Source organism: Schistocerca americana, chromosome 2 (genome assembly GCF_021461395.2).
Source record: "Schistocerca americana isolate TAMUIC-IGC-003095 chromosome 2, iqSchAmer2.1, whole genome shotgun sequence".
In the NCBI taxonomy this organism is placed as follows: domain Eukaryota; kingdom Metazoa; phylum Arthropoda; class Insecta; order Orthoptera; family Acrididae; genus Schistocerca; species Schistocerca americana.
In genome coordinates, this window is record NC_060120.1 from 886691176 (window position 1) to 886763264 (window position 72089).

The 72089-nt window shown below is 42.4% G+C and overlaps 1 protein-coding gene across 1 annotated transcript; it reads left to right on the forward strand.

Annotated features, from left to right (window-relative positions):
- Positions 1-20573: 20573 nt before the first annotated feature.
- On the forward strand, positions 20574-51817 carry LOC124595870 (apolipoprotein D-like). Its single transcript, XM_047134776.1, has 3 exons — positions 20574-20717; positions 45088-45346; positions 51524-51817. The coding sequence occupies exons 1-3, from the start codon at positions 20595-20597 to the stop codon at positions 51754-51756; spliced, it is 615 nt and encodes a 204-aa protein (XP_046990732.1). The 5' UTR covers positions 20574-20594; the 3' UTR covers positions 51757-51817.
- The last annotated feature ends 20272 nt before the right edge of the window (positions 51818-72089 follow it).

Below are 72089 nucleotides of genomic sequence, written 5' to 3' on the forward strand. Positions count from 1 at the left end.
TAATCTCTTCCACTGCCTCTTTTGTGTAGGTGTTTTTGCGTTTTCTTCTTCTGCTGCCTGAACTCTGTTCAATCACGCTTCATCTACGCTTCAGAGTATTTTCAGTGTGAATGTTCTTACATGGAAGCCTAGTCTCTGCAAGCACTTAATCCTACCTGCATTTCCACTATGAGCACTAGACAGGCATCACATGCAGCCATCTTCACAACGATTGAGGACACAAATACTATTTTTGGATAACGCATCCATATAAGGTGATAGTAGCTCTAATTTGTATTCTGTGTTCTCCCAGATACACGTATCTGAGCAGTTCAGGATTGCCTAAGTACCTGAAAGTTGGTTTTCTAACTTGAAAATTCACTGAAAAACTCGTCTTTGGTAGTGTACACAGCGTTATCAGTTCCTACACTAATTTTATTCTTCGATGAACTCAGTGACTATGTCGAAGATCGTTCTTCAGACTTATGAGCAGCATCTGTAACACTGTTATTTAAATTTCCTGTATCTTTACGACGCGTAATTCGATATTTCCTGTCTTATTGCAATATGCGTCCACTACTATGACCCGTTTCGAGCAAAATGGGTTGATATATGCAAAATAGAACCTGAAAAAGTTTGCTGCACTTACTATTCTAGAAAACCACGTTGTAAGCAAAAGAACAAGAGAAGATAATCTTTCTCACAGCCTTCTAGACTCATGTGCAGTTAGTTTCGATTGTGTGAACGGAAAATCATGGCACAAAAGATTTCTAGCGCAGAGAAGGTGTGGATCACAAATTAAAAAGAAGGAAAGTAGCAGGCGCAGACGCACAAATTTTTTAAAAACATTTTTCTAACCAGGATTCTACTATGAAACATTGCGATGTTGATCTTAAAGAATCAGTCAAATAAATTAGATGGTTTTTTTTAGAAATTTTAGTATAGACATTAGGCCGAAATCATATAATTCCTGTAAGAGTCTTACCGCTATTGCGGCGGTAGTCTCCCATGTTCGTAATGGAGAGGTTTCACAGAAATTATGTTGCTAGTGATTTTGAAGAGTATGGTATCGTTAATACAAAGAGTTGTCCCCTTTCAGTTGTTTTTTATGTAGATTTTTAACAATGTGTTGTAGAACCGGTGCTTCCAGGTCCATTGTCACAAGTCTTGATCGTGCTAATGTACACGACTAAAGTGCGCATCATTTATGTTGGCGGCCGAGTTTAGGTTCGTTCTGCGCATCTGACGTCACAAAACACAGTCAGCCAATGAACAGGGAACGACGCTGCCACATCTCGACTGCAGTGCAGAGCATGGACGAGTGTCTTCAGTTTTAGAAACGTTCAGTCATGAATAAAGTAATAGAACAAAAGCAATGTCTTGATAGCAGACATTCTTTTGTAGAAAGTTTGGAAAAAGCATTCTTCATACCAATTGCTTCATATTCTATTAATTAATTAAACCAAACAAGCAATAAGACTCCTAATTCAGGCGATAGCAAGGAAAGGTGTTTGTATCACTCTCACGAACCGCTTTTTCGCAATAAAGAACAGCGGTAATTGTTTATTTCCTATTTGTCTTCGACGAAGCGTGAATAATTCATAGTCATACCAACAGTGTTTGTCAGTATTTTGCGTGACGTGTTATACTCCTCATGGCGTTATGTAGTCAGACAAGGTGCGTTAGCGTAATGGTTAAGGTGTTGGGCTGCTACGTGAAAGGTTGGAGTTCAAACCTTGTGCAGTGTTTAATATTTTCATTATTTAAAAACAATATCGAAGTGCCTTACTTCACGAATTATATCGTTTGAATGCAATTTTTTGAAATTTCTAGTGCTTTGTCTCTTCATTAACCCTTTCGCTGCTGCAGACACGTGCTCCCCGCATTCCGCGCTGTGCGCGATTTTGTCACCACTGCACTGCTCGCCTGTGCAGACACATGGAGTTGCCACTGCTTTGACACACTTATCATTCGATTTCACAAAAACTATTTGGCCCAAAAATTTGATTTTTACACGTCTTCTTGACTGATACCTTCCCCCCATAAATGACTTAATTTGGTTTCGATGTTCAACGCAGTTATTATGCAGCATTAAATGTAGTAAACCATTGCACGAAATTTTGAAGAGTTTGCAGAGGTAGAAGTCCATAGCATATACTTTCCGTATGGTCGATTTTAGTTGCCACAATAATGAGAATGAAATGTGGACAAGATACCTAAATTTCATATAAAATTTACTGTATAACAATATCTCATTTAATTTAAGTACGACATAGGTGTCGTATGTAATATTGAGAAATAATTTTTGGGCCAAATAGTTTTTGTGGAATCGATTGATAAGAGTGTCAAAGCAGTCGGAACACGATGTGTCTGCACAGGCGAGCAGTGCAGTGACAAAATCGCGCACAGCGCGGAATGCAGGGAGCACGTCTTTGTAGCAGCGAAAGGGTTAATGCGGCCGTGGTGGCTTTACTTTATGAACTGCGCGCTCCCCCTTACACGTAAGCTTGCGAACTATGCTATACTATGGCGCTGCTTCTATTGGCGCGTGCGTCGTGTGCAACTGGCAACGCAGCAATCTCCCGCGTCTGGGCGGGCATGAGCGAGCCGCCAAGATAAAAGAATTGAACTATAACAACACGAGGAACTGACACCCTCTCCACGTGTAAGAGCCTATTTACGAAAATACGATCGTATCGTTCCGATCCTATGCCCACTCCTCCCCCCTACCGATAATGAAGTGGACCCGTCCCTCTCTGTATGCAAGGCGACGAGACCGCCAGCATTAAATCTCCACGTCATTTGCAGGTGGCGCCAGCGCGCTCAGCGGTGCACACCACAGCGGCTGGAGTTGGAGTTCGCTATTGATTACGGCCGAATCCGGTTTCCACCCGTTACATACTCGGAATCTACTAATCCAGTTCATTAGATTTTCCGCAATGCAAGTTTCCAAAGAGTGCTTTGTTCAACACTGTCATGTGTGAACCGGTACAAAATTGAAAACAAATTACCTAAGACAGTGCAAATCCATACAGGGCCAGCTCCGGGAGGTGCTGATTGGGCAGGCTGTATAATGTTTATTGAAGTAATCGCTCCAAAACATATCTGTAATCAGCGTTCCTTGCAACCCAAGCATTTGCCTTCGGCGTCTCGCGGGGACCAATACCAGCTCATCATGAGTAACTCGACACCCTGTGTAACGCGGAAGTGATAATGCGGAACTGACCACTACATGTCACCAGATGAAGACGCGCCACCACAAAAGGAGGCGGTGAGTGATCTGTTATAAGCAGGGAAATTTTACCAGCAGAGAGGGTCGGACTTGAGAGATCAGTGACTTTGAAAGTTGCCACTTGAATAACAAATATATCAGGGACTAATCAACCCTTCAAAAGCGGAGTAGTAGACACAGCTAAAGCAAGATGAGACAGACCTCATAGACCGACGGACAATTATCGCCGAACATTACGATGGGTAGCTGTAAAATGTCGCATGAAATCAGCAGAAAAAATCACTCGCCAGTTACAAAATGCTGCAAGCAATCCAGTCAGCACAGTGGCTGCACGTAAAGAGATAAAAGAAATGGCGTCCAATGGGCGAGTAGTGCTAAGCCATACTGTACCACGTGGCAATCCGATGCAAGGTACTCGGTTTGGCGAGTGCCTGATGAAAGTTATGTGTCACTATGTGTTGTGTTAACAGCTAAGTACACGGATTAGGTAGTGTTATGATATAGGGATTTTTTTGTTGTTGTTAGAATGTGGTCCCCTTATTGTGTTAAAGAAAACGCTAAATGTGGAAGGATATGAACATACTTTACAGCATAGTGTACTGCTTATAGCAACGGAACAGGTCGGAGATAGTGATCATATCAGTATTGCAGTGCACCCAGTTGTAAGCAGCAACTGCGAGGTCGTCATAAAGGCGAATAGTGGACACATCCACATTTGGCCCACTAGTAGGTGTTAGCTTAATTTTGACCAGATTGTGTTTGTGCCAGTGCAAAATTAAAGGAGAATAACTTGAATAATTGCCAAGTCATAAATGTACATTCACGTACTGCGCAGTTGGTATGTAGTAAAACTGCAGTAATCCCTCGGCTGTATGCCTATACAAACGGTTCCTTGTACTGCCTGTCTAACGTACGAACAAAACACTGCCTCCGACATAGCGCGGGTACCTGTGTGTCTCCAGGCAGACAGTGACTATCGAATGACGATCTGGCCTGTTGCCTATGTGGTTCAATGAGTTTGTAGGCGTTGCTGTTTTCCGCAACAAGTATATAAATATTAGCATTGTAAACTGAAACTTTCTTTCTATTGCTGCAAACTACATTTATAATCCAGATGCTATCCACCTTTTACATTAAGGCGTGATCATTGGACATACTCAAGATTGAAACAGTTTGGTTTCTATCTCCAGTTCTTATAGATTAGAAGACGATTCACGCCATTCTTTCGGCAGTGATACACTGCTGCTTACATTTATTCGTTTGAGCGTTGTAAATCCGTTTTGCTCTTAGTTAATCAAGTCGCTTGTCGTAATGTCACTCCATTTACGAAACATTGACGTACGTCACAATAATGACGATCTTTGCAACGGCAGTGCATATGGTTGTTCCTATTTTATTGCCACGTAGTTACTAGTCAACCTCCCTACAATATCTTGCTGTAATATTTTTGGAGTCTTGTTAAACAATGTCTTCCTATTCGTATGAAACAATAGGTCCTAAGATACCTATGCATGTGAGTTACGAATACATAGTAATTACATATTCACACAGTGGTGCTTACATATATAGATTTTGCATCATGTCCCATACTTCTGCTGAGTTTTTGTTGATTTTCATTCTGAACTCTTTTTACATCATTCATTGTTATTTTCGGTTCCCATTTTAGCACACGTTTTCCTTAAATTTATTGCACGCTCCTGTTTATGAGAAAACATAATACGGTATTAATGCACATAATCGGCATAGGTTAATATTTTCGCTATAAATTGGGATAAGTATTATATCTGCATACTGTGCACTTGCGAGATGATCCAAACTTCTACACTGTGATCTTATTTGTGGTTCTGATTAGTATATATTTACATCTAATTGGTTCCAAACCGCCGTTATAGCAAATGCTTGTTGTACTACTTAATTTTTATACACTGAAGCGCCAAAGAAATTGGTACGGGTATGCATGTTCAAATACAGAGATATGTAAACATGCAGACTACGGCGCTGCGGTTGGCAACGCCTATTTAACACAGCGAGTGTCTGGTGCAGCTGTTAGAGCGGTTACTGCTGCTGCAATGGCATGTTGTCAAGGTTTAAATAAGTTTGAACGTGGTGCTACAGTCGTGCGCACGAGCGATAAGACACAGCATCGCCAAGGTAGCGATGAAGCGGAGATTTTCCCGTACGATCATTCCACGAGTGTACCGTGAATATCAGAGATCCGGTAAAACATCAAATCTCCTACACCGTTGGGGCCGAAGAAAGATCCTGCAAGAACGGGACCAACGACGACTGAAGAGAACCGTACAACGTGACAGAAGTGCAACCCTTCCGCCAATTGCTGCAGATTTCAATGCTGGGCCATCAACAAGTGTCAGCGTGTGAACCATTCAACGAAATATCATTGATACGGGCTTCCGGAGCCGAAGGCCCACTCGTGTATCCTTGATGAGTGCACGACACGTAGCTTTAAGCATCGCCTGGGCCCCTCAGCACCGACATAGGACCATTGATGAGTGGAAACGTTGCCTGGTCGGACGAGTCCCGTTTCAAATAGTATCGAGTGGGTGGACGTGTAGAGGCATGGAGACACCCTCATGAATCCATGAAACCTGTATGTCATCAGGGTACTGTTCAAGCTGGTGGAGGCTGTGTAATGGCGTGGGGTGTGTGCAGTTGAAGTGATATGGGGCCGCTAATATGTATAGATACGACTCTGACAGCTGACACATACGTAAGCACCCTGCATCCATTCATGTCCATTGTGCAATCCGAGGGACTTCCAGCAGGATAATGCGATACCCTCACGTCCAAAATTGCTCAGACTAACTCCAGGAACACTTTTCTTAGTTTAAAAGCTTCCACCGGCCACCACACTCCCCAGATATGAACATTATTGAGCGTGTCTGGGATGCCTTGCAACGTGCTGTTCAGAAGAGACCTCCACCCTCTCGTATTCTTATTTGAGGACAGCCCGGCAATTCCCTCCAGCACTACTTCAGACATTAGTCGAGTCGATGCCAAGTCGTGTTCCGGTACGTCTGCGTGCTTGCGGGGGCCCTACAGGATATTAGGCAAGTGTACAGGTTTCTTAATTATTCAGATAGTGAAAGGAGACGAAAATTTAATAGTCATAGGTGACTCGAATTCGATAGTAGGAAACGGAAGAGAAGGAAACGTAGTAGGTGAATATGGAATGGGGGTAAGGAATGAAAGAGGAAGCCGCCTGGTAGAATTTTACACAGAGCATAACTTAATCATAGCTAACACTTGGTTCAAGAATCATGAAAGAAGGTTGTACACATGGAAGAGGCCTGGAGATACTGTAAGGTTTCAGATACATTATATAATGGTAAGACAGATATTTATGAACCAGGCTTTAAATTGTAAGACCTTTCCAGGGGCAGACGTGGACTCTGACCACAGTCTATTGGTTACGAGCTGTAGATTAAAACTGAAGAAACTGCAAAAAGGTGAGAATTCAAGGAAATCGAACCTGGATAAACTGACAGAACCAGAGGTTGTACAGAGTTTCAGGGAGAGCATTAGGGAGCGATTGACAAGAACGGGGGGGGGGGGGGGGGGAATACAGTAGATGAAGAATGGGTAGCTTTGAGAGATGAAATAGTGAAGGCAACAGAGGATCAAGTAGGTAAAAAGACGAGGGCTAGTAAAAATCCCTGGGTAACAGAAGAAATATTGAATTTAATAGAAGAAAGGAGAAAATATAAAAATGCAGTAAATGACGCAGGTAAAAAGGGATACAAATGTCTCAAAAATGAGATCGACAGGAAGTGTAAATTGACTAAGCAGGGATGGCTAGAGGACAAATGTAAGGATGTAGAGGCTTCTCTCACGAGGGGTAAGGTAGATACTGCCTACAAGAAAATTAAAGAGACCTTTGGAGAAAAGAGAACCATTTTTATGAATATCAAGAGCACATACGGGAACCCAGTTCCAAGCCAAGAGGAGAAAGTGAAAGGTGGAAGAAGTATATAGAGGGTCTATACAAGGACGATGTATTTGAGGACAATGTTACGGAAATGGAAGAGAATGTAGATGAAGATGAAATGAGAGATATGATACGGTGTGAAGAGTTTGACAGAGCACTGAAAGACCTGAGTCGAAACAAGGCCCCGGGAGTAGACAACATTCCATTGGAACTACTGATAACCTTGGGAGAGCCGGCCCTGACAAAACACTACCATCTGGTGAGCTAGATCAGACAGGAGAAATACCCTCAGACTTCAAGAGGAATATAAGAACTCCAATCCCAAAAATAGCAGGTTTTGAGAGATGTGAAAATTACCGAACTATCAGTTTAATAAGTCACAGCTGGAAAATACTAGCACGAATTCTTTACAGACGAATGGAAAAACTGGCAGAAACCGACCTCGGGGAAGATCAGTTTGGATTCCGTAGAAATGTTGGAACACGTGAGGCAATAATGACCCTACGACTTAGCATAGAAAATAGATTAAGGAAACGCAAACGTTTCTTGCATTTTTAGACTTAGAGAAAGCTTTTCACAATGTTGACCGGAATAATCGCCGACTCGAGTGGCCGAGCGGTTCTAGGCGCTTCAGTCTGGAACCGCGTGATCGCTACGGTCGCAGGTTTGAATCCTGCCTCGGGCATGGATGTGTGTGATGTCCTTAGGTTAGTTAGGTTTAATTAGTTCTAAGTTCTAGGCGACTGATGACCTCAGAAGTCCCATAGTGCTCAGAGCCATTTTTTTGAAACCTGGAATAATCTCTTTCGAATTCTGAAGGTGGCAGGGGTAAAATACAGGCTATTTACAATTTCTACAGAAACCAGATGGCAGTTATAAGAGCCGAGTGGCATGAAAGGGGAGCAGTGGTTGGGAAGGGAGTGAGACAGGATTGTAGCCTATTACCGATGTTATTCAATCTGTAGATTGAGCAAGCAATAAAGGAGACAAAAGAAAAATTCGGAGTAGAAATTAAATTCCATTGTGAAGAAGTGAAAACTTTGAGGTTCGCCGATGACATTGTAATACTGTCAGAGACAGCAAAAGGCAAAAGATCTGGAAGAACAGTTGAACGGAATGGACAGTGTCTTGAAAGGAGGATGTAAGATGAATACCAAGAGAAGCAAAACGAGGGTAATGGAATGTAGCCGAATTAAATTGGGTTATGCTGAGGGAATTAGATTAGGAAATGAAACACTTGAAGTAGTAAGTAAGTTTTGCTATTTGGGGAGCAATATAACCGATAATGATAGAAGTGGAGAGGATATAAAATGTAGACTGGTAATGGCAAGGAAAGCGTTTCTGAAGAAGAGAAATTTATTAACATCGAGTATAGATTTTAATGTCAGGAAGTCGTTTCTGAAAGTACCGAGTGATAAAAAGGTCAGTATAAATTTGAAAACTTAATAAACCACGCAATAATGTAGATAGAGACGTAAAAATTGACACACACGATTGGAATGACATGGGGTGTTATTAGAACCAAAAAAAGAAAACCCATATTGCTAGACGCGTGAAAGATCTCTTGCACGCGTCGTTTGGTGATGATCGTGTGCTCAGTCGCCACTTTCGTCATGCTTGGCCTCCCAGGCCCCCAGACCTCAGTCCGTGCGATTATTGGCTTTGGGGTTACCTGAAGTCGCAAGTGTATCGTGATCGACCGACATCTCTAGGGATGCTGAAAGACATCCGACGCTAATGCCTCACCATAACTCTGGACATGCTTTACAGTGCTATTCACAACATTATTCATCGACTACAGCTATTGTTGTGGAATGATGGTGGACATATTGAGCATTTCATGTAAAGTACATCATCTTTGCTTTGTCTTACTTTGTTATGCTAATTATTGCTATAAAATGGCTCTGAGTACTATGGGACTTAACAGCTGTGGTCATCAGTCCCCTAGAACTTAGAACTACTGAAACCTAACTAACCTAAGGACATCACACACATCCATGCCCGAGGCAGGATTCGAACCTGCGACCGTAGCAGTCGCGCGGTTCCGGACTGCGCGCCTAGAACCGCGAGACCACCGCGGCCGGCTAATTATTGCTATATTGTTTGAACTTTTGTATTTGTTTGGTTCTAATAAAACCCCATGTCATTGCAAGCACGTGTGTCAATTTGTACATGTCTATCTACATTATTACGTGATTTATTTAGTTTTCAAATTTATACTGACTTTTTGATCACCCGGTATTTGTAGCGATGTATGGAAGTGAAACATGATGATAAATAGTTTAGACAAGAAGAGAATAGAAGGTTTAGAAACGTGGTGCTACAGAAGAGTGCTGAAGATTAGATGGGTAGACCACATAACTAATGAGGAGGTATTGATTGGGGAGAAGAGAAATTTGTGGCACAACTTGACTAGAATAAGAAATCGGTACCTAGACATATTCTGAGTCATCAAGGGTTCACCAATTTAGTATTGGAGGGCAGCGTGGAGGGTAAAAATCGCAAAGCGAGACCGAGAGGTGCATACACTAAGCAGATTCAGAAGGATGTAGGCTGCAGTAGGTACTGGGAGATGAAGAAGCTTGCACAAGATAGAGTAGCAAGGGAGAGCTGCATGCAACCAGTCTCTGGACTGAAGACCACAGCAACAAAATACCAGTTTCTTTGGCTGTTCAGTGTATGACAGCTGTTTTTGTCCACGTAAAAAAAGCACCGTACATGCTCCTGAGATGGTAGGACTTTTCATTTTTCTTATTTTTTTCTGGTATATATAGTTTTTTACAGCTGAAGTATCTTTCTGTCGTAATAATTATGTAAGATATGTTTATTAAATATACGAAGAAGCATGAGTTACATCTCCGCTTCAGTATTTTTTTGTTTTTTTCTTTTCGTAATAAAAAAAAATGGCTCTGTGCACTATGGGACTTAACATCTGAGGTCATCAGTCCCCTAGCAGTTAAAACTACGCAAACCTAACTAACCTGAAGACATCACACACATCCATGCCCGAGGCAGGATTCGAACCTGCGACCGTAGCGGTCGCGCGATTCCAGACTGAAGTGCCTAGAACCGCTCGGCCATTCCGGCCGGCCATCCCCTGAAACTAACGTTTTCTAAACACCTAGAACACTTCATGCAGTCCCTGGCAGCTCCCAGTTAACAACAATCCTAAACATCCTCTCTCCTATTATCATAAACTAATATAGACGTCCTTCTAGTACTTCAAAAAAGGACATACCTAATCACATGCATTCACACGCACACTCAAACACACACGCTACAGAGACAATGAGAGAGACAGAGAGAATGAGGGGGAACTGGGAGAATGGAAAGAAACAACAGTAAGAAACTGTCGCTGCGTCTAAAGCGCATAAAAAAAATAACAAAATGTAACCAAGTGAACAACCAGTTACTATAGAAATCGCTTTCAGTTCACATAAGAAAAAAATGCTGTTCTTGCTACATGAATAGTGTTATTCCATAGCAGTTAGGTTACGAAATATGAAAGCTCAAAAACAAAAAGATCGTGAAGTTAATATGTTGATGTTTCACAAAGCAGGTTACAGTACGAAATATAATCTATGACGAAATAAGAGGGAAGGCAGATTGTGGCCACACAAGTGAATTTGTGTGAGTAATAATTTGTGACCGCAAAAACAATGTCGTGTCCCGTTTTATAATGAGTAAAAGTTGTTCCATATAGAAACGGAAATTCATTATTGCCGATTAAATTCACTGAAGATACCAGATACCTTAACGTAAAGCTGAAACGCGGATGATATAGTAACAGCCTTGGACAACAGTCAAAGACAATCGTTGGAGCACTTAATACCTCACGTTAACGACTAGTACTGCTCCAGTAGAAGCATTGCTCGTTTGCTCTCCCGCACTTTTATTCATGAAATGAATGTAGATCTCGGTTGTTAGTTGTCGGAAAACGTGATTCCGGTGTAATGCTCGCGTACCTATCAGAAGTTGTTGTTTGGTGGAAAAAAGTCGGTTCAGTAATTCACACTGCAACGAAGGCAAACATTCCAGCTGTCACATCTCTCAGAGGTTGTTGGCTAATGAGGTTTTTCAGAAGTTAGGGTAGAGAATCGTACGTCGGAACTCTTGCCAGACCTTTGCCTGAAGTGAGCCGTGAGCCGTGTAATATAAATAGAACATATTCTTAGAAAGAGAGAGATAGAGACAGAGAGAGAGAGAGAGAGAGAGAGAGAGAGAGACCACGACAAAGGAATTAACTTAATAGGACTGAAATTGGTAGATGTGATGTACATGAGCAGACAAAAAAAGACTACAGTTTCAGAAAAATTTTATTATTTACTGAAAAGAAAGAGCTTCGCCAACTGAGCAAGTCAGTAACGTGTTGTTCCATCTCTGACCTTTATGCAAACAGTTAATTGACTTGGCACCGATTGATAGAATGATTGAATGCCCTCCTGAGGGATATCCTGCCAAATTCTGTCAGATAGTCAAAATCCTGAGTTGGCTGGAGAGCCGTGCCCATAATGCTACAAAAATTCTCAATTTGGGGGGGGGGGGGGGGGAGAGAGAGAGATCCGGCGACTTGCTGGTCAAGATGGGGAAACTCTTGACCCCGTGCGAGCGTTCGTTACCTTGCTGAAATGTGGGCCCAGGACGGCTTCTCATTAAAGACAAACAAAACGGGGCGTAAATATCGTCGTCGTACTGTTGTGCTGTAAGGTTGCCCCTGATGACAACCAAAGGGGTCCTGGTATGAAAAGAAATGGTACCCAAGATCATGATGTGGACATTATCTTGCTGAGAAATGTAGGCCGACGATGGCTTGCCATGGCAGGCAAGGAAACGGGGCGTTGAACATCGTTGACGAACCGCTGTGCTGCAAGGATACGGTGGATGACAACCAAAGGGGTCCTGCTATGAAAAGAGATGACACCCAAGATCATCACTTCTGTTTGTCAACCGTATGGCAGACAACAGTCAGGTAGGTCTCTCATCGCTGTCAAGAGCTTCCCCAGAACGATGTTCCAAGCCCCGTTTCCTTGCCCGCCATGGCTAGCCATATTCGGCTTACATCTCAACAAGATAACGTCCGCATGCGCACAGCGAAAGATTTACTGCTTGTCTTAGTGTTTGTCAAACCATACATTGGAAAGCAAGGTAGCCAGATCTCTAGGCAATTGAGAAAGTTTTGGAGCGTTATGGGCAGGGCCCTCAAATTAGTCCGGGATTTTGACGGTATGACGCGCCAATTACACAGAATTTGGCACGATATTCCACAAAATGACATCCAATAACTCTGTCAATCAATGTAAATCCGAACAACTGCTTTCATTAGGGCCAGAGGTAGACCAACGGATTATTGTCTTGCATCATTTATGAAACTTTTTCTCTTGAATAAATTATCCAGTTTTTCTGAAACTGTAGTCATTTGTTTCTCCGTACATGTAAATTACCACTTTTTTATTTGGTTATTGAGATATTCCTCTATATCTACATCTACCTCTGCATCTACATGGATATTCAACAAGCAACCGTACATACCCTGTACCACCATTTGTCATTTTCGTTCCTGTTCCACTCGCAAAAAGAGCGAGCAAAAAACTACTGTCTTTATGTCTCAATATGAGCCCTAACTTCTCGTATCTTATCTTTGTGACGCTTAGGTGCAATGTATGTTGGCGGTAGTACAATCTTTCAGCAGTCAGATTCAAATACTGGTTCTCTAAATTCTCAATACTGTTCCTCCAGAAGAACGTCATCTTCCCTCCAGGGATTCCCATTTGTGTTGCCGAAGCATCTCCGTTAAAACTTACGTGTTGTTCGATCCTACCGATAACAAATCTAGAAACACGCCTCTGAATTTCTTCGATGTCTTCCTTCAATCCGATCTAGTACGGATCCCAATCACTTGAGAAGTGCTCAAGAATGGGTCGCACCAGCGTCCTACGTGCGGTTACCCATACAGATGAACAACTCTTCCCGTAAATTCTCTCAATAAACCGAAGCCAACCTTTCACCTTCCCTACGAGAGTTTTCACATGTTCGTTCCACCTCATATCGCTTTACAACTTGATGTATAGATATTTAAACGACTTGACAATCAAGCAGAACGCTATTAATACTGTATCTGAACATTACAGGTTTGATCTTCCTACTCATCAGCATTAATTTACATTTTTCCACATTTAGGGCTATCTGCCATTCATCACAGAAACTGTAAATTTTGTCCAAGTCTTCTTGTATTTCCCTATAGTCATTCAACTTCGACACCTTACCGTACACCACGCCATCATCAGCAAACAACCGAAGATTGCTGTCCACTCTGTCCGCCAAATCATTTGTTATGTGGAGAATAATAGCCGTTGTATCACATTTCCGTGGGGCACAGCCAGTTTAGCGCTTCCGTGTCACATTTCAGTAGCGTCTGCTCTCAGAGTATGCATAAATCCAAACAGCATCTTGTAAAGTAGCTGTACTGCATCAGTGGACCAATTCAGATACTATTGTTCATCGTACTTACTGCAACTGGGTAATGCGGTCTGTGCTTGATGGAGATGTTGATCCCGAAACATTCTTTTTATCTCATGAAACCCATCTGCGTTAATCTTGGCATGTAGACATGTAGAACTGGTACCCAAGATCGTCATGTGAACATTATCTTGCTGAGAAATGTAGAGACCGCCATAGATAGTGTAGCATCTGTAAATGTTCTTCCCGAAGCCGCTCCGGCCTGCCTTAATTTCTTCTCGGCTGAAATCGGTGCGCTGTCGGCCACACTGTCCGAGTAACAACTCGCAGTACCAAACCGTGACGTTAGCCAATCTCCACTATCTGTGCTGCCTTATTTTGTGCTTCTGTTGCCGCAACGGGGGCCTTCAGTATTTCAAAGACCCTGTAACGATGTAGCCCTGGGAAACCTATTTTAGCATTTTTCTTTATAACATTAGTTGTCAGTTTGACTCGATAAGACGAGACTGTATTTATGAGAGAATGAGAACATGATCCATGTAGACTGCATTGTGTTTATTACCTATGCAATTGGCCAATTAGGCTTCACGCTTCATTTCACATTCTAATACATCAGTGGTATACATGGACAGGTATACAGACCGAAGAATCAGTAGGAAACCTTTGTTATAAGAGGTTATGGAAGAGCCAACAATGAGTAATGGGTGTTCTCAGTAAGCCACGAGTTCATGGTGAAATCTTGGGAAGCTGGTGCTTTACGAATGTCACGTGTTGTTGTAATGGTGAAAACGAATTGTGAACTGGATTATTGTCATTGGCGGGAACATAATGATTAACGCTGAAATAAACTGTGCGCTCTCATATTCAGCTGAATGGTCAAAGACGTTTTTGCGGGAACTATGAAGTGTGGTCACATACTCGCAATTGGAGCAATGTGTGAATTACATTTTAACATGAAAAGCACAATGACTGTGTGTAACTCAATAAACTGTTACGTAACTGAGTGGACCCTAGGGTTGCGTGAGCGCTACGGAGCGGAAAAGCGAATGTAAAATTTCTCTCTGTGACCAACTAATTAATTACTATTTGTAGCGTGTGTACATTTGCGTCTCTTCAAATGAAGATATTATAAATCTGAACTTTCGATAGTGAAACAAAGGTAAAAATAGTTGGAGAAAAATTGCTGCAGCGCTAGTATTTGTCGATCATTGTCGGCAGTTTATTCAGTTTTAATCATAGTCCTCCTGCTGTCCGTCATGAGGTAGCCACCGGGTAAAATGCATCAAAAGGGCTTAGGAAACGCAGGCTTTTAAATGTGCAACTTGTTTATTTTAAAGTGAAAGTTTTTACTTTTCTAATCAGTCAAAGTTGTGTATCTGAACATTATTGATTTTGTTGTGAACGTAGTCTCTTCTCTGTATACGTTTACTCAGTAATGGGCCCTATTGAAACTTATCGTAGCCATAGATGAGGCACAAGAGGCGATAATTTAGTCTATGACATTGGATAGAAAATAGCTTTATTTTTCGTAAAACGTTGACGAGTGTATTAACATAATTCCGCCATCTACATCTACATACATACTCCGCAATCCACCATACGGTGCGTGGCGGAGGGTACCTCGTACCACAGCTAGCATCTTCTCTCCCTGTTCCACTCCCAAACAGAACGAGGTAAAAATGACTGCCTATATGCCTCTGTACGAGCCCTAATCTCTCTTATCTTTGTGGTCTTTCCGCGAAATGTAAGTTGGCGGCAGTAAAATTGTACTGCAGTCAGCCTCAAATGCTGGTTCTCTAAATTTCCTCAGTAGCGATTCACGAAAAGAACGCCTCCTTTCCTCCAGAGACTCCCACCCGAGTTCCTGAAGCATTTCCGTAACACTCGCGTGATGATCAAACCTACCAATAACAAATCTAACAGCCTGCCTCTGAATTGCTTCTATGTCCTCCCTCAATCCGACCTGATAGAGATCCCAAACGCTCGAGCAGCACTCTAGAATAGGTCGTATTAGTGTTTTATAAGCGGTCTCCTTCACAGATGAACCACATCTTCCCAAAATTCTACCAGCGAACCGAAGACGACCAACCGCCTTCCCAACAACTGCCATTACATGCTTGTCCCACTTCATATCGCTCTGCAATGTTACGCCCAAATATTTAATCGGCTTGACTGTGTCAAGCGCTACACTACTATTCATCTGCATTAATTTACATTTATCTATATTTAGAGTTAGCTGCCAGATTACCAAATGCTTGTCATTAATTCAGTCTGTCTCTAAACATTGTTTAAAATGATTTAGTGTTGGAATTATGACGTAACTGATACTAATAAATTACAGTCACTCTATTTAAGCTTCCTTATTATTGCGAGCAGTGAACAACGTCGACCACAAAGTTATATATTTTCATTCGTTTACTTCTTACAGATTCTCCGGTAATTTCTGTAGAAGTACGGCCACGAAATAATATTCATTGCAGTTTAAAACATCCTTATGTTGTAATTGTTTGCGTAGTAAGTATATCTTAACTTGGTTATTGCCCATGTAGTAAACATTTGTGAATTTAAAACAAATAAAGAGGCTGTCCGCACGCACGCCAAGCTAACGTAAGTTATGGCTGGTTCTTACTGCCTGACGACTGCAGCAGATGCTTTTATGAAGTTTAACGCGTTATTAATGTTTACAGACTCAATATTTTCTTATAAGTTACTGCACTAATTGTGGGCCAAAAACAGTTCACATTGTCGACCAGTACTCGTGCTGTATGTCTCGTAACTAACTAAATTCTTAAATTTGCAATACAGGGACAATATATGAGTTGCCCAACAAATTTATTTTATTATTTTTGTTACGTTACACGTGGGATTACAACAGTTTTGACCACCATATTGCCCGCAACTCGTGGTCGTGCGGTAGCGTTCTCGCTTCCCACGCCCGGGTTCACGGGTTCGATTCCCGGCGGGGTCAAGGATTTTCTCTGCCTCGTGATGGCTGGGTGTTGTATGATGTCCTTAGGTTAGTTAGGTTTAAGTAGTTCTAAGTTCTAGGGGACTGATGACAATAGATGTTAAGTCCCATAGTGCTCAGAGCCATTTGAACCATTTGAACCACCATATTCAAAGAGAAACTGTTTATACAAAACGAGCTTCGACCACCAATTGGATACTCAATCACTTCTGCTATTAAAAGTAGGTCTAATATCCCCGTTTTGTTACAAACCGATCGTAAATATGTCGAATATCAGCATTACAAATGGCTCACTAGGGGACTTAACATGTATGGTCATCAGTCCCCTAGAACTTAGAACTACTTAAACCTAACTAACCTAAGCACATCACACACATCCATGCCCAAGGCAGGATTCGAACCTGCGACCGTAGCAGTCGCGCGGCTCCGGACTGAGGGCCTAGAACCGCTAGACCACCGCGGCCGGCTATCAGCATTACAGGTAATACTTTACGCTACCTCCACATGTTTTCAAAACTGCTTAACAGATGTTTCCTGTAACTCTGACTGGGGCATGTGCCATGATCTGTGAGGCACGAATTTGTTGATCGTGGTAGCGAGAAAGCATTACCAACATCGTGAGTCCGTCGTGTAACGCTAGGAGTGTGTGCATGGTCACTGCCCTACTGTGAGAGTGCATCTCCCTTCCCGTTTAGAAAAGACAACGGAATGGAATGAATGTAACCAACTCCCTGCAGTGCCTTCTCAACGTACGCGCGCAGTATACAGTCATCAGGCTGCACACTTCATTGTACTAGTAGCTGCTGTAATTGATGACACCGCAGGTGCAAGCACAGACATTATAGTTCAGGCCAAAGAGAATCAGCTCCGTTAAAATCAGGACTCTTTGCCATTCAGCCTCTCAACTGTTTTTTTTTTTTCCTTGCTACGCCTTCGGAGGCATTATATGAATGCGTAGTGTATGTTCTTTCGGACGTGATCGAAAGAGCAGACACGACACTTTCATATAATAAAATCGCCTAGCTGGGCAATGGATACACAAATACGTCCGACTTCCTGTGGGAATCTCAGAGCAGCGAGCTTGGAGGAAATGGACACGGAATACGGATAGATGGCACTCTATGGGAATGTGCATGGGTGGTGAGGCGTGTCGAGATCGTCTGCGCGGCTGCAGTAACGCTGTGTCCCGGATGGTGCAGTGGTTAACGCATCTGCCTAGTAACCAAGAGATCCCGCCGATTCCGCGTAATGTCCGATGCAGATGACAGCAGTGATCCCCTCCCTTCCCTTTCCTTTCCGCCCTCTCCACCTTCAATTTACTTATAACCTTCAGAGGCGTGCTGGACGTGCACTACACTGGAAGCCTGGTGAGTGATAGTTTCTTTATGAAGCCCAACTTTACGAAATTCAGACGCAGCATTTACCCCAATGCGTGCTGGAGTCTCAATGGTTTCAGCTCAGCTGTTCGTGTGATGGCGGTGACTCATACGTCAATTTGAATGACACTACTGTCCGGATCTAGAATCACGAGCATGTTTATCGTTAGGGCAGTATGCAGGGTGTCCCAGAAAAGTTGCGACAAATTCGAGCGGATTTAAGGGTGTCTTGAGAAAGAAATCGAGGACAGGTACCCATGTTCAGAAACGTCATCCAACGATACTACAGAATGTCGGAAATATAGCCGCCGGCTGATCGTAGGCCCAACGCCCGCAATGTTGTCTCTTATTCAGTGATCGCGACTGATTGTCATGATCGCCAGTTGAGGAGATGGAGCTAGCTGCTGCGTAGAAATTCTTTGTCTCCTATGAATACATTGCTCTGTTGCCTCACTGGTGATCCTTTCAGTCAGGAGCAGCAATCCACATTCTATTTTTCTCATCGAACCGTCTAAAATATCCAGTGGATTCCGGAATACAGCAGAACATAAAAAGCAGTGGAAACCTGTGCCTGAAACCGTCATCCACAAAGGCAATAGAGCTTCACATTCATACGAGACACGGGCTGTCTATGCAGAGGATAGCTCCATCATTTTCACTGGCGATCGTGGCAACCAGCGATAATCATTGAATTACAATCAACATTGCAAGACGTCCGCCTGCGGTCTGTCAGGTTCCAAAGTCACGCTTGCTTCCAAAACTTCGCCAGAACCCATAACATCTACACCCTTTAGAGTCGTTGGAAGACGTGCCACACATGGGTTACTATGCTCAATTTATTCCTCAGTCCACCGTCTAGAACCTTCCAAAGTGTGTCGTAACATTTTTGGGACGCCCTGTACAGACATTAATAATATGCGAGCAATTATCACTAAGACTGAATGTAGCTTGAGTAGACGCGACGAGTGCAGGCTTCCTGGTTCATTGCTTCCTGCCATGTAACAAGAATCCTCCTAGCCACGGCGTGCGAGGAATTTCAGAGAACTTTGATTGTGGCATGTACATGCTGTACAGAAATAATTACCACAATATACACCTTGAACTGGGAACTGGTTAAAAGCAGTTAAAAATAATGGCTGGCTCTGAGCACTATGGGACTTAACTTCTGAGATCATCAGTCCTCTAGAACTTAGAACTACTTAAACCTAACTAACATAAGGACATCACACACATCCATGCCCCAGGCAGGATTCTAACCTGCGACCGTAGTGGTAGCGCGGTTCCAGACTGAAGCGCCTAGATCCGCTCGGCCAGCTGCGTAATTAAATTGGTGACGAAATATCTTACTTTATCGTGATGATCATTTCTTCATATGTAGGTTGGTGCCAACAGAATGTTTTCGCAAACGCAGTAGAAGATCCCTTCGCAACGAAAACTGACTTTATTTTAAAGACTGTCACTCCAATTAACGTACCATGTCTGTGGCACTATTTCACGATAATACAAAACGAGCCGCCCTTCTTTGTACTTTTTCGATGTCCGTCAGTCCCACCTGATGCGGATCCCACACCGCACAGCAGTACTCCAAAATAGGGCGGACAAGCGTGGTGTAAACGGTCTCTTTAGTAGACCTGTTGCTCCTTCTAAGTGTTGTGCGCATAAATCACAGTCTTTGGTTTGCTCTTCCCACAACATTATCTACGTGATCGCTCCAATTTAGGTTATTTGTAATTGAAATCACTAAGTATTTACATGAATTTACAGCCTTTAGAATTGTGTGACTTTTCGCGTAATCGCCTTCACGATTCTTAAAAGTTATTTTTGTTGTAATGCAGTAATTTTTATCACTGCTTCCTTTATACAGCGGTAATGGTCCATGAAACAGTTCCATGTAAATTTGCAGGATAAAACATAGATGTAAATTTCAGTTACTGTAAGAGATTGTAATGAATGTTGTTACTGTAGCAACAAATTCAAACATTCGTCTTTCGTTTTCCTAAAAAAAAATAAAACTTAATTTATCCGCGCACATACAAGCACAGAAAGTCGTTAAGTGACTTCACAAGTTTCGGTAGGTAATGAGGCTTAGGCACGAAACGAAGGTTTTGCGCCAGGGTTGCTCGAAACCCTGTGATTTACTGTGATTTACTCCGTGGTTAGTTTCAAACGCTGTGTCTGAAAAGGTTTAAACGAATAACATCGTTGCTGAGGTGACTACTCTTTTCCAACAACGAATAAACATCATCCTAGAGATTAAGAAATTAATAATACCACATAGATGCTGCCACACCAATTTCTTCTTGGTAAACTTACTGGTAGTTACTTCCTGTCACAAACGCTAGCAAAACCTGGAAGGAACATGCCGTGGATTATTACTAACCACCTCCTTTTAGCCGTCAAGGTGTCACTGCCAATTCTGCTCAAAAAGCGGAGAGAACAAAGCTTTCCGTTGCGCAACGTGACCTTACCGTGGCACCTCAGGCGTTGCGGAAGAGCCACAGATGACGCTTGGAGCAATTAAGTTGACACGAGCCTTTTTTCGGAAGACAGCAAAGGACACAAAGCCGTGTGAACCGAGCCGCAATATTCGTGCATATAAGAACGCTGTTACGAGAATCGCCACCAGTTGTGTTTACAATGATGGCCGTGTTGTACAAGGTAGCAATTCTTCTTGCCACAGCGTCCGTTTCAGTCGGACACCAACACAAACATCACATGTGTCCGCCGCCGTTTGGGATGAAGTCCTTTGATGCCGATAGGGTAAGGCTTTCGCTATTATTAACTAGAGATTCGTAGGTCATAATGTCTCTAAGCTGGTGCTAATTTATACTCTTTTAAGTTTCTACATTAAGCTTAGAAATGTGTTACAGTGCCTCTTAAATACTATAAATATTTATAGATCACATGAGTTATGATTAGAGCAACCACTGTGTTTTTCAGTGAACTAGCATTCGTGAGTGGTATAGCACAAATCACCTCCTGCCCATCTAGGTTTAGCTTTTTCACTGTTTCCCTATATCATTGATCATCGAAGTGTGGCCTGCGGACCGGACGAGGCCCGAAGCAAGTATCTGTGCGACCAGCGGTACTCTGCCGTATATTATAATAATATCCCTACAACGGAAATTGAACACTTCAGTCAACATTTAAAGCTTCTGAAGAGTGTATTTTTTCCACTCAGTGGCAAACAACTATACTTACAGAGACCGTTTTATTTTAAGATCTGCTTAATTTAACGGACTTTGGTGATTTCGTCTATGAGAAAAGTAAAGTCGGCTGCTTACCTCAAGAAGAGAGAGGTAAGTAGCGCGTAGAGGATTTGAGAGAAGACACGTTTTATTGGCTGTGTTTCAGTATGGGCAATACAACGGCGTGCGTGACTAGTAACGATCAGGAGCTATGGCATAAATTTTGACACTGAAGTAGTATGGATTCGTAAGTAAGCATCACAAAGACGGTCATCTTCAAATGCGGTAATTATATGAAATTCAATTAATGCTGCTATAATACAATGCAAGAGAAGAGGAAAAATGACATTCAAAACATTTAGTAAACATACGTTATCGTGTCGTATATTGCATAATGCGTTTAAATGTAAGGAAAGTTACTACGAATAATTAAGAAATCATCCACTCACACAGACAATACAACACTTTGCCAGGAAATGACACTGTCGTAAGTTTATGGTCACTTACGGCGGCAGCAGTCTAAAACAAAGAACAGTCGACACGAAGCGTTCTGTATGGTTAACGATCAGTACTTATCCCCCCTTTGCAACAGCAAATCTGCCGGAGCTTGTAACTTAACAATCTTTGTATGTCACTAATTAATAATAAGATCAGTACATATGCGGCCCGAGGTCAGTGTTTGCACTTGTGTAAAAAAGTTTGACGAACGCTGCCACAGACGGATTAACGCCAGTGTTGCTCTGCTTTTGTCTTCGTTCCTCATCGCTGCCCAATCTGAGCGTTTTCTCAATCTCGGCGGGAGACACAGTTGATTTGGTTCCCCTGTTTCTACGTTTTGTGTCTCGCTGACTGTATATTTTAATACAAAACTAGGTATCCAAATGTCTACGGCATGTTCCCTGTTCATTCCTAGGATTCTTGAGTGCCACCGATCACTTCTTTCCCATCTGGCAATGTTCGTTAACGTGAAAACACTTTATTGCCCCTACGTTTTGAGTTCATGTCGAACTCTATGTCCCTTATAACTGGCAGAGTAGGTTCGATAGTCGTAGGAAGCCAAGGACATGTCACATCCAACAGGACCATGAAAATAAAATAGAATAAAAGAGGCACTGTGGCGTTAAAACCCCTCTTTTGGTTGAAAGTAGCTCTGCCTTTACTTGTATAACCTCGACTTTCTTCCGAATCTATAAATGACCCAGACGTCGACGGTGGGTTAAACGCTAACCATCCCTACTCTTTCATGTAGAGAGAGCAAATGGCAAAATAACTGTTAATAAGGAACTTTCATAGCCCGTATTACCCGCAGATACACAGTGCGTTCCATGCATACACTGGTTTGCAACAAGGTTTCCAGCAAATGACAGAACCAAAAAGGGACGAGTATTAGACTGCATGGTAAAAGAATGTAATCTTACTGAGCTATATCAGTAATTTTATGTCTTACTGATTTTAATTATATAAAGTCACCACCGTAATTCCCTAAGTCGAGAATCATTCCATTTCACAAGTAACGCCGCCCAACTTTTAATCTTTTTCCTATCGCGTAGTGTATGTGTTTGCACCTTAATCATTGTACGAGACAATTTATCTTATCATCAATATTACAAACATTACGTTATTCAGACACAGTAAGCTCCTGCTCTTCGTGTCACAGTTTTATTACGTCTGCATCAGCAAACAACGATATTAAAAGTATTATATGAATGTGTGTTCTCTATTCTTTCTGACATGTCCGAAAGGACAGACACCACGCGGAATCTGCACCTGCGATAAATATTACCTAAATTAAAGGTGGAAGGGAGAAAGAAAGGTAAAGGAAAGGAGCTATTGATGTGAGCTTCATCGACTATTAATGGCGACGAGTGAAAATGTGTACCGGACCGGAATTGGAACCCGGGATACGCAGCTTACTAGGCAGTTAAATTAACCATTGCTCCTTTTTTTTCTTTTTTTAAAAGCTACATTTTTTTCGCTATTGTTAGTTCCATTTGATCTGAGAGGGTGTCAAGTGACATCTCTTCAAGTTGATTCTTGAATACTTTAGTTTTTGCGGACTACTCTCTGACCGAACAAGCTGACACAGTGTTTCAGGCAGTTGCGCCAACGATCTCGGCATGCCTCTCTGCCGATCCACATGCCTATCTAGCGCCATCAGTCACAGTCCACGTCTGTGTAACCCATGTTCGCTACTTTTAGATTACCGCATGAGGTCGGACGTGAGCGTGCACACGCACTGATGGTGGTGGATTCATTGGCAGTCGAGGCGAATCAGCAGCTTGGACGGGTTGTGTCGGTTCTTTCAGACATGTCCGAAGGAACAGATACACGTTCAGCCTCCTGCGTTAATCTAAAAAGTAGCGAGCATGGAGGACAGAGACTGCGGATAGGTGGAGCGAGGTGGGAATGTGAGTCGGCCGAGAGGTGTGTTGAAACAGACCTCTAAATTACAAAAAACTCTAAGTGCACGGTGTTTAAACCAACTTCATATTACGTAGGGGATCCTGCGTGCGAATCCCACTTCAGCTCACATTTTTACTCATGGACAATCATTCCATATAAATTTCCGATGCAGCTGACATCAATTGTCCAACCCCTTTCCTTTACTCCCCCCCCCCCCCCCACTCCACTTTCAGTTTATATAAGGTCAAAGTTATTGCTTTGCTTCCTATTTTCCTAAAAGCAGTAGCAGTAGTAGTAGTAATGTCTAAATTCACGTATGTAAACCAATGAACTCTTTCATAATGGCTCTGAGCACTATGGGACTTAACATCCATGGTCATCAGTCCCCTATAACTTAGAACTACTTAAACCTAACTAACCTAAGGACATCACACAACACCCAGTCATCACGAGGCAGAGAAAATCTCTGACCCCGCCGGGAATCGAACCCGGGAACCCGGGCGTGGGAAGCTAGAACGCTACCGCACGACCACGAGCTGCGGACTCTCTTTCATAATGCTCTCTATCAAGTCAGCTGTATTAATTTACTAGTTCTATTTACCATTTGTTTTTTAGGATATGTCGTTGGTTGATGACGTCTCTCAGCTTTCCCACTCTCCCTTCTAGTCTCTCAAATAGCGCTCATGTACAGTCTAATGCTCACTGCGGCATATCTGATAGACTTGTTCAAAAGTATTGGAGCACAGTGCCCTTGCAGCCTTTTCCGTAGCTCAAAGCTTTATCATTCGGGTAACTCTTCACCCCCCCATTGAGCCCCTTAATTTACTGAGGCGTCCCAATCACCAATACTCCACGCCGTTATTTCTGTGTGCACAAACTTCTGCTGATTTAACGCTGTAGTGGACGTGAATCTAACTGTTGGACACTCCATTTTAATATTTGCTTTTGGACTCAAATTACACTTTTCCTTTGTTTCATCTGTTCCCAAATTCAGTAGCGTACAGTGCCTACAAATATCGGCACTGTTCCACATTTCCAAGACATAAATGTAGCTAGAAAGAGTCGACTACGTCAAAGAGGTATCGTACTACCACGGAGAAGAAAATTTTCCATTTCCCTTATGGCTGTAACCGTTGAGGTCTGTCTGAGTGCTTTGTCCGTATGCATCCTAGACCTATTGAATATAATTTCTGCTCGTAAACCACAGTAGCCAAGAAATTGGGTTCAAACCCAACCTTTCCAGAAGCACGAAATGCAGAGAATCCTATGACAACAGTAATTACTTTTCCTATCGGTTTGTTGGAAGAACTACAATTTCGTTTGGAATGCAAGTGAGGGAAGAAGCCCGTCGACATTAGCTTCATCAGGGATGGAGTCCTAAGTCAGTTGAATAAAAGGGGGATTTAACTTGTCGCTGCTTCGTTTATGAATCCATCGAACTATTCAATTAAATAAAAGTAAAGTGGTGGGGATCCCATCTGAACACTTAATCTGGATGGTCGTAAGCACTGAATTATCTAATTCGGCCCAGAGAAGTCAGATCTTACTCCCTTACGTTAATACGGCTGAACAATTGTTGCAGCTCTGCACGCCGGTATATTCTGTGCAAGCCTCCTTGACTCTGCACGATCACAGAAACCTACACCCATGATTTGTACTCACCACTGATGATTCCTTCATACTACAGTATGTCTCCTATAAACTTATCTCTTATTTAAGCCACGTACTGCCATCAATTTCATTTTTACCTATTTCTAGTTAGTATCTCCACATTAGTTACCCGATTTACTCATTTAATAAATGTATATACTGAAGAGCCAAAGAAGGTGGAAGGCGCGGTCTCGGCCCCTTGCCACGGTTCGCGGGTCTTCCCCCGTCAGAGGTCCGAGTCCTCCCTCGGGCATGAGTGTGTCTGTTGTAATTAGCGTAAGTTAGTTTAAGTTAGATTCAGTAGTGTGTAAGCCTAGGGACCGGCCGCCGCGAACATGCAGAAGTGCCGCAACAAGACGTGGTATGAACAGGACAAATGCCTGAAGTAGTGCTGGAGGGAATTGACGTTATTAATTCTGGAGCGCTGTCCATAAAACCGTAAGAGTACGAGGGAAAGGAAATATCTTCTGAAAAGAACGTTGCAAGGCATCCCAGATATGATCAGTAATACTCATGTCTGGAGAGTTTGGTTGCCAGCGGAAGTGTTCAGCTCTAAAAGAGTGTCCCTGGAGCCACACCTCGGCAATCCTGAAGGTGTGGGGTGTCGCTTTGTCCTGCAAGAATTGCCCAAGTCTGTGGGAATGCACAATGTACGTGAAAGGATGCGGGTGATCACACAGGATGCTTAAAAATGGTTCAAATGGCTTTGAGCACTATGGGACTTAACATCTGAGGTCATCAGTCCCCTATAGCTTTGAACTACTTAAACCTAACCAACCTCGGGACATCACAAACATCCATGCCCCAAGCAGGATTCGAACCTACGACCGTAGCGGCCGCGCGGTTCCAGACTGCAGCGCCTAGAACAACTCGGCCACACCGGCCGGCAGGATGCTTACATATGTGTCATCTGCCAGAGGCAGGATTCGAACCTGCGACCGTAGCAGTCGCGCGGTTCCAGACTGAAGCGCCTAGAACCGCTTGACCACACCGGCTGGCTGTCAGAGTCGTATCTAGACGTATCATGAATCACATATCACTCCAACTGCATACGCCCACACTATTACAAAGTGTCCACCAGCTTGAACACTCTCCTACTGACATGCAAGGATTCATGATGTTGTCTCCATACCCGTACACGTCCATCCGCTCGATACAACTTGAAACGAGACTCGTCCTACCAGGCAACATGTTTCCCATCAACAACAGTCCAATGTCGGTGTTGACGGGCCCAGGTGACGCGGAAAGCTTTGCGTCGTGTAGTCATCAAGGCTACACGAGTGGGTCTCCGGCTCCGAAATACGAACTCCTCGCGTGCAGTGTCTTCAATACTTTACAAGTGTCAGTCGTGGGCTTAACAGTATTCTGTGAAGTTGTGAGCGTATTATGAAAAAGCTTCGTGCATCGATACGTTTGCAAATTGTTGGTGCCCTAATGCTGAGTGCTTCCGTAGTTGGGATAGCCGAAGTGATTATTGTTTCAAGAGGCACCGTAGCAAAGATTCATTCCGCACACACTGAATGCGGAAAAACTTCATCCACTAAACCACAATTCGGGCTGAAGTGTGTGTTGATTGAGCGTGATGGACGGTTATTGAGGAGGAGAGTGACGAAAAATAAGTGGATGGCAGCTGCAAAAGTCAGTGCACACCTCAATGTCACCCTCGCGCACCCTCTCAGCACAAAAAAAGGAAAAAAGAAAGAAAATTAAGGTAAAAAATAAAAAAAATAAAACTCGAAGGGAGCTGTAGAAGCAACGAGTTGCGAATTCCAGGGCTGTCTGGAATGCAGAATTGCAGGGCTCTCTGGAATTCAGAAACCACTAATCAACAGTGATGCAAATCCCCGAAACAGGGAAATGTGGTACCGAAGCCATAACACCTGGACTATGGAGCAATGGAATTTTGTCATTTGCCTGTATGAGAATTGTTTCACACTGTTTCCAACTTTCTCTCGAGTTTACGTCCTAAGAGTCAAAAATGATGGGTCTTTGCTGATAATTTTAGCAGCCATATCCTTGTATTCCATGGGCCATATGATTACTCTTCAATGTGCTTTTACTACATAGAATTACGTGACCATTTAGGCTGATGAGATTCACCCAGTGGTACAATGTGTGTTCCCCAGTCGTGATGATGGGTTGCAAGGCGGAAGGCTTCCATGTTCACATCGTTTGTATCTTCCCGGACTGGTCTTGTGAGCATTAGGATGAACAGCAGCGTTTCTACTGGCCACCGCAGTCACCAGATCTCAATATTTTGGAGCATTTATGATCTGCTTTGGAGAAAAGGCTGCTTCATCGCTATCCACATTCATCACCGTTACCTGAACTAATTAATATTTTGCACAAGGACTCTTGACACCAACAGTTTACCTGCACCGTATTAGGATGGCAATTTGTTGTGTTTTCCGTGTTACCGTATTTTTCCCCACTTGCTGTGTCCAGTTTTAGACTGGAAAATCATTAGCTGTTGCTCTGTTCGTGGTGACGTTCACTTCCTTGCGTTTATTTGCTGCCTCATTTGGGCGCGAAGACTTCAGTTTCATAGGCATTTTACTTATTGATCCGCATTTTTAGTGGACTGTATTTATGTTGTGATATTTTTGTTTCATGAATGATGATATGAACAAACGGATAATGTGATTTTGCAAGACCAGTTGTTCCATTCTGTACACGTAGAATTTAACACACGCTAATATAAATTCGTTATCATTAACACTTACCTGTTCCTGTTGGTATATTGACAAATTGTTTCAGCAAAAAGGCAACTTTCTATCTCTCTTCAAATGCATACTTCTGAACTTATCAGTCTGTGGAATACGAAAAGCAGGGCAACTCCCGTATTAAGATATCTGGTTAAACGTAAAAGTTCGTCTAACACATTGCTTGCAGGACGCCCATTCGCACAGGTCCACATGTAAACAAGTGCTGTCGCCATCGTTCTCCAAACTTTAGTGCGCAGTGAGGCTTTCTTCCGAATATATTAAGCTTCCACAAAGAGCTACTACACATCATTTATTTTGTTGTTTATTTTATTTGGCAAGATGAGACAGTTCAGGCCTTATCTTACCTTTGATCAGACGTAAAGATATCATTTTCTATGTTTATTGATATAGTAGTAACGCTAACACTAACAGTCAAAACTGCATTTCTCTTGGTCGTCCAGTTGAGTGCATTCATACACAAAGCACGAAATTTCGACAGCTTATCTTGCTACCATTTAAAATAAATACCTACAGAATGAGCCTTTATATGAGAGGTGGGCTGTACAAATAACCATCACTCTACACGTATGTCCTGAAGATGAGGGCAAAGCGCTCTATTGAAATATAGCGTTTCGTCGACGACTGCAGACTGCAACCGGTTGGACACACGAGAGCAATGCAAACAGTTGACTGGCATAGGATCATACAGTAGCAGTGATAGTATTATTCACATTGAATTACATAAATTTGTAATAAGCCCATCTACTTTTGGAATGTGAGTAGCAATATACTGAAGGAAATCCAAGACCGAAATGCATGTGGATTCAAATCTGGAAGGGAAGTTAAATGACACGAGGGAAAGGAGGAATAAAATGGCAGGTTTAGTAGGTACCATGGGAAAAGGAAGAATGTATATAGCAACAAGTAATAGATCTCTCGTAAAAATTAGACTGACTAAGAACTGTTGCGGACAAGAGAAACAAATGCCGATATACTTTAATCAACAATTGCGTTTATTTAGCGACCAACAGAGTCAGTAACATCAGTCGTAAAGTCATCCAAAAGGCCTAAATTTGGTAACACGGAAATTCCCAAGCATGACTATAACCTTTCCAGTATCGACTGGCAGAACTACGAGTAGCTTATAGGAGCTGAGGACTCACAACATTACGAAGTAATACTGAATACATAGTCTGACAACCGCCTCGAACTATGTGTTCGACATTCCACACGTGAATGAAATGTTCTGATTACAAACAGACCTTATCCTTAATAGAGTGTCAACAGTGAGAGAAGGATTAACGACAGTGATTGTATTAAGGTAGTGATGGACACCAAAGGCAGAAATGTCGTCAAGAAAGCTAGAAGAGTATTTATATTTCTCCCAACTGATAGTCACCAACACGTTAGTCGAAGGACGATCAGAACATTTATTTCTGATCCGGCAAACGCAGAGCGGTTGTGACTAAAGCTTAAAGATGTTATAAAGACGCGTGCAAATTAGTACGTTCGAAATGAAGACATAAAGACGTCAAAGACTTGGTCTAATGGTACCGCTCAGAGACTCTTCTGAAAACAGAGACCACTACTCTCTCTATTCAAGAGGGACTGCAGGGAAAGTGATAGAGAAAACTTCTAAATCTGCAGAAAGGGTCATGTGTGCAGTCAACAATAATTTTTCCAGATATATCATCGAGGAAGATTTATCAAAAATCTTAGGAAACTTTCTTAAAGTATAAAGCAAATAAACGGATCCAAACTTTCCGTTCAATCTCTCGTCGATCCGTGTCTTGTTGAAACTGAAGATAGCAGAGAGCAAGCTGAACTACTGAAATTCACTTTAAATAGCATTTATGGATGAAGATAATACCTTAACACTGTTTGCCTGCCTCATAAATTACAAATGAGAAATATTTAAATTAGCACTTCCGTAACTGAGAGAAAATTAAGACAGTTTGGAGTGATGAAGGCATCTATCCCGAAGCAATTTCAGTTACTTTTCGCACTGACTAAGCCGCGGAACTTGCTCCTTTCCTATCTCATATTTGCCGAGAATAGATTGTGCTGTGAACAGTCCTGTCTACTGGGAAAGATCGCTCCTGTTTACAAAGGGTTTAGTAAATATGATGCACAGCCTTATAGACCATTATCGCCAAAGTATGACTCTTTGATGCTGGAGATAATGTGATAGTGAATAGCACAAGAAGCAGCTGTGCTGAAGAGAAATGGACATCTCTGGAAATCACAATCACAGAAGCTGGCCAGATGAATATAGCTATAAGGCAAGTGTAAGTAAACTTTGGGGAACAGAAGAAATACTTCAAGACGTACATAAAACGTTCAGGAAATGTCAGGAATACAGCAATTAAGCCTCTTAGGAATAAAATACGAGTAAATGGGAAGTGTATGGAAGCCTAGGCGAAATGGCATACAGATAGGTTAAAAACCCATCGGTGAGGAATTCCAATGTTAAATGTAGAGGACGAGTCGGTAGAAACGGTAAGCTGAAGTTCTCTAAGAGTGGAAGGAAACGGCTGAAACGTGACAGAAAAACAAAACGTGTTTGTTACCAAAAACATGTGTGATCCAGAGCCAGCTAAACCGACCTTTGAAAAACGTGTGACAAAATAAGGGCACAAATTCCTTTGTAATTTCTAAAATCATCGGTAGGTGGCAAACAGGCGATTATTCCTTTTGGTTTGTGGCATCCGTAAGTTCGGAGACATTTCATAATGTCATCATCTACACAGTCACAAGATAGCAAAGGAGGATGAATGCGAGAAGTATCGCACAATCAGCTTAACAGCCCATATATCCAAGTTGACGATAAGAGTAAGATACAGAGGAATGAAAAAAACTGGAGAGCTATTTGATGACGATCAGTTTGCGTTTAGTAACCATAGAGGCACCAGAGAGTCAGTTCTGACATTGCACTTGATAAAAAAAAGCAAGACTTAAAGAGTTAGACTCCAGTCTCTGTTCCAATAGCAGTACAAGGAGAGTTCATAGTTCATTTGTGTTTTATTATACTGGTAATCCTTCGCTCACTGCTCCGGTTGATGCTTGCTTTAATCATGCAGTCTGAGGCTGTTGCCATTGGCCATTACTTTAGTGGGCCAGATGTCCACTACATCATCCTATGTGTCTCCCAATTGGTCCACTAATGAGGGCCAGCCTGGGTATTCCTGGCATTGAGATTGAACCCTCACCTGTATTCGAGGGAGACGTGTGTGAAAAGTAGTGAGACTTCACCCTGGGGACCAATCCAAAGACATCCTTGGTTCGTCTGATAAATGGGATTCATGCATTATGTGTGGCTGATGAAGATCCTGAGCCAGATGCAGTGGCTTCTCTGTTTCGGGGGAAGCCCTGAAAACCCTGGAAGTTCGCAGAGAGTTGGAGTGCTGTTAGTTGAAAGTGATAATGTTAGTCGAGAGATGGAACCCCTTAGGCATATGGCTGCCAAGTTGAGGAAGATCTTCAGCGTGCAGTCTGTATGCACAGTGAGTGGGGGGGTGGGGGGGGGTGGAAGGGTTTCTCTGTAGTTTACAGCTGCTGTCTGAAGTGGTAAGGACTCCCAGTCTTGCTTGAAATATGAAGAAATTCTCCATATGCAACATCGTTGACGAGACCCACTGCTGGACGAGGAGAGGGGGGAGTTTAGAATGTAACGTCCTGTCTACAACTGGGTCATTAGAGAGTTTGCAGAAGCTCAGAGTAATGAAGGATGGGGAAGGAAACAGGCCATGCCTCTTCCACAGGCATCATTCCTACATTTGCCTGGAATGATTTAGGAAATTCATGCAAAACCTGAATCTGAATAGTAGGACGGAAATGTGACTCCGCGCCACCCCTTCTGCGGGACACAAGTAGCTCATTACTCAAACGATGTACCGAGTGCTAGCTGCAGGGTTCTGAAATTGGTTTCACATTTCTAGATTGCCGGCAGACTTTTGAAACTTTTCCTCACAAACGGCTTCTAATCACACCACATGCTATAGAATGTTAGATGTGTGACTCGATTCCGGATCTCCAGCGATGAAGGTAACAATTGATAGTAACTGACGAAAAGTTATCGAGAAGAAGAGAAACCATATCTGGCATTCCCCAAGGAAGTGTTATAGGCCATCTGTTGCTCCTAATCTATATAAGCGAGTCTGCATAGAATACCGTGAAGGTGCATGCAGGCAGGCGTCGTAGGGAAAATACGATGTGATGAAGGGAAGTGCCATTCTAAAATGAAGCATACGCTTTTATTTTTTTCTGTATATGAGGTTGGGCCCCTCCACGCCTAAACTTCCATGGTGACCGTTCAAAAAGGTCTGTCACCTCTGATATGGTTAGTATGTAAAAAGAATTCCACCGAAAACGCAGTGACTTATCACCTCCTGGCTGGTTAACCGTTTGTAACTTTCAGAGAAGCATCGAGAGCGACGAATTTTTAGTGAAACCTACACATTTGTCTCGTTGCCATAATGTGATTTGCTTCCTATGCCAAAACACAGCGAAGTGTACACGGTCTCACATCACAAACATGTTGCGAGAGAATTCTGGAACAGTGGTTTATTAAGTTTATTAAGTGAGGAACAGAGGAAAATTAAGGTCGGTAGCTTCTGGAAAATTACGTCCTCAGTACAAAGAAAACATGTAACGGTCTTCACTTATGTTGTTCCAAAGCAATGCAATATCTCCTTTCACCACCTATCGATGGCCCTTGAAAATTACATTCTTTCATCGAAAACTTCTGCAGTTAGCGGGATAACAAGGTAGACAATGATGTTTTGCATAATAACGACATGGAGAAATACTCTACTCTTTGTGTGCTATCGTTTTTCAAATTCTCATTTCGATATCTGAGACCGTTTATGAAGTACGAGAAATGTTGTGGATATTTCACCCTGGCTTAATCGCTGGCGCAGCGCGATCACAATTGAGTGTGCTACATCAGATCAATTTTCTCGAGGCTGGTGACAAATAGACACCTCTTCCCAAGTCAAGAAAAATTCAATGTGTTAGCTAAATTTCATATGCAGAAACAAATTATGTAATATGCACCAAATGCAAAATCGTAGCGACGTCTATTTTTCATTGCAAACTTTTCCTGTTGGTTGGTTGATTTTGGGGGACGGACCAAACAGCGAGGTCGTCGGTCCCATCGGGTTGGGCAAGGATGGGGCAGGAAGTCGGCCGTGCCCTGTCAAAGTAACCATGCCGGCTTTTGCGTGAAGTGATTTAAAGATATCACGCTAATCCTAAATCAGGATGGCTTGTCCCAGGTTTCAACCGTCGTCCTTCCGAATGAGAGTCAAGTGTGCTAACCACAGCTCCATCTCGCTCGGTAAACTTTTCCCAATTTCCTGCAACGTCTTGCTTCCTCATAAATATCACAGTAACTATGACCATTAACGAAATGATTGATACATTGTCATGAATCTGACCTGTAAATCTATAAGTAAAGCAAAAATGAATTTTTTTACCGAATAGTTTCTGTAAAACCGTTTAATAAGGACTGAAGGGCGTGCGCCTCGGTTCTGTCGTCGCCAATGGGCCGAAAAGTGTCAAACATTTGGCCACCCCTTAGGAACAATAAACTGAACTCGCCCAGAGCTCTGGTCGAAAATGGGTCACTGCGCACCGACCACCGTATCCTGCGCGGTATCTATCAAATGGCGAGCAGAGCATGGGACTATGGAGCGTAGCAGAACTCACAACAGTGCTACGGTGCTGGTGGTGTTGATATGAAGCAAAGTAGTAGCAAGATAAACAAAGCAAACATTGCATTACATCTGCAACAACCGTGATCGAAGTCAGAAAGGGACCAAAGTAATTTCGCAGATAGAGAAAGAAGTGGCAGATGAAATACGAGCGTTTCTGTAAGACGAGTCAGTGGAATATGTGGTATCATACATAGTCGACTGCACCACAATATACATGAGGAGTACAATGATGACTATACGTGCTTAACAAGTGAAAGTCGTACTGATACAGACGTCGAGCCATGTAGTTCATCATACTTGTCTGAAAGGGAGCCACAAATCCCGGCTCCAGTGAAACGTAGTAAAGAACAATCGTTGTCCGAGTAGCGGATACTAAATATAATTACATACTTGGCAGATTATCCGCAGCATAGTAAAAAACAATTATGAACAGATTTCGAGTAAGTCAGCATAAGTACGTATGACCCCGTAGTGCATAAGACAGGCTGCCGATATTCAAGGGAGGTCAAGACGCACTTGTTACGAAAACTGATGTTTCTGCGTTTCAAGGATCCTCAATGGAGCTTACATAATGTGCATAATAGTGACCTACTACATTCAGCGTATCTAATTGCACCTGACATAGATTACAATAACTTCAAGGGAACCAGTGGATGGTTGCATAACAAACTACTGAATTGGAAGACGTGAGGTAACGTTATTTCAAACATACTACCAACTTGGCGAAGCACAGCAAACTGCGGAATCGGCCCGAACGGCCCGAAAATTTATATTGTAGATGAGATAAACAAACTTATCCCATACTTTAATAAAGAATTTGTTTTTAACTTCGATCAGTCGGGATCTGAAGAGAAAATACGTATTAACGGGACCCTGGAAATTAAAGGTACCAAGAGAGTTGTATCACGATCAGCTAACATCAGCGCCTTAAGGAATTTGTAAATAATTATGCCGACTGTTAACCTGGATGGTAAATTGCTGGAAAGTTCTACTGTGCTGCAAGAAGTTGCAGGGGCTCGGCTCCCCACGATTCTTACTCCTGTGTGTGATCTTGCAGGGGTAATAGGGAACGTTTATCTCACAGCAAGCAAGAGTGGGAAAATCGATTTAAGAGAACTACAACTACGGTACGAGCACTGCTATTGGCCAATAACAGAGCAAAATAATTTTCTTTTGCTCGTTTACTGGACTGCGTATACAAATCATACCCCTTTGCTGCAAACTATCGGTTCTGGAAAGTGTGTGACACTGCAATTTATACACGTGGAATCACTCGAGAAATTCAACCTCTGGATGTCTGTTTTTCCGTGCCTTTAAAACATATTTATGCACAATCTAGAGCTACGCCGTAAAGAATATCCAGTTTCAAGATAAGCTCCACGACAGACTGCTTCACATTCGGTTGCATGCCATCATGTTCCATCAGTTCTTGTCACACCTTTCCCGAATATGATTGTCTATTTATACTTTAAGAATGGATATCTAGCTCAAGGTCCTACAGTGCTTGTAACTCCCGAAGAGTGGGTCGTCGATCTTGATGGTGCCAACCTTAGCTATCACTGTGATGCGCCATTTTTCATTCGGTGTTCATGGTGCAGGTAAAATGTGTTCAGCATTTCTTGAATAACGACGATGCCCATTTTGTGAAGTGTAATTCACACATCCGATGGTAGGTTGATTTCTGCACTTCTCGGGCACTTACAATCTGTTGCCCTCCTGATAACACATGCTGAGTCATTAGCAGCTAATGCTTTTTCTGTCATAACTGTTAACACAACACTTTCAAATGAACCTTACTAAGGAGTGAATATGCGACCTCTCACTCAAGTTTTTTTTTTTTGTTAGATTGCTTGCAGATGATGTGGCTATTTACCGACTGGGAAAGTCACAAGAAGAAAAAGCGAGTAGTAGAATGATTTAGATAAAATATCCGAATGGTTCAAAAAGAGTAAAGCAGTTCCAAACAATAAAAAATGTGAAGTCATCCACTAGACTACTAAAAGGAATATTTAAATTTCGGTTACATAATAACTCACACAAATCCAAAGGCAGCAATTTCAACGAAATACCTATGGATTACAATTACGAAAAACTTAAATTGGAACAACAGCATAGAAAATGTGAACCAAAGGTGAACCAAAGACACTTAGACGATAGAATAGATCTACTGAAGAGATTGCATTTATCCTCTCTGTTCTGGAGTAATCCCGCACTGCATGAGATCCTTGCTCAATAGGATTGATTGAGTGCATCGAAAAAGTTCACAGAAAGTAAGATCGTTGTGTATTATCGGGAACTATGGGACAGAGTTTCCGGGATATGATACGTGAATTGCGGTGGCACTAACTGAAACAAAGGCAATTTTGGTTGCCGCGAGATCTTTCCACGAAATTTCCATCACCAATTTTCTGCTCCAATAACAAAAATTGTTGGCGCCCTGCTATATACGGAGAAATGATCACGTTATTGAAGTAACAGAAATCAGAGCTCGCGCGGACAGATTTAAGTGTTCGCTTCTCCTGAATTCTGCTCAAGAGTGGAACGGTAGAGAAATAGTCTGAAAGTGATTCGACGAATACTGTGACAAGCATTACTCGTCTACATCTATACGTATCTTGTTCATTCAGAGTAGTCATGTAGATGTAGATGTATCTGAAGAAAGTTCAGTAAATTCATAGCCTACGTTTGAGAAACAAGAGCGAAAATGTGAATGGAACACTCTGAAAGAAACACTCGGCTTAGAAATTGCATTAGAAAGGGATGTAGTTATTAGTCCCTATTCTTCAATCTATAGCTCGAAGAAACAATCACGGGGGTAAAAGAAAGGTTCAGGAGTGAGATTAAATTTTATGGTGACAGATGTAAGATACACTGACGAAATTGTTGTCCTCAGTTAATATGAGGAAGAATTGCAGAACATGTTGACTGGAATGAACAGTTCAATGAGCACACATTACACGTTGAGAGTAAGCTGAAGAAAGATTATGTTAATAGGGAGTCTCAGAAATAAATATGCGATAAACGTAACACCAAAATTGTGAACCAAGAAGGAGCTGAAGTGAAGGAATTCGCTACCCAAGTATTATGCACGACGCTAGAAGCAAGGAGGTCACAAGATCGAGTTAGCACAGGAAGGAGGCCATTCGTAGCCAATTAAGCCAATTGGCGTCGAACACTAAGGTTAGTTTAAGAAAAACAATTCTGAGAATGCACATTGGAAGGAGAATTGGGATAAGAAGAGTTGCATTTCAGATGTAGTGCTAGAGAAGACGATGATCAATAAAGTATTCCGACGTCCGTCGTCACAGGATCTTACAGCTAATTGTGAAATTATAGGTTATTACATTATTGTAGGCATTGGAGATGCTCTCCAAGGATCATCACGGGTTCGGAAAAAGCACCCATCTGAAAAGGCAGCTAGCTATATTCATACACGATACCTTCCAAGCAATAGGTACAGATGAATACGTAGATAACATCTTCATTAATTTCTCAAACAATACCTTCGACTACTGTCTGTGATATGATCGTAGGGAGTACCTTTGCAGGTAAGTTATCGCTCTCAAATGGGCTCGATGATTATTTTAGTAATACACTGAGGTGGCAAAAGTCGTGGAATACCTATGTGCACGTTTACAGTTGGTGGTACTGTCGCTTACACAAGGTATAAAAGGGGAGTGCATTGGCCGAGCTGTCATCTGTCCTCAGGTGATTCATGTGAAAAGGTTTCCGAAGTGATTATGGTCGCATGACCGGAATTAACAGACTTTGAAAGCAAAATTGTTGTAGGAACTAGAGTATTGGAGCATTCCATTTCGAAAATCAGTAGGGAATTCAATATTCCGAGATCCACAGTGTCAAGAGTGTGCCAAGAATACCAAATTTCAGGAGTTACCTGACATTACGGGTAACACACTCGCTGACAGTCTTCACTTAACGACCGAAAGCAGCGGCGTTTGCGTAGAGTTGTCAGTGCAAACAGACAACAAGCAACACTGCGTGAAATACCCGTAGAAATCAGTGTGATACGTTGGCATACTACGAACTTGTCCGTCAAGACAGTAAGGTGAAATTTGGCGTTAATGGGCTGTGGCAGCAGACGACTGAAGCGATTGCATTTGTTAACTGAACAACATCGCCGGCAGCGCGGTGTCGTGGGCTAGTGAACATGTCGGTTGGACCCTAGGCGCCTGAAAAACAGTAGCCTGATTAGGTGAGTGTCAATTGCAGTTCGTAAGAGCTGATAGTAAGGTTCGAATGTGCACATACCCCACGAAGCTACGGACCCAGGTTGTCAAACAGGCACTGTGCAAACTGGCGGTGACTCCCTAACAGGTGGGCTATGTTCACATGGAATGCAATGATCCAACTGAACCGATTATTGACTGGAAATGTTACTGTTCGGCTACTTGAAGGCCATTTATTGACTTCATGTCCCGAAACAGCGATGTAATTTTGATGGATATCATTGCGCCATGTCACCAATCCACAATTGTTCGCGATTGGCTTGAAGAACATTCTGTATGACTCGAGCGAACGATCTGGACAGTCAACCTTCCCAACATTAATCACATCGAACAATTAATGAAAAGATAATCGAGAGATCAGTTCACTCGCAAAATACCGCGCCGGTAACGCTTTCGCAATTATGATCGACTATAGAGGCGGCATAGCTCAATCCTTCTGAAGCGGATTTGCAGCCACTTGTCGAGTCCATAGCACGTCGAGCTGTTGCATTACGCCGGGAAAAACGACGTGCGACACGGTAAAAGAAGGTATCCCATGACATTTATTACGTCAGTGTAGAACTCTGTACGGTCTGCTGTTGCGCAAATGTTCTGCGGAATCGAAAGTAACATGACGTGTTTTCCAAGGAAACGTAGTTAATAAAATTCTCAATATACGTAAATGTCTTACCAGATGGTATCAACAGAGGTGTAAGAATGCACGCTGACCATGGTGTTGCCTGCAAGAAAATAGGGTGATCGTAAGAAAATACAACAATATCTGAAAATAATTTTCCCTCGGTATAACGAATCACAATGCTAGGACGACGGTTCAATCCCGCGTCCGGCCATCCTGATTTAGGTTTTCCGTGATTTCTCTAAATCGCTCCAGGCAAATGCCGGGATGGTTCCTTAGAAAGGGCACGGCCGACTTACTTCCCTAATCCGATGAGACCGATGACCTCGCTGTCTGGTCTCCTTCCCCAAAACCAACCAACCATCAGAATGCTAGTTAAATGTAGATAAACGTAATGTAATGCCAATGATAAAGGAAAGGTACCTGGCAGTATCGTAATAGAAGAAAACTGATGAAGATATGGTGCACATCACATATTAAATGTGCTCACGGATAATACAAAGATTCTACACGAAAATGGTCAATCACGTCAAATCCGTATTTCGGAAGGCGTAATGGAGGACATAGATTCCCTGGAAGAGTTATAGAAAGTTTTAATTTAGCGGTAAAGAAAATCTCACAAATGACAGTAGTGCGAGTAGTTCCGGAGCATTGTTCCAGTGTTTGAAGCTGTTATCTACTAGGAATGACGATAGACATTGAACAAATTCAATGATTCACTGCAAAGATCGTAGCTGTTCGCTAAAACAAGTGGTGGTCAAACTGTTTAAGTCAAGAACCAGTACTGACATTGTTGTGCAGCACTTCGACCCGTTTATGTACAATAACTCCAGACAGGCTAACTGTAGTGTAGGTGCGATAAGCGGACCGCCGGTATTCAGAATACTTCGTGTGGCCTTTTCTCTGTTTCAGATTGCTGCTACCATCAGCGAGTCCAAAGTTGTGACACTGTGACACGAAGTGCTGTCGTGTTGTTCGCGTGACCGGATCATTACTTGATTCACAACAGTAACTGCAAATATGATTAAATGTATTATGCAATATGAGACATTAAAACAAAACCAGAATGAGATTTTCACTCTGCAGCGGAGTGTGCGCTGATATGAAACTTCCTAGCAGATTAAGACTGTGTGCCGGACCGAGACTCGAACTCTGGACCTTTGCCTTTCGCGGGCAAGTGCTCTACCAACTGAGCTACCCAAGCACGACTCATGCCCCGTCCTCACAGCTTCACTTCTGCCAGTACCTCGCCTCCTACCTTCCAAACTTTACAGAAGCTCCCTGCGAACCAAGCACAACTAGCACTCCTGAAAGGATAGTGCGGAGACATGGCTTAGCCACAGCCTGGGGGATGTTTCCAGAATGAGATTTTCACTCTGCAGCGGTTCGCAGGAGAGTTTCTGTAAAGTTTGTAAGGTAGGAGGTACTGGCAGAACTGAAGCTGAGGACGGGGCGTGAGTCGTGCTTGGGCAGCTGAGTTGGTAGAGCACTTGCCTGCGAAAGGCAAAGGTCCTGAGTTCGGGTCTCGGTCCGGCACACAGTTTTAATCTGCTAGGAAGTTTCACTAATAGAAATGTCTACTAAATGTTCTGAATGTCATTTTCCTTCTACTCAGTGCGTTGTATGAAAACAGCGGTCATTTGATTTCATTTTCCATATTACAAATATATACTGAATTTGAAGGTGATCGTCTTTGTACTTCGTATTCGCGAGTCCATGTTGCTTCCGAGTCGGAATTTATACCACAGTCACTGATCGATACCAGTTGCGCACGCCCCTGAGTTGTCAGCACTGGAAGACAAACGACAGAATATTGCCCCTCTCACATCCTCTAACCCTGCAGTGGCCACACTATTCACCGCTCTGAGTTTGGGGTAAGCGACCAGCTTTACTTAGTACCGGGCACAATAAACCATAGTCTAATTAAATTTAAGCGCATTTTAAAATATTATTATTGTCTGCGCAAATATTTTCGTTTTGTTCAAGAGTGGGAAAACTACAGTCCTTAGAAGCTCCTTCGTGACTTCATGTCGCAACTATGTCTCTTTAGTTTGGTTGACGTTTTTGGATTCGGCTGTTAGTTGGTAGATGCATATTAGTATAAAATATAGTGGCGAACTGCTGGTCTCACGAATACTTCTACCTTATTCGGGCCGTATGGCGCATGCGGCAGCAGTTTGACGACCACTAGCCTACACGACAGTAAAAGACAAATGCTGTGGGAAATTAAATGGGAATCATTCGAAGAAAGACGACGGATCTTGTTCTGGCGAAACACTGTTGAGCAAATTCAGAGAACCTACTGTTCATAGAGTACTGTGCCATCATTGTGCTGCTACCATCGTATATTCATAAAAAAAACTGGATACAGGTTAGGACGACTTCTAAGACATTTAGATATTCTTCCCTCGCTCCATACGCGAATGGAACAGAACAGGTAATCGATAGCAGTGGCACGATGCACCCTGCGATATTCATTCTAGAGTGGGTTATAGATTATACACGCAAATGTTGATGTCGAGGTAGATGTAGAAACATTGAGTGAAATCTAAAGAGCTACACAGTGCAGCACCAGTTAAATTTTTAAATTTTTTGGAGATGTTTATCACCAAGGGCACGCATACCCAATGAGGGGAAGGAAAAAAATATGTAAATCAGGCGTTTTTCATTCAAGAAAATGGTTTAGAAGTCGGTATTTTGAAGGTTTCTAACAGGGTCAGAATTGAAAATTTCTTGCAGATAATTTACTTGAAGTCGACATTCATCTTGGAAATTATTAAAAATACTCCATAGGCCAGGTTTTGTTCCTCCTCCTCCCCCACCTCCCTTACAAGCTACAAACATGCGTGCCATCTTGTTTATCTCATAAAAGATAACACTTTCAACACACTGAAATTGATATCCATCAGTAACATAAGTGTGATTTGTAACTCTAAGCGACTAGAATACGGTCTTCTATGTTGCTGTTACACCTACACTATGTGATCACAAGTATCCGGACACGTGGCTGAAAATGACTTACAAGTTCGTGGCGGCCTCCATCGGTAATGCTGGAATTCAATATGGTGTTGGCACACCCTTAGCCTTGATGACAGCTTCCTCTCTCGCAGGCATACGTTCAGTCAGGTGCTGGAAGGTTTCTTGGGGAATGGCAGCGAATTCTTCACGGAGTGCGGCTCCGAGGAGAGGTATCGATGTCGGTCGGTGAGGTCCGGCACGAAGTCCGCGTTCCAAAACATACCAAAGGTGTTCTGTAGGATTCAGGTCAAAACTCTGTGCAGGCCAGTCCATTAGAGGGATGTTATTGTCGTGTAACCACTCCGCCACAGGTCGTACGTTATGAACAGGTTGTTGATAATGTTGTGTTGAAAGATGCCATCCCCGAATTGCTCTTCAACAGTGGGAAGCAAGAAGGTGCTTAAAACATCAATGTAGGCCTGTGCTGTGATAGTGCCACGCAAAACAACAAGGGGTTCAAGCCCCCACCATGAAAAACACGACCACACCAATCACCACCACCTCCGAATTTTACTGTTGGCACTACACACGCAGGCATATTACGTCCCCAGGTATTCGCCATACCCACACCCTGCCATCGGATCGCCACAATGCGTAACGTCATTCGTCACTCTACACAACGTTTTTCCACTGTTCAATCGTCCAATGTTTACGCTCCTTACACCAAGCGATTTATCGTTTGGCATTTACTGGCGTGATGTGTGGCTTATGAGCAGCCCCTCAACCATAAAATCCAAGTTGTCGTACCTCCCCCCTAACTGTCATAGTACTTGCAGTGGATTCTGATGCAGTTTGGAATTCCTATGGGATGATCTGGATAGATGTCTGCCTCTTACACATTACGACCCTCTTCAACTGTCGGCTGTCAACAGATCTGTTCGGCCTATACGCTTTTGTGCTGTGCGTGCCCCTTTACGTTTCCCTTCACTATCACATCGGAAACAGTGGACACAGGAATATTTATAAGTGGGGAAACCTCGCGTACAGACGTGTGACACAAGTCACACCCAATCACCTGACCACGTTCGAAGTCCGTGAGTTCCACGGAGCGCCCCCGGTCTGCTCTCTCACAATGTCTAATGACTACTGAGGTCGCGGATATTGAGTACCTGGCAGTAGGTGGCAGTACAATGCACCTAATATGAAAAACTTATGTTTTTGGGGGGTGTCCGGTTACTTTTGATCACATAGTGTATACACTGATGATACTAAAGTGTTGTGGGCACTGCATACCTCGACACTGAAGGCGGTGTGGTTTAATTTCGGGCACGTGACTTGGTAAATGGGGTGTATAAGAAGAACCAGAAATCAGTTTAGCGGTGGCATGGGCCACAACTGGGAAACTCCACTGACATAAGGGACTTTGAGAAATGGCAGGTTGTGACGGTCCGGCGCCAGAAAACCAGCATTTCAGAAAAGGTGAAGCTGGTCGGCTGTTCACGTAGTACTGTCGAGGGCAACTACGGAAACTGGTAGTGAAGGACGGTGACACCGTGAGCAGACGACGAGGTGATAGATGACTTTGCCTGGTAGAAATATTTGAGGTCGCCAGCTTGCCCAGTCTGGAAGGCAAAGCGATCTGTAGTAGTATGGCGACAGAGTGTAACGCTGGTGCAGAGGGAAGTGTTTCGGCACACACCGTCCAGCACACATTGTGAAACACAGGGTTCCGCCATAGATGACAACTATGTATTCCCATGTTCAGCCAACGATACTTGGGTTACGATTTCAGTGGGCACGGGAGCTTCGAGATTTAACCGCGAATTAGTGGAAAAGTGTTGCTTGTTCAGACGAATCGCGTTTTCTGGTACACCGGGCCATTCGTGTCCATATACTCCGCCATCCAGGTAAACGGCTGTCCTAGGCACTTAATGCGCCCCGCGCGCTGACTAGTGGTTGCTGTCGTATGCAGTGAGGACGTCCACCTGGGCCTCGATGGCGCACGTGGTAGGAATCGAAGGCAACATGACCGCTGTACTTTATGTGAACACTTTTGCGGACCACCTGCACCGCTTCATGCTCACAGTTCCCCACGACGATGGCACCCACCAGTAGGACAGCTGTGCGTGTCGCAAGGCCACAGTAGTATGACAGTAAAGTCACGGTCTCTAAATTCGCTTGATTTGGAACATGCCACCTGTGGGATGTTATCGTGTGCTAGCAGCCAGATCACAAACCAACGGACTGTACTTTACGGGAATTACGTAACCTGTGCGTAGACATCTTGTGCCACGTACCTCCGTAAACCTACCAATGACTTGTCGAATCCATGACAAGCAGGATCACCGCTGTGCTGCGCTCCACAAATGAACCAACACTCAATAAAACATACTTGTTTTGCAAATAAAAACGTCTTCTCTTGATGCACTGTATTTTATTCTCCCAGACTCGTTTCGCCTTTTTCCCGTTTAAAGAATAATCAGTGGGATCTATAATGATAAACTTGCGATACACTTTTGTTTTTATATGTGTTATTCGTAGATTATAAAACAGTCCACTTCTCGCTTTTGATGTAAATAAGTGGTTCCTTACGGTTCTTCCCGTTTTTAGATGGCATCTGCGTTTCCTCTCATCTGGTCACATCCTGGAGGTCGCACTTCCGCTCTATTTACAAAACATAAGAATATTTTTATGTTTCGAACAGTTTCTTCCCACTCTTCATTTTGGTTGCTCTTGTTGTTGTGATGCACTATCTGTCTTCTTTCACCAATATAGACAGTTGATCGAAAACTGTGACTTCAAGACGTAACTAATTTGAGTTCATTGCGTATCTCATCCTACTTGTTTTTGTGTTTGTATATAAGTAAACAAACCAAACTGGACGAAATATACAATGGACTCAATGTAGTTACGTCTTGAAGTCACAGTTTTCGTTCAAATGTCTATATTAGTGACAGAAGACTGATAGTGCATCACATCAACAAGGACTACCAAAATGAAGAGTTGTAAGAAACTGTTCGGAACATAAAAATATTCTTATGTTTCGTAAATAGAGCGGAAGCGCGACCTCCAGCATGTGACCAGATGAGAGGAAACGCAGGGTGCTATCCAAAAACGCGAAGAACTGTAAGTAATCACTGATTTTAAGAAAAAGCGAGGAATGAACTGTTTCATATAGTACAAATAATACATGCGAGTGGGCATATCACATGTGCATCATTGCAGATTCAAATTGAAAAATGGCGAAACGCGTCTGGGAGAATAAAATACAGTGCAGCAAGAGAAGGCATTTTAACAACAAATATTTCTGTGCTTGCTGCGGAGGATGGCCGCGCAAATAAACTCGCTACTCATTAAGAAAGTTGCTCAAAATGTTTTGGCTCATAAGTGCAAATTACGTTTGTCTGTTTCCTTTTCTAGTGTGAACGTGTGGGCGGATATAGCTTTCATTTGTTTTGGTTGTGTCTTACTGCGCATATCTGCCTGTCTTCCAATTCCTGCCATCGATGCTACATGCTTCAGCCTTTCTCACCCCCTATGGATTCCCCTTGACTTTTCCCTAACACCTTTCCAGTTTTCCCAGTAGCAAGTACCTCCTTCTGCCATGCTCTGTCATTTCGATTTCTAGTTTGTGTGTTTATTGTAGTTCCAGGGTGACTGGTACGTTGTCTCTCAGTATATAAAAGTACCCTTCGCACCGGAAGGTAAAATGTGTCTGCAGCTGAACTACATTCCTTCCGGGACCGGAGAAAATCCTGAAGCGGAGGTATCGGTGAGAATAAAAAAGGAGACTGAGCTGAAGGTCGTGGAGCTACGGTGTGTTCCAGCAGGACCTTTCCATCCACCTGGAAAGGGAAGTGCGGTGTCAGTGTGCGTTCTCAAGCTCAACGAGACCAAATGGTACCGTAAGTATCTCGATACACATGAGCAATTGGGTCTTCTAATGAAATAATAATAGAAACACATCACTGCAGGGCACAAGCACGTCCACATTGGAAATTTGTGGTAAGGTCTTATGGGACCAAACTCCAGAGGTCACCGGTCCCTAGGCTTACACACTACTTAATGTAACTTAAACTAACTTACGCTATGAACAACACACACACACCCATGTTCGAGGGAGGACTCGAACCTCCGACTGGGGTAGCCGCACGAACCATGACAAGGCACCTTAGACCACTTGGCTAACCCGCGCGGCACGTTCACATTCCTCCAAACAATACAGGTATACAATATACACTGTACCTAGGGCATTGGGACAGTTTCTTTGAGAACTAATCATAGTATCGTCAGTTTCTAATCCGAAACACTTAAATTTTGAATTTAAAATTTATCCTCTTTTGTGGACTGGCAAGACAGCCAATCCACTAGGACGGGAGGCCGAAGGGCAAGCGTTTAAGCTCACGCAGGATGGCGTGAGGTCTGGAACAGGACAAGGTCTTTATAGTAGCAAAAATAGTACGTAGCTTCTGGAATACTTAACTTTAATCCATAATTGGTGAACATCGGTCTGACGGTACATGCATCACAAGATAAATAGCAATTGATAATCGCGCCTTGCTAGGTCGTAGCAAATGACGTAGCTGAAAGCTATGCTAACTATCGTCTCGGCAAATGAGAGCGTAATTTGTCAGTGAACCAGCGCTAGCAAAGTCGGCTGTACAACTGGGGCGAGTGCTAGGAAGTGTCTCTAGACCTGCCGTGTGGCGGCGCTCGGTCTGCAATCACTGATAGTGGCGACACGCGGGTCCGACGTATACTAACGGACCGCGGCCGATTTAAAGGCTACCACCTAGCAAGTGTGGTGTCTGGCGGTGACACCACATCCTCCATGGTGGCCAAAGACCTGGTATAAAGATGCGCCCACATTCTATCCAACAACAACGACAAAGAAGAGAGCCAAGAGGTGAGGAAGAATGGAGCGCCTACATAATCAGAATTCGTTCAGGCCTTGAGATGTGAAACTGCAAAAAAAGGCTGAAAAATGAGCAATGTTCAGTGACATATGCTAGAAGAACCCAATGACAAACACTGCAGTAAAGAAACTATTTTAATACAAATGACACGTGGCTTGTATCTGAAAAAGGGTCGCGATGACCTTTCCATTGGCAGATGTTTTCAGATGAGTCCTTCATTCCATCTCTGTGATGGGACTGCCAAATGGGAATGGCCAAAAAAAAAAAGAGCAAAAACCGACAAAAGCATAAAATTCTATGAATTCGGCCGTTTAACGTCCGAATCTGAAATGTGTTAGACAAGCTACAAAATCTAAAAAGGGAGATGCGAAAACTCAGTTTAGAGATAGTTGGAACCAATGAAGTGAAATGGAAAGTGTTTCCGGTTAGATAGTAGATAGCGTCGGAAGTTGCATGCGGCTTTTCGCGGATGATGCTGTAGTATACAGAGAAGTTGCAGCATTAGAAAAATGCAGCGAAAACAGGAAGATCTTCAGCGGATAGGCACTTCGTGCAGGGAGTGGCAACTGACCTTTAACATAGACAAATGTAATGTATTGTGAGTACATAGAAAGAAGGATCCTTTATTGTATGATTATATGATAGCGGAACAAACAATGGTAGCAGGTACTTCGGTAAAATATCTGGGAGTATGAATACGGAACGATTTGAAATGGAATGATCTTATAAAATTAATTTTTGGTAAGGCGGGTGCAAGGTTGAGATTCATTGGGAGAGTCCATCAACAAAGGAGGTGGTTTACAAAACACTCGTTCGGTCTATACTTGAGTATTGTTCATCAGTGTGGGATCCGTACCAGGTCGGGCTGACAGAGGAGATAGAGAAGATCCAAAGAAGAGCGGCGCGTTTCGTCACAGGGAGATATTTAACAAACTCAAGTGGCAGACTCTGCAAGAGAGGCGCTCTGCATAGCGGTGTAGCTTGCTGTCCAGGTTTCGTGTGGGTGCGTTTCTGGATGAGGTATCGAATATATTGTTTCCCCTTACTTATACCTCCCGAGGAGATCACGAATGTAAAATCAGAGATATTCGAGCGAGTCACGGAGGCTTCCCGGCAGTCGTTCTTCCCGCGAACCATAAGCGTCTGGAATAGAAAAGCAACTGGAATCACTCAATAGAGGAAAGTCCACTGGACCTGACGGGATACCAATTCGATTCTACACAGAGTACGCGAAAGAACTTGCCCCCCTTCTAACAGCCGTATACCGCAAGTCTCTAGAGGAACGGAGGGTTCCAAATGATTGGAAAAGAGCACAGATAGTCCCAGTCTTCAAGAAGGGTCGTCGAGCAGATGCGCAAAACTATAGACCTATATCTCTTACGTCGATCTCTTGTAGAATTTTAGAACATGTTTTTTGCTCGCGTATCATGTCATTTCTGGAAACCCAGAATCTACTATGTAGGAATCAACATGGATTCCGGAAACAGCGATCGTGTGAGACCCAACTCGCCTTATTTGTTCATGAGACCCAGAAAATATTAGATACAGGCTCCCAGGTAGATGCTATTTTTCTTGACTTCCGGAAGGCGTTCGATACAGTTCCGCACTGTCGCCTGATAAACAAAGTAAGAGCCTACGGAATATCAGACCAGCTGTGTGGCTGGATTGAAGAGTTTTTAGCAAACAGAACACAGCATGTTGTTATCAATGAAGAGACGTCTACAGACGTTAAAGTAACCTCTGGCGTGCCACAGGGGAGTGTTATGGGACCATTGCTTTTCACAATATATATAAATGACTTAGTAGATAGTGTCGGAAGTTCCATGCGGCTTTTCGCGGATGATGCTGTAGTATACAGAGAAGTTGCTGCATTAGAAAATTGTAGCGAAATACAGGGAGATCTGCAGCGGATAGGCACTTGGTGCAGGGAGTGGTAACTGACCCTTAACATAGACAAATGTAATGTATTGCGAATACATAGAAAGAAGGATCCTTTATTGTATGATTATATGATAGCGGAGCAAACACTGGTAGCAGTTGCTTCTGTAAAATATCTGGGAGTATGCGTATGGAACGATTTGAAGTGGAATGATCATACAAAATTAATTGTTGGTAAGGCGGGTACCAGGTTGAGATTCATTGGGAGAGTGCTTAGAAAATGTAGTCCATCAACAAAGGAGGTGGCTTACAAAACACTCGTTCGACCTATACTAGAGTATTGTTCATCAGTGTGGGATCCGTACCAGGTCGGGTTGACGGAGGAGATAGAGAAGATCCAAAGAAGAGCGGCGCGTTTCGTCACTGGGTTATTTGGTAACCGTGATAGCGTTACGGAGATGTTTAGCAAACTCATGTGGCAGACTCTGCAAGAGAGGCGCTCTGCATCGCGGTGTAGCTTGCTCGCCAGGTTTCGAGAGGGTGCGTTTCTGGATGAGGTATCGAATATATTGCTTCCCCCTACTTATACTTCCCGAGGAGATCACGAATGTAAAATTAGAGAGATTAGAGCGCGCACGGAGGCTTTCAGACAGTCGTTCTTCCCGCGAACCATACGCGACTGGAACAGGAAAGGGAGGTAATGACAGTGGCACGTAAAGTGCCCTCCGCCACACACCGTTGGGTGGCTTGCGGAGTATCAATGTAGATGTAGATGTAGATGAACAGGAAAGGGAGGTAATGACAGTGGCACGTAAAGTGCCCTCCGCCACACACCATTGGGTAGCTTGCGGAGTATAAATGTAGATGTAGATGAGGATAAATATGGGTTCATATCAATAGCAGGAGTAAATAGTATAACGGGAATATGATTCCTTATGGATAGGCAAATTGGACAAAGAAAGAGCTACCGTGAACTGTTCAGTCACTGATTCAATAATTTCTAAGTCAACAGCAAACAAACGTCAAAAATAGTAATCACAAGTAGAAATGAAGAGATATGAAGACGTCAAAGCAAACCTTACCTCTTCCCTGCAATAAACTTTCTGGCCCTAGATTTTGCTTACATATTAAAACAATGTCCTGAATACAAAGGTCGTAAAATATCTTATACCTCAGGGGGCTTGGCTAGCACGACATAGTAACTGGGTTTGTAGGACGCTAGAGGCTCTCTGACTGAGCTGGCTTGTTGTTTTTAAATAACCCACGTCTTGTATTAGCTGTCTGCGGCGGGGGTTGGGAGTCGGCGGTCGTTGACATGCGGTGGCGCGCATAATGGGCTGCCATCTTGGTTGCATCTGGAGCACGGCGGATGAATGACAGTCGTCGGCAGTTGAAAGATTCGGTCCTTTTCTGCGAGTAATGCAGTTTAAGACCTTATATCCGCCGGCTGCTACTTGGCAGGGTCTCGTCACAGCTCAAGGACGACCTGAGTGGAAGAAGCATGGCGCGAAATTGCACAAGCAGTACTAAAGCAATCGGAATGAACCTGCCCATAAGAATGACTCTCGGGTAGGCAAGTCAAAATTCAAATCAGACTGTAAAAGCAGCATCAGGCTGAAAGACAGAAGAAGGTTGTCCAGAAACGGGAAGATGGTTGAATACTCATGAAAATTATCGTAAGACTGGAATAAAATCCAGCAATGACTCTAATGGGAATCAGTACAGCACGTAATAAACTGAAGTAAGCGTAAGATCATATCTACGAGTACACAAAATGTCGAATACGAAGTGTTCCAAGATGAAGCTTAGACACAAAGTCCACATGCAAGGTCCATATACAAAATCCTCATTCACTCCCGGCTTGTGCTTCCGAAACGCTGAACATTCGTCATCTTATAATTAGTTGCCGATATATCAGAGCCAGGCAACAGACACTTCCTCCTGGAGGGTTCTTTCCTCTCTTCATTCCTCATTCCAGGGTGCCAACTTTCTCCTGGACCGTCTCAAAAGCCCAAACAATATTCTAATTTTGGACAGATTTTGTAGGCTTTCAGGTCATCGTGGGCGACGAACGTTCTCATTTTGACGCATTCCCTGAAGGGCTCTGCTTGTACGCTAGGCTGACGCTCCGTGGACTGTCTGTATAAAGTTTACACTCTTGTGTGGTCTCGGGCAACTGAAGGAAAGCAGCGTAGCTATTATGTTTCCAAATAATCTCTGGTTTAAAGTTGTTTTTCTTTTCCTAGTGGATGACCAGTGGCAGCTACCTTATACGGCCAGGGCTGCTCTCCTGAGTCGTACAAAGCAGGCGTCGCGTCCTTCCTGTTAATCTCCAGCCTTCCGTGAAAAGACCGCTCCACTGGGGAGCATGAGCTATCAGCATGTCTACACTGGCCATGACTCGCCTTTTGTAGAAGGTTTCCCAAGAACACCAGTATAAGATTAAGCTGTTCCTTTAGTATGTAGTGTCGATGCACCGAGTCACACATTGTCTATCTTTCTATGAAATCAACTCTAGTATGCCGAGCAGATGTATTAGCAGATTCACATACAAAAATTAAGGACAAACATACAAATTATTATAAAAATACTGTATATGGAGAAGAGTTTGGATAGTTCAAAAGACACCTGCACAGAGGTGTTTTTCTGATTGAAGGGAAATACTTAACTGTGGTAAATCGTGTCTTAGTGATGCATGGATCAGTGTTGGATATTAAAATTTGTACTGTGAGAACAACCAAACGTTATTTAGCAGCAGAAACAACGAAAACAAACGACCCAGCATGTTGACAGCCATACTAAAAACCAGCTGATCTCTTGGTACAATTTACAGATTGATGCACAAGAAATGTTCACACCACTGTAGAATAATTCCAGTTCTTAAAGTCGTGCACTAACGTAGTAAGTCTCTTTGTTCCTTGGCGTAGACACCAGCCCTGAGGAACCTCGTATGTCTTAATCCACACGGTAGTTAAACTACTTTATTTAACCATATTGGAAGAGACTTTCTCTTCCATTTCAGTGATACATTTGCTCTTCACATTCACCTGTCGTTGAACTTAAATATCCCATACAAAGATGAAACGAAAACAAAATCGGGTCGTGTGCACTCCACAAAAAATCGTATCAGGACAGTTTTCCCTTATCGTTCTTCGTGTGTTGGCTTGTGACTGTAGCTGCTACGGAAGTGGATTTACAGGTTGTAACCTAGCTAATATGAGTGCCAAGCGGCTATCCTTAGCCTCCAACTTTACTATCTATAACACACAGCATATATTTGTGTTTCAGCAACACTACAGCACCAGATACTCTCTACTGACTACACCAGCTTCGCAGTGACACAGACGTGCCTCGTGTATTACGACGCCCGCGAGGACGAATTTCGACGAGTGTTCGCCGTCGATGTGCTGTCTCGTCAGCCGTCGATGCCCAAAGAAGAGCTGCAGCTTCTAAAGTCGATTGCCAGCAGTGGTGAGGCAGATATCGAGAAGTTTAGAGATATCGACAATGGCGACTGCTAGGCGAGGGAGTCTGTATGAACCTGCCTTCCATCAATAAAACTATTATGATTAATTTGAAAAAGCGTTCACTATGATTTAAACTTAGTTTTTTATGTAAACCTCGAAAACTTTGCACAACACGAGTTCATTGATAAAAGTAAGTATCTATCACTATTACAACAGGTAGATGCAGGTATACTTACACATAACTTCAGTTGTCGCACATAGCCCATATTTTAACCTGGTAAAATGTCTGAAATACATCGTTCGTGGTGAAACTAGTTTTTGATGCTTGACTCCTTTTTCCTAAATATAACAAGAGTGTCACGGGTCCTTCGGAACAACTTTTATGGCAGACATTTTCGGCTTTATATCAGAATAATCACCTATTATGGAGCTGACGATTTCTTTTATTTTACAAAGCGCTTATTTTTATCTTGTAATCCAAGAGAAAAGTTTTAAATACGAAAACTTAATTTATAGAACGGCAGGGTGTTAGTGTATTCCCATCATGTAGCTAAATTGGTTAAAATTTCCAGTAAATAAGAGAAAACTTAAAAAAATCTTACGCTGAGAAAACGACTGAGGTAAGGAACTTATACACCTCATGATTTTCTCGTGAAAAGCATTCGTAAAAATGAGGCTGGTAGGTCCTTAAGGAAAACTATACAGGGTGAACGTTAATAAAACCGACAAATAAGGAAGGTGTGCGTGCAGCAACCACAAATCGTTTGTGAACACAGCACAGAGCTGCATAGCATCCACGTCACAATGGATGTTCAAAGTGGACTCCATAGGATGCAAAGCACGCGTTCACACGTACCTGTCATGCACGATACACGTTGTAGCGCAAATAACGCTAGCACAGGAAAGATTAAGCTAATGAAAGGACTAGGACAAACTTCAGCTCATTTAGCATTAAACTTTTAGGCAGGCTATTAAAATAATAAAACACTGAAATATATTCTACCAAGCAGTAATATTTAAACAACCACTACCATAGCAATCAGAATCCAGTAAGCCTGGTACTTCAACTAGAAAAATTTTAAGACTAAGTTTCTCATAAAAACATTACGCTAATTAAATATAGAAATCTCTAAAACAAACTCAAGATGACAAGTAAATGACTTTAAGAGTTAACTTCTGCAATTATTCAACACAGGGTCATTAAACAACATGGTTTTAAAATTAAGCCACCACTCACGCAACTACAAATGCATCAAAAGATAATGGTTATTATTGGAGGCGTGTACTCAAAGCAGGATTACACAGCTTTCCTTTGATTATACATGACCTGCCGCTCTTGGTACGAGACCTTTTACTCTACAACAATGAACAGGCCCAGCTCGGCCGTCTCCTGAGGCAGGTCGTTGTACACACGCGAGAGAACACAAAGTAACAAGACAAGCTCCTAAAACACACAAACAGATGCTGTTAATTCAACAAGCCTCAAAAACATGTTCATACGTGCTTCAGGGAATACTTTCCAGACAATAATGGCAATTTAAACTGTGGCTTGGAAAACTTCAAGCAACCATTTCGTCCAGTAAATAAAATAAAAAAATTTAACCACACATCAAAACACGGGCGTTTCACTACCAAGGATATCCTTCAGGACTGGCAGTTGGCAATACCCATAGCACAGATTGATGTAGACGACGCGAATTACGAATGACGCAACAAGAGGCAGCGATACATTAAATCACGTTGTTACCACACTTCATGGGCTGAAATTTTGCTCACCCCCAAAAAAACTCTCCACGGTTCCAATGCCTTCGTGAGCAGAAACAAGGCTGTCCACTCACAGTCCCGTCAACCAATGAACGTTAGAATTACCAACGTCAGGACCGACAGTCTCAGTTCTACACGTTGTCAGGTTATCCTGCCGCCTAGCGTGCTTCCAAACGCAGTGGATGCGCGACTCAAACCTCCTAGCGGTTTTGTGTTGACGCTCTCTTTTCGTTCCTCGCCTCAGGCGCGCGCTATATAGGCAAACTTTACGCCAGACGGGATCGATAACCGCTAGGTCGATGGGCATACATCACAAGCAATCGGGCCACTTGCTCGAAGCTTGTACCAGGGTACGTCTCATTATCCTGTAGAAATCGGTCCTCCAAATCTGGTGTACGCATAGTCCGCCACTTAGCTGCACGTGCGCCTGCCTGAAAGAACCCCTTATCACTCAAACGCCCAAATTGGACTTGAAATGTGGTTGATGTCTGTGAGGGTAGTTGTTTTGGTATAGTCGTGCTGCCTCTCGACCGTTTGCATCTGGCTTGCCGTACACAAACGCCACATCGGCTCTTTCCTGTCATGAATACCGGACCTTTCAGATGCTTACAGTACACTGCGTCAGCCACACCGCCTGTAGCAAAAAAGGAATCACAGAACGTGCTCAGAGGAATCAGCGCCATCTACCGTGACGACGATGCATTTCCTTACACATGTTCGTAGGACCTCTTTTCTTCCATTTGCAATTATAAATCCGTTCCTGCCGTTTGTCGATTTAATTAATGTCTGCCCTGTATTTATGTCGTGATTTATACTACTTTCAAAATTACAACTACAATGACTAATAAACGGTGTTACTAGTTAATGGACGTTGCTAACAGTTGTTCTGAAATTCGCACTAGACGACAGTCGTAGAATATACAAAATTACTTCTGCTGTATTGGGTACTGCTTCACAAGATGCTTCAAAGAGCATGGAAAACTGCATTGCTTGTCATTAAAATAGCAGCATCACTAAAGGGTAGCAAATAACTGTATTTTACTTATTATGTGTACACAGCGCAGAATTAAAAATATATAATTAAGTTTGTAGGCGATTTTATTGTAGACAGGGTACCGCTATTTTTGCCCAAGTTTGTCACGTCTGGCATCAGCAACTGCTCTAACCCGGATTAGCGTCATGTCGAATCGAACTGAGCTTGGATAAGAAACGCAGGTGCGTCATTCCATGCTACTTCGTCTGTACGCTAGAGTTAATCATTCGTAGCGGCTGACGAAGGATAGCGTATCAGACTCTCGGCAAACCATGACGAGATATTTTCAATAGTTGAGAGATACAGAAAACGTAGAAAAAATGGTTCTAATGGCTGTGAGCACTATGGGACTCAACATCTGAGGTCATCAGTCCCCTAGAACTTAGAACTACTTAAACCTAACCAACCCAAGGACACCACACACATCCATGCCCGAGGCAGGATTCGAACCCGCGACCGTAGCGGTAGCGCGGTTCCAGACTGGAGCGCCTAGAACCGCTCGGCCACACCGGCCGGCAGAAAACGTACAGACCAAGGAAATAGTCAAACATGCTCCGTCGGAGTATAGCATAGGCAACATGTGGTCTTGGGTAATTTCAGTGAAAGATATTGTCACAGAGTCCTCAAATATAGAAGGCAGCCATCGGTCTTAACGTATCAAAAATGTGACGATTTCTGTTGTATTTTTATATTGTTAAGGTTTGCATTTGAAGGCAATGCGTCTCTCAGAATTATGTTTTGTCACTTATCACTTCTTTCATTTTTATTTTTGATTTGGCGACATGAAAATTGCCAAATCAAACGATGCTTCGCTGTTCACATTATTTTTCAAGTGCCACAGGAACTGGTTTCGTGAGTAAATACAACAGATGTTGAAAATGCCAATAGTATAGCGTATGGGCAATGCGGCATACAAATGAACTAGAAATGTCAGACATTTACTAAAAAAGAAAAAAAATTGACATACGAAACAGCATATTCTGTGATGAACAGTACCACACTAATCGCAGAAATAAGAGAAGCAGACATTCCAGACGATGTCCATTTTATATCGTTAGACATTAAAAACATTCGCCGAGATATCCCTGCTAAAGAATTATTTGCGGTTATATAACACAAAAGGCATTCAGAAGCTCAAGCTGTTGAATCTGTTGAGCTACTAAAGCTAATTTTTAACTGCGATTACTTTGTAAACAGTGGTATTTTTTTCAAGAATCATAGCGGCTGGCACAAGAGCAGATATGTTCATTAACCACTACAACAGAAAATAGTCAGCAGCTACGAACCCTTCTAAAAAAAACACAGTGTACGACAAACTATGTGTAGACGAAACATTAATTTTAGCCAAAGCTGACAACAGTGATAACCTAAGTTAATTAATTAATCAACAATGTAAACAAGAAACTAAATTTCACACTTGAAAACCAATAAAATAGTAACAATTATCTAGATTAACGCATAGAAAACCGCAACAGGCACAGTTTCAAGATGCAGAGGGAAATGAGAGTTTCCAACACCACAATCCCCGACAATGAGCAGAGAAAACAAAATTCGTTTCAACAACGAGAATATAGAGAATTAATTGCAATGTCTAGTGGCTTCCACAGCTCAGTGATAGACAACATGCAAACCAAAAAGCCAAATAAAAATAAATTCCTGTCTCAATGAAAGAAACTAAAAATACAAAAAAATTGATGACTAGACTTTCTGTTGGAAACATTTCTCAAAAATAGCAAACCTATTTCGATCATGTAAAGTGAGAGGTCATATAAAGCGAGAATAAACTAAAATAGAAGTCAGTTTACACCTTAAACCACAAAAGAGATGAATTCTTAGTACCAGGAATACATAAAATTAAGTGCAACACTTGCTCAAGCTACTACTTACTGCAGCAGGAATTTCCGTACTACTCGTAGACTGGACACGCCAGCTATCACACCGAGAACCAGCTCACATAAGCAGCCATAACAACACACACAAAAACATTGGACATCCACTCTAAACACTGAAAAATACATTAAAATGTTTGCCATTTCCAGAAATCACGCAAAATGATGTGGTGAAGGAGTTAAAAATCTTCGTAAATCTTTAAAAACAGCCGGAAAACATCTCAGTGAGAACGTTCATAGCGAATGGGTTACTTTTGCAAATGTTGCTCTTGTATAAAATAATTATGGTAAAGAGATAAATTTGAAAATTCCTCTATGTATTCCTTGAAGAAAATAGTACAAAAATTAAAATCTAGAACGTAACTGTTAGTTTAAATACTCATTGTTTTTGCTAATAGCAATTATAAATTACAGTTTACCGTAAATAGTATAATCCATTGATATAAAACACCTCGGACTATATTCTAACTCTGCCGGACATAATACTGTCACAACACCTTCGTACCATCTCGTGATTTTACCAAAAAGAGCAATGAGGGTGATGGTTCAGGTGTGTGTGAATCTCCACACTATGAAATAACCGCAACACCTGAAAGTAGATACACAAGAAATATTATTTTCCAGTATTAACCTACAAAAAAGTTCCAAGAGTTTCAGATATTCCGAATGCAGTAAAAACTTAAACAGATGATTGCATATCGAGAGAAACTCGACAGCACATACATAGGCATCACATACACTACTAATGTAAATAGTAGCACTTGAAAACGTGAGTGAATTCCTGAAACGTGTCTTGTTATGGATGAAAAGAACGTTACTGGTGGCGTTTTTTGTTTAGTAAATAATTAAACTCAGCAGATTTATGCTGTGCAGTGGGCTTCTCCAATTTTGATTTAATATAGCCTCTTCTTACACTACACTGTGTTCTTACCTATTTCTGTCCTGTCCATAGTTTTTTTCTTGCTTCGTATAGGTGTTGACTCTACTTATTTCCATGTTTTTTATTGACTGCATTTGGTCTTCAGAAAACTGTAGCCTTTTATAAAGCTCTACCCACTTTATTAATTTAAGTAAAAGAGCAAGCAGCCACTTTTAGCTGTATTTCTCAAAACACAATAATCCACAACCGGGGAGCCCCACAACCATTAGGATGGATAAAATAACGAGGCTCTATCCGCTTAGCTTGGACTGTTATTTTTAAACTAGTTGCGTGTCTCTCTGACCGCTGTGAGCAGTTAATCCACTTAAATCTGAGAACGCCAGCTGCAATTTGAGATATTAAACGCTTTGAATCGTGTATGGAAACTTCGTTGGATAATGCACTTACTTCTACGTAATACGCGTTGCTTGTGGACTCAGAGGTTCTGTTCATTTTTTTTAACAATTCAGTTAGATTTCAGTCGTTCATAATCATTCTCTCTTTCTCTGATCTTTTATTTATTGGTAACTGCATTAACGAGACCCATACTTCGCAGCCATTATACGATCGCAGAATAAAATATATAACTTTTAGCTATATTGACTGATTCATTCTACGGTTATCACAAGGTAATTTAACATCAATAATAGCATCCTATTCTCTTAGCAGTGCTGAGTCCGTTATATGCATGTATTTACAGTAAATAAGGTGAGTCTGACGCTTGAACAACCAGCAGAGACTCTGAACGTGGTTTCACGGAGGTGTATATATTCCATATGTAATATTTCACTGTTATGATCAGAAACTGGTGTTACGTCATCACCGCCCGAATAGCGACAAAACACCGAGTTGCTTAAACACATGATCATTATTGCTTGAGTCTGAGAGAAGATTTTGCATCATAATTTGTGTTCAGCCTTCTGCTGCTACTCCTGCTTGTTACCATCGCGCTGTTAATGGATGTGGGAACTGCTAAGACAACTTTCATTCCTCGTGTTGTAGCCGGATTATGTTCGCTAATTAATTACAAGGGTCATACGAGTAACTTTATATCTGATATAACATAGCTTTCATAAATGAAGGCTTGTTAGATGTTTCATTCAATACTAATCTTATTCTAAACAGAATGCCCACTAAGGGCATATGAGGGTGACACAAAGGATTTCCTAATGGCGACCCAAGAGGCAATCGACTATATTTCATCTAAGCTGGACGTTTGTTTGTGATTGCTCTTCTGTGAGTGTAAATTTTCAGTTGGTGGTGTCCTTATATACAAACTGTTATTTATTGTTCTGTTTACACATATGTGATTATTTTTAAATCGTATTGTTTCCGTAATTTTTACTGTGATTTTATGAGCCATACGCTAAATAAATAAATAAATCTAAACAGAAAAGTCGCATTATAGCTTTAAGTAGTGAGCATTGGGTAAAAACTGATATGTAGATGATTCATACCAAAACCGGTGACCACAGTAAAGTGCATAGGCTCTCAATGACAGGGAGTAGTGATACAATACCACAATTATCGCGTTCTCTCAGTGTAACTTTACGTACGTATTTGAAAGTATAATGAGTCCACTCAAGCAACAGGACAATAATAACATTTTGCTAGCCCCCATTCTTTCCCTACCTAGCACCAATACTTGCCCAAAGAAGATGGTGCACGAACGGTAACCTGAAGAATTTTACCCAATAGCACCAATGCGTCGAAAAAGTGCTGTGAATAGCCGTAATTAGTCCACACTACGCTAATTATCGAAAGTGTTCAGCCACACGAAGACACCAGAAAAGTATTGACGGCGGGATAGAAAGTCAGGTTCGTATTGTTTGAGGAGGAATCTGACGCGACCTAACGCCTCGGAAGATTTGTCTTTCAAACCTCAGGTAGCAGCACTGAACGTTTTACAGGTGTCGGAGAACCCGTCGTAAGGAGTTCCAGCTTACCTCATGTCCTCAAAAAATGTTCAAATGTGTGTGAAATCTTAAGGGACTTAACTGCTAAGGTCATCGGTCCCTAAGCTTACACACTACTTAACCTAAATTATCCTAAGGACAAACACACACACCCATGCCCGAGGGAGGACTCGAACCTCTGCCGGGACCAGCCTCACAATCCATGATTGCAACGCCTTAGAGTCATGTCCTCACTATCCACTTAGTGAAAATCAATAAAATGATGATAACTGCGCATGTCCGTTCTTTAGTACATCCACAGAAACAAATGATGACTCTTCAGCGAGTATAAATTAGTTCTTAAGGGCTCTTGGTTTTCTTTAACACAATAGGTCCACACTGCGATTTAATGCGCAGAGCACAGCACGACACATTACATCATTGCCATTATTTCTTTCTGTCAGACAAACAAGCGAAAAAAAAAATATACAGGATGTCCATAAATGTTTACTGTGATTCCAGATCAAATTGTAATTATAGGTCTATAAATGAACCCATGAAGTTTCTGTACAGCTGTGTCTCATTCAACACTTTCGTCACAAGGAGCGCTATTTGAGTCTATATAATAAAAATGGCTTTTCCTTAGTAGAAAGCTTAAAATGTTTGTGGCTAGCAGAAACAAAATCACCTACTACAGTCTCCGAAAGTTTGTGTCCCATTATGAAAAGAAAGCACCTGATGTGAAGATAATTAGAACATAGATGGGAACTTTTTAGCAGCCGGGTCAGTTCAGAAACGGACAAGCAGCGGCAGACCGTCTGTTTGGGAGGAGACTCTGCAGGCAGTTCAAACTACATTCGCGACGTCGCCACAGAGATCGATTAGACAGGCTTCGCGGGAGCTTCAAGTACCAAAGAGTACAGTGCATAAAGTGATTTGCAAATGGCTTAATTTGTATGTGCGCAAGATCCAAATTGTTGAAGCATTAGAATCAGATGATCGTTAAAAATGGGAACAATTTGCAGTGGACATGCTAAACCGTTTTGAAGGTCAGAATGATTTCTTGAAGCGTCTATGATTTTCTGTTGAGGCTACGTTTCACATTGCCCGGAGCTGGGGATCAGAGTTGCCTCATGTCTTACGAGGTTACATTTGGGATAGTCCAAAGGTTAATGTGTGGTGTGGATTAAAGTGTGATAGAGGGGCTGGCCCAATTTTCATCCTTGAAAGCAATGTGAGTGGATATGTTTATGTAGCTATGTTGATGAATTATGTCGTTTCCCAGCTACAGGATACCAAGAGACTTTCAAATTTCGGCAAGGTCGCGCTCTCTCTCATTGGGCACCGAAGTTCGGGGTTTTCTTAATGAAACCTTCCCCAAGGGATGGATTGGCAGAATCGGCCCAATTCCATGGCCACCGCGATCACCTGACGTCACCTCGTTAAATTTCTTTCTTTGCCGATATGTGGAAGACCTGAGTCGAAACAAGGCCCCGGGAGTAGACAACATTCCATTAGAACTACTGATCGCCTTGGGAGAGCCAGTCATCACAAAACTCTACCATCTGGTGAGCAAGATGTATGAGACAGGCGAAATACCGACAGACTTCAAGAAGAATATAATAATTCCAATCCCAAAGAAAGCAGGTGTTGACAGATGTGAAAATTACCGAACTATCAGTTTAATAAGTCACAGCTGCAAAATACTAACGCGAATTCTTTACAGACGAATGGAAAAACTAGTAGAAGAGGACCTCGGGGAAGATCAGTTTGGATTCCGTAGAAATGTTGGAACACGTGAGGCAATACTAACCTTACGACGTATCTTAGAAGAAAGATTAAGAAAAGGCAAACCTACGTTTATAGCATTTGTAGACTTAGAGAAAGCTTTTTACAACGCTAACTGGAATACTCTCTTTCAAATTCTGAAGGTGGCAGGGGTAAAATACAGGGAGCGAAAGGCTATTTACAATTTGTACAGAAACCAGATGGCACTTACACTCTGCTGCAGAGTGAAAATTTCATTCTGGTTCCATATGGCAGTTTCTTTATGATTATGCATTATCGTCTCTGTACGACTCGTGTTTGTGCCCATGGGGTGCCCTTACTGTTGACATAAGAGTCGAGGGGCATGAAAGAGAAGCAGTGGTTGGGAAAGGAGTGAGACAGGGTTGTAGCCTCTCCCCGATGTTATTCAATCTGTATATTGAGCAAGCAGTGAAGGAAACAAAAGAAAAATTCGGAGTAGGTATTAAAATTCATGGAGAAGAAGTAAAAGCTTTGAGGTTCGCCGATGACATTGTAATTCTGTCAGAGACAGCAAAGGACTTGGAAGAGCAGTTGAACGGAATGGACAGTGTCTTGAAAGGAGGATATAAGATGAACATCAACAAAAGCAAAACGAGGATAATGGAATGTAGTCAAATTAAATCGGGTGATGCTGAGGGGATTAGATTAGGAAATGAGACACTTAAAGTAGTAAAGGAGTTTTGCTATTTAGGGAGTAAAATAACTGATGATGGTCGAAGTAGAGAGGATATAAAATTTAGACTGGCAATGGCAAGGAAAGGGTTTCTGAAGAAGAAAAATTTGTTAACATCGAGTATAGATTTAGATGTCAGGAAGTCGTTTGTGAAAGTATTTGTACGGAGTGTAGCCATGTATGGAAGTGAAACATGGACGATATCCAGTTTGGACAAGAAGAGAACAGAAGCTTTCGAAATGTGGTGCTACAGAAGAATGCTGAAGATAAGGTGGGTAGATCACGTAACTAATGAGGATGTATTGAATAGGATTGGGGAGAAGAGAAGTTTGTGGCACAACTTGACTAGAAGGGATCGGTTGGTAGGACATGTTTTGAGGCATCAAGGGATCACAAATTTAGCATTGGAGGGCAGCGTGGAGGGTAAAAATCGTAGAGGGAGACCAAGAGATTAACACACTAAGCAGATTCAGAAGGATGTAGGTTGCAGTAGGTACTGGGAGATGAAGAAGCTTGCACAGGATAGAGTAGCATGGAGAGCTGCATCAAACCAGTCTCAGGACTGAAGACAACAACAACAACAACAACAATGTGGAAGGTACTGCGTACAAAACAGCCGTTTCTGATACTGTTACATTATAACAGCGTCTAAGACATGCCATTGGCAGAATTACACCAGTATTGTTGCACAGTGTGGAGCAAGAGACTGAATAGCGGCTTGATGTTTTTGGTTTTACTAGGGTTGCACATGTTAAAGTGATTTGAATGTTGATGGGTATTACCTGCGTTAAATGTTTATGTGAGGCTCACAACTAACGAGTAGAGGCACATATAGGATAACGCATGTTTCATTTACTGTATCCAAAAGAAGGTTACGTTGTGATGTTATCAGGATAAACACTTACGTATACCTTGTAGTTTCATCACGTCTTTAGAAGCCTACATTTTCCACTAGAGGAAACGCAGCAGCCGATTTACCCTGAGTTTCGCTGCCCCGGTGATCACTGGGCGAATATATATATCATTTTCATCCTTTTACTGTGTTCACATGAGACAGAAAATTTTTTGGATTTTTGATCAAATTTGTTTCCAAACATTGCTTTGAATATCAGTAGTCAAGGATGCTGCAAAGACCTATCGTCAGTACTTTCTTACATGACGTTAACTAAATCGAGAAACTTATTCTTTTAGTTAGTAGTAGCTGCCTTCAGGAGTCAGTTCTCTAACTATCCACTGTAATTTTCAGAAAAGAATTTCGTAACAATCCCACGCGAGTCCCTGCTCCACGCATCTTCTTTAGTCGTGTGTTCTAATATGCTATTCGTGTTAAGTTGAAATTTGTCTCTGATACATTTCTATAATGAGAAAACGTACACGTAATATTTTTCGAGTTTTGGTCTGTTGGTTGGTCTGGGCGAGGGGGTCAAACAGCGACGTCATCGGCCCGATCGTATTAGGGAAGGATGGGGAAGGAAATCAGCCGTGGCCTTTCAAAGGAACCACCCCTCTCGAAGTTCCCTCTCAAGCTTTCTCCCACTACAGCTACTCAAGATGGCCCCGCCCATGCTCGATTAAGGTTACCTTCATATTTTTTTCCTGTTACAAGACCCACCAATTTAACCTGATTGGAAAGAAAATGAGTTCCACTTTCTCCCATATCTTAACTAATACCTAGTAGAAAAATCTTTTGAGTCTATGGAGATTTTATGGCAGTAAAACTTCTTTACTGTCCATTTTTTTCAGAAATGCAATTTGAATAAAATCTATTGAAAAGTGAGGGACAATGACTACTGATTTAGTAGGAGATGGCTGTGAAAGAGGATTTCTGTCACAACCAATCTGAGAAATTACCTCGATTACCATATTCTGAGCCTTCAAGGTCCGGGCAATCGCAGAGGGTGGGCTTATTGGTAGTTGGGAGCTCCAATGTTAGACGCGTAATGGGGTCCCTTAGGGATATGGCGGCTAAGGAGGGGAAGAAATCCAGTGTGCACTCCGTGTGCATTCCGAGTGGAGTCATTCCTCATGTGGAAAGGGTTCTTCCGGATGCCATGAAGAACACAGGGTGCAGCCAGCTGCTGGTGGTGGCACATGTCGGCACTAATGACGTGTGTCGCTTTGGAACTGAGGAAATTCTCTCTGGATTCCAGCGGCTATCTGATTTGGTGAAGGCTGCCGGTCTCGCTTACGAGATGCAGAGCTCACCATCTGCAGCATCGTTGACAGAAACGACTGCGGACCTTTGGTGCAGAGCCGAGTGGAGGGTCTGAATCAGAGGCTCAGACGGTTTTGCGACCGTGTTGGCTGCAGATTCCTTGACTTGGGCCATAGGGTGGTGGGGTTTCGGGTTCCGCTGAATATGTCAGGAGTTCACTACACTCAGCTCGCGGCTACACGGGTAGCGGAGGCTGTGTGGCGTGGACTGGGCGGTTTTTTAGGTTAGAAGGCCTCGGGAAAGTACGGGGTGGGCTGCAATCTCAAAGGGTACGTGGCAAATACAGGACGTGCTTGGATCAAGGAATAGTTGGAATTGTAAATTGTTGTAGTTGTGCTGGGAAGCCCCTGAGCTGCAAGCGCTAACAGAAAGCACAGAAGCTGAAATCGTTATAGGTACGGAAAGCTGGCTAAAACCTGAAATAAGCTCTGCAGAAATTTTTACGAAGTCTCTGACAGTGTTCAGGAAAGATAGATTAGGCAGATTTGGTGGTGGAGTGTTTGTGTCTGTCAGTAGTGGTTTATCTTGTAGTGAAGTCGAAGTAGATACTCCGTGCGAATTGGTATGGGTGGAGGTTATACTTAACAGCCGAACTAAGTTAATAATTGGCTCCTTCTACCGATCCCCAGACTCCGATGATATAGTTGCTGAACAGTTCAGAGAAAATTTGAGTCTCGTAACAAATAAATACCCCACTCATACGGTTATAGTTGGTGGGGACTTCAACCTTCCCTCGATATGTTGGCAAAAATACTTGTTCAAAACCTGTGGTCGGCAGAAAACATCTTCCGAGATTGTCCTAAATGCTTTCTCCGAAAATTATTTCGAGCAGTTAGTCCACGAACCCACGCTAATTGTAAATGGTTGCGAAAACACACTTGGCCTCTTAGCCACAAACAATCCAGAGCTAATAGAGAGCATCATGACTGATACAGGGATTAGTGATCGCAAGGTCGTTGTAGCTAGGCTCAATACCGTTTCTTCCAAATCCACCAGAAACAAACGCAAAATAATTTTCTTTAAAAAAGCGAATAAAGTGTCACTAGAAGCCTTCCTAAGAGACAATCTCCTTTCTTTCCGAACTGACTCTGAAAAAATGTAGACGGGATGTGGCTCAAATTCAAAGATATAGTAGCAACAGCAATTGAGAGATTCATACCTCATAAATTGGTAAGAGATGGAACTGATCCCCCCATGGTACACAAAACAGGTCCGAACGCTGTTGCAGAGGCAACGGAAAAGCATGCGAAGTTTAGAAGAGCGCGAAACCCCGAAAATCGGCTAAAATTTACAGACGCGCGAAATTTGACACGGACTTCAATGCGAGATGCCTTTAATAGGTTCCACAACGAAACATTGTCTCGAAATTTGGTAGAAAATCCGAAGAAATTCTGGTCGTATGTAATGTACACAAGCGGCAAGACGCAGTCAATACCTTCGCTGCGCAGTGCCGATGGTACTGTTACCGACGACTGTGCCGCTAAAGCGAAGTTATTGAACGCAGTTTTCCGGAATTCCTTCACCAGGGAAGACGAATGGAATATTTCAGAATTTGAAACACGAACAGCTGCTAGCATGAGTTTCTTAGAAGTAGATACCTTAGGGGTTACGAAGCAACTCAAATCGCTTATTACGGGCAAGTCTTCAGGTCCAGACTGTATACCGATTAGGTTCCTTTCAGATTACGCTGATACAATAGCTCCCTATACAACCGCTCGCTCACCTATAGACCTATACCTACAGATTGGAAAATTGCGCAGGTCGCACCAGTGTTTAAAAAGGGAAGTAGGAGTAATCCATCGAACTACAGACCTACGTCACTGACGTCGGTTTGCAGTAAGGTCTTGGAGCATATACTGTATTCAAACATTATGAATCACCTCGAAGGGAACGATCTATTGATACGTAATCAGCATGGTTTCAGAGAACATCGTTCTTGTGCAACGCAGCTAGCTCTTTATTCGCACGAAGTAATGGCCGCTATCGACAGGGGATCTCAAGTTGATTCCGTATTTCTAGACTTCCGGAAAGCTTTTGACGGCGTTCTTCACAAGCGACTTCTAATCAAGCTGCGGGCCTATGGGGTATCGTCTCAGTTGTGCGACTGGATTCGTGATTTCCTGTCAGGAAGGTCGCAGTTCGTAGTAATAGACGGCAAATCATCGAGTAAAACTGAAGTGATATCAGGTGTTCCCCAGGGAAGCGTCCTGGGACATCTGCTGTTCCTGATGTATATAAATGACCTGGGTGACAATCTGAGCAGTTCTCTTCGGTTCTTCGCAGATGATGCTGTAATTTACCGTCTAGTAAGGTCATCCGAAGACCAATATCAGTTGGAAACATGAGTTCCAAAAGAAATCCGTTGGAATTCGATTACTCTATAAATAGTACAATTCTCAAGGCTGTCAATTCAATTAAGTACCTGGGTGTAAAAATTACGAACAACTTCAGTTGGAAAGACCACATAGATAATATTGTGGGGAAGGCGAGCCAAAGGTTGCGTTTCATTGGCAGGACACCTAGAAGATGCAACAAGTCCACTAAAGAGACCGCTTACACTACACTCGTTCGTCCTCTGTTAGAATATTGCTGCGCGGTGTGGGATCCTTACCAGGTGGGATTGACGGAGGACATCGAAAGGATGCAAAAAAGGGCAGCTCGTTTTGTATTATCACGTAATAGGGGAGAGAGCGTGGCAGATATGATTCGCGAGTTGGGATGGAAGTCATTAAAGCAAAGACGTTTTTCGTCGCGGCGAGATCTATTTACGAAATTTCAGTCACCAACTTTCTCTTCCGAATGCGAAAATATTTTGTTGAGCCCAACCTACATAGGTAGGAATGATCATCAAAATAAAAATAAGTGAAATCAGAGATCGAACAGGAAGGTTTAGGGGTTCGCTTTTCCCGCGCGCTGTTCGGGAGTGGAATGGTAGGGAGATAGTATGATTGTGGTTCGATGAACCCTCTGCCAAGCACTTAAATGTGAATTGCAGAGTAATCATATAGATGTAGACGATAGTAAGCCCTATATTTGGCCACATCTCTCACTGATGTAGCAAATGTGAGAGAGAAAATGTGTGGAATACAAACGTTTTTATATTTTGAGCAGCGCACTGATCATAATGCTTAAGGTTACCCGCAACTGGAGTAGTTACAGGCAAACAAGTTACAAATTTATGTTTTAACGTCGCGATCGCTTTCAGTCACCAAGGCAGTTTTCAAGTGATTATGAGCTTCGATTAGCGGATGTACACAGTGGCTGACCTTTTCTCCTAACTCATTTTAGTGCCTCTATGGACTTTGTAATGCCACATGACGCATCCGATTTGCGAATGATTCCGCGCAAAGTCCCAATGCAGCTGATAACGTTAGTTCCTTCGCTTTCCTCTCCTTTCTCCCCCCTACCCCTTCAATTTACATAATATTTATCACAGCTACGGATTCCAAGTGGTGTCTTCTTTCGGACATGTCCGAAAGGAGACACCACGCATTCATATAATGAATCATTTGATGCAACTTTCCTGTGAATGCCTGGAAAAATATTAACAATTTTTTTTTAAAGTTTGCCCCACTATAACTGAGAAAAACTTGCTCAGATTGATAAATAACAATTTTTATTTGCGGGCCATACCTCAAAATTCGTGCGCTGACTAACTATCTAACTTAGACGCTTGAAAGTTTAAATACACGTCAACAACATGTCTATCTCAAAAGTAGACTACAGTCATGTCATTTCAGTAACACGTTTTTATTTTACACTCTCCAGTCACATTAATGTGAGCACCTGTCAAAAGCCTGAACAACTACCTTTTGCACGTTGACTACTGCGAGACGTGCACGAAAAGAGTCAATGAGTTTCTGGAATGTATCGACAGGGATGTGGAGCCATGCCGACTCAATTGCCATATACATTTGCGAGAGGTTTCTCGGTTGAGGGTCCATGGCACGAACAGCCCAATCTAGGTGGTTCCACGGATTCGCCAATGGGTTTATACCTGGAGAATATAGTTGTCAATAGAGTGCGAGAAGAAACAAGCTACACGTAGGGCTACAAGGACCATCTGGTCCCCAAAGAGTAGATGAATACATGTTGTGATGCACTGTGTCTTACACAATGACGAGATCGCCCGGGCAATGCTATGAAAATATTTCTCAGACCGTAACAATCCCTCTTCCAATCTGGTCTTTTTCGACGATTGTTGCAGGGTAATTGCCTTCAAATGTTTAAGGCCAATGGAGCATGAAACGACGTCATATGAAAAGACCTCCTGTCGTCACGCAGTGGACATCCAACTACGGTATTAGCGTACAAATTCCAGCTTTCGTCGCCGATGAACTGCAGTCAGCAAGGGTGCGTAAACCAGGAGCCTTCTGCGGAGGCCCATACGCAGCAACGTTCCAAATGGTTCAAATGGCTCTCAGGATTATGGGACGTAACATCTGCGGTCATCAGTTCCCTAGACTTAGAACTACTTAAACCTAACTAGCCTAAGGACATCACACACATTTATGCCAGAGGAAGGATTGGAACATGCGATCGTAGTAGTCGCGTGGTTCCGGACTGAAGCGCCTAGAACCGCTCGACACAGCAGCAGCGTTCTCTGAACGGTTGTTGAGGAGCGCTGTTGTAACCCATTGTTTCATCTGGGCATTCAGTTGCTTAACAGTTGCCCGTCTATCCGCCCGTACACACTTCTGCAGCCGTCGTCTACGGCCCCTGGTGCACGACAGTTGCCCCGGAACCGGTTTTGGATAGTGCCATTTTGCCACGCACAGCACGCTTTAATTACGGAGGTACACGCACAGTTTACAAACTAAGCCAATGATCATGCCCTTTTGGACGTCAGATACATCACTCCGCTTCTGCATGCAACGACTGCACTGTTTCCCGCGTCCTGTAGACAGGCTTTATATGCGCTCCACTGCAGGCGCTGCCAACTGTCGCCTATGAATGGTTATTAGACGTTGATGTCGAACATAGACGGTGGTCACATTGATGTGAATGGACCATGTAGTAATATTCACATCTAGATAGTTAATTATTAAGTTTACGCTTTATAACTAACCAGTATGTATTTTCACCCTGCTTATAGTACGTTTGTGTTTGTAATCCACTTTTGCTCAAATTACTATCCTGAAACTTCCAAAAATTTCAAACCTTTAGCTCAAATAGGATTCTTGTGCATAATATAATCTTTTCAGAAAATTGAACTCCTGATAAATCCAGTTCGAAGCTACATTTGACCAGTGACACACTTTCGTTGCTCGTAACACATTCAAATTGCATAACTTTCTTGGTCTACATTTCCCTCATCTTTTCTCTTCCTTTTCTTACTTCTCCTTGGTATTCTAGCCTGTTTTCTTACCTCAAGGTCCCGCATCTCCGTTTCGGCCACTGTCATGCAATCATTTGCCACCGGTCATTGTCTCATATCGACCGAAAATAAATTCCTAGTGGCTCTAGAACTTCGCATCGGCTGATTAACCCATCATTAAAGCATTTTAACTGTAAAATCGTCCTTTGTTCACTCCAGATCATTCAGTTTTAATTACTCCACAGAAATCACAAAACTTTTGAAGATTACTGGCAAGACTCCCAGGTCTTCTACAACTTTAATTCCGTCTTTTCCACAGAGTGGATGCAGGCCAACATCCCTTAAGAACCCACATAAAGCATTCATTTCATCAGTTAACTATGAAATGACATTCAGTTATACTGTCTTGATCAATTCTCTTAGAAGTGTTACCTGCGTCTCCAAATATTTGAGCTTCTGTCTTGAGGCACTCGATTGAGACGAACTAACATCCAGTCGTTTTTTAGCTGTTCTCACATAGTATCTACTTCCTGACCGAGTAATTCTATTGCTGTGAGACTTATGTTTCCCAGTACCGAAACACATTTTGGCAGCGTTTCAACTTTCTGGAATGAAAATATAGCAACACTTCAAGCTACAGAATAATTTACAAGCAAAACAGCTCTTGAAATCATAAGATATACAAGAGAAATCATAAGATCATCGCAAAGCGTAGTTTTTAGCTAGGCTGCCAACTCTAAAACCAGTTTTATGTTATATTCGTCTCGAACAACAGTCTAATGACAACATTTGACGTGTGAAAGCAGCGGAAAAGTGGGTGCGATCGCACACTGAGAGACCGCACTGAGAGACCGTGAAGTTGGTTTTCAAACAACTTTCCGATGTCCAGATCGATTCATTTAACTACTATTTTGTTCAAAAATTCTAAACGTCGATTTAACACGAAAATAATGGATTTTTTGAAGAGGATTCACAAGCAAGTGACCTTAAAACTATGCACATACGCTGCCTACTTTCGTGTAGCTTTCGTAAATTATTTATTACAACAGTCTCAGTTCCATTTATTCGCACATAATGACTAGTATCTGTTGTCCTTACTGATCATCTTGAGGTCTGATTAATCACGAGTTGCGAAATGTCGAAATTCTTTAAAAGTAGAATAGTCAAAGCCGTAAAATAAATGAAGTATCAAATGCAACTATTTGAAACTCAGACTGTTATAAAAAATTATTTAAAATATTAAGCAGTTGTGGAATATTTCGTGACAACGTGTCTACTAGCAATATCACATTGGTGTGGTGTTAGACCCCTCTCGATGTATACAATAATTTATAATAATCAGTAGCAGCAATTACCAATATCGAAGACAATTATTGTGCTTTCTTCTGATTGAAACCTACCGCAGCTGAGGTAATCAGAGCACTGTTGTTTTCGCTTAGGCCAAAGTAGTAAGAAAATGTTGGTGACAAAGCAGTGACAGTCGGTCTAGACACACAAGTGTAACAGTTCTTTTCATAACCGCTTATAATGTTCTCAGAATTGCAGTATTCTCTGAAATTTCTATTACAATATTCAAAACATCGACTAATGCAGACACATATAAAAGATCAAGCATAGGATGCAATAGTGAACCGCCTACATTCAAACATACAAAAATATTCTAATGGATTGGACAGGAGTCTGGACAACGCAAAACAGTAACGTTGTTTACATACTCTTATCAGGGTCACAGTCTATATATACAGTCATCATAAACTTATCACTTCTTTTCCGATAACAGAAGGTACTGCTTTAAAATGCAACGCACCAATAATGAATGATACACCAATTTTCTGCGTTTCAAAACCCTTGCGACGTTCTAGTCGTGAATACAGGTGACCTACTCGTCAGGAACCACATGAAGCGACGAAGAAGGGAGTGTTCGCTTCGTAAGGAGGGGATGAGCTGTCATCTTTAGTAATTAGCGCCTCGTTCACTAACGTTTGTTATCGTTCAGCATTCCAAGGAACCTGGCCGGTAATTATGCTTTTCTGTGTTCCTCAAGCCATTTTTGATAACGAATTCTTAAATTACGAGTTGATAGCTGTGACAAAACAGAAACTCCCTGATGCTACTCCTACCATGAATGATCTTGGACATATAATAAAAGTGAAGGTATCTCTATACGTTTCTAACGATAGATCTCGTGTACGTTTATTATGGGGTAATTGAACCCATAAAAATTTAACTACATCAGTTGAATATTACAATCACTCTGACATGCTAATATTCACCAAACAATTAAGCAAGGTCCCACAATGCTTTAGAAAACCAGTGTGACAAATACTGATACGTAAACGAAAGCCATGCCATAAGAATCTATCATACTCAGAGTGTTCATAAGATATAAATACTTAATTAAAAAAAACACACACACCTACTCTCTTCTGATGAGCCCACATTTTACTAGCAGATTGCAATAACCAACTTAAATTTCGGCGCATAAACTGAATGAACATTAAAATGCGGGAGTAATACAAACACTGTTAACATACATTTACATGTCGTAAAAAAAAGATGTGGGGGACATACAAATGTAATGTATTGCGAATACATAGAAAGAAGGATCCTTTATTGTATGATTATATGATAGCGGAACAAACACTGGTAGCAGTTACTTCTGTAAAATATCTGGGAGTATGCGTACGGAACGATTTGAAGTGGAATGATCATATAAAATTAATTGTTGGTAAGGCGGGTACCAGGTTGAGATTCATTGGGAGAGTGCTTAGAAAATGTAGTCCATCAACAAAGGAGGTGGCTTACAAAACTCTCGTTCGACCTATACTTGAGTATTGCTCATCAGTGTGGGATCCGTACCAGGTCGGGTTGAC

Coding starts and splice junctions, on each gene's coding strand:
- LOC124595870 (XM_047134776.1), top strand. CDS start 20,595: ATGATGGCCGTGTTGTACAAGGTAGCAATTCTTCTTGCCACAGCGTCC. Junction 20,718..45,087: donor AGTCCTTTGATGCCGATAGG/GTAAGGCTTTCG, acceptor TGTTTATTGTAG/TTCCAGGGTGACTGGTACGT. Junction 45,347..51,523: donor CAACGAGACCAAATGGTACC/GTAAGTATCTCG, acceptor TTTGTGTTTCAG/CAACACTACAGCACCAGATA.